The sequence below is a fragment of the Colius striatus genome, chromosome 5, assembly GCF_028858725.1.
Source record: "Colius striatus isolate bColStr4 chromosome 5, bColStr4.1.hap1, whole genome shotgun sequence".
Lineage (NCBI taxonomy): Eukaryota > Metazoa > Chordata > Aves > Coliiformes > Coliidae > Colius > Colius striatus.
This window is the reverse complement of record NC_084763.1, coordinates 20,072,419-20,143,708: the sequence shown is the minus strand read 5'-3', so window position 1 is coordinate 20,143,708 and position 71,290 is coordinate 20,072,419. Positions and strand designations below refer to the sequence as shown.

The following is a 71,290-nucleotide window of genomic DNA, read 5'->3' as shown; positions in this document are numbered from 1 at the left end:
CTCTAATTTTAACTTTCATCTTAACTCTCAAGCTCGTTGTAATAAAAATAGGTTTCTTCCCTGCTAAAGGTGAAAACAAATGCATCTCAGCTCTGAAAACATTACAACATTTATGTGAGTTACTCCCGTATTCCTTCAAAGGCATGACTGCATCCACTGCAAGAATATCTGAGCTAGTGGCAAACTATCTAGTTTTGATACCAGTAATAGTAAAGTTCTGGTAGCTGCAAAAATGCACGTTGAAGGTGTAGAAACTATGAATATAGCAACATGTGTCAGGAGAACAGAGGAGCGGAAAAGGAAGTTGTAGCCTGGTTTCTTATTGCAATGTCTGCACATTCAGGTTGGTTTATAGTGTTCCTCAGACTGACAGAGGGTTGCTAGTTAAGCAAAAATATTCTTTTTTTTTCCTTAAAAAAAAAATCCAGGATCAATTTTTCCAAATGTGGAATATTTATTGGTTGGATTGTTTGGGATTGTTTTTTCCTCCTGAGGAAATGAAGCTTCTCAAATGATTTCCCCTTTTCCTACTGATCTTTGACCCTCTTGGTTACTTTGAGTCAAATTTCATAGGAAAAAAATGAGAAGTCTTTCAAATTTTGTGAATACACTCGTGAGGACTGAGTGCCTCTGTTGAGGGAAAAAGGCAGTGTTGGCACATTCATTCCTAGTGCTAGGGAGATTGATGGGAAAGTAGTGTAGTGCTGGGCATGTGCTTCCAGCAGAGACTGGAAGACGCTGGAGAATAGAGCTGTAGATACAAGTCCATTTGAAATTCTTCACCCAGTGGCTTTTTTATCTATTTAAATTCTGCTTGTGTACCCCTTTATGAGAAAGCAAGTGTCTTGCTTGTAATCTTGTAAGGACACAAGCTGCTGTACATACACAAGATCACTTAACAGGTAACAAAAATCATCAGGTGGGAAGATGGAATGTGTGGGGTTGCTAAGAACTGCAAGAGCTTTTTCTAATGTTGCCTGCAGGAGAGCTGGGTGAAGAAACTTAAGGAATATTTCAGTGTTTCCAATTGTAATAACCCATTTTCTGCAATACAAAAGGCAAAACAGTCCCAAATGGAACTTCTGTAATAATGGTAAATAACAACCAATTCCTCTTTCAGAAATAATTTGGATGATCCCCATGTTTTCAGCTTGCTGGTAGCAAAATGTAGTGTCAGTGAAACAAATAAAATAATATCTTAAGCGTGATTTATCTGACCTAATATCAGAAAGTTTATGGTTGCTCTGAAGTGAAGACACATTAAACTTCCTCTTGAGTTAGACAGAAAATTTAAAATTTTCCCTGTTACTCTTATAGAGGTCACCTGTGTTTTGTGGAATGTTTCTTAACTGTGTCTTGCATTATAAATTGACTTTACTGCTTTAACTTAAATATCATAATGAAAGTGCTTATTTGATAAGCTTAATTCTTAGTGCCTGATGCCAACGTCAGCTGCAAGGGAATTTATCATGCCTCCTTCACATTATCAAGTTAAAGCACTTGGAGCTTTTTATCTCCAAATATCCCCTGCCAAAAATTCTCCAGATTAGCACGCTGCTTTTTTTCTCTTTTTGTTGGACAGAGAAGAAAAAAACCCCTGATGTGGAATGTACATACCTATATTAGCAATGTGCAGTAACCCAGCAACACCCTTGGCTGCCCTGGTTAATGGACCGTGTGTGGTGTTTTCAGAATGTTCTCTTCGTCCTTTCTCAGTGCCGTCTGTCTCTTTGCTGGGGATTCTTTCCACCAAGCAGGTAACCACTGAACAGCCGCTCCAGCGGACTTTGGAAACCTCGTTCCTTCCCAGTTGTAAAAGTCTGTCCATTCTCCAAAAGGATTTGGCATATGCTCTGTGAATCCATTCGTAAGTATTAGTCTTGTCATTGCCTGGTTCATCAGAGAAAATCATCTCTTTTTCCCTGTAATCTGCCTTGATAACTGTGGCAAAAGAGTCTAGAATTTGCTGCCCCTTTTTACTCTTTTTGTAGGAAGAATCTGTTTGAGCAAGCTGGTCAAGAAATAAAAGTGGAAGCTCTGCTGCAACTGTTTCTGCAGCTGTCGCACCGTGAGAGCCATCAACTAACCCCAGAAAACATGTGTCTGACCTATTTCCATAGTTGTCGAGCACAATAAATCTGTCTTCCATGTCTCCCTGCCATGCAGAATTTTTATCTTGGCAAATTGATAATGCTTTTATTAAGGAGTTATTTACTTTCAAGAACGTACTAGGATTGTTAATATTAGCAAGTTCACAATATGATGTAGGAATGTGATTATCCATAAGGAATTGAAATGAATAATCAATCTTCTGCCTGTGCGTTTCAGAGTATTTGGGACTCTTGGTCAATTTTGAAATTAGTTTCTGTCTCTGAGCTAAAAGTGTTTCTTTGTCAGTCTTTCTTTGTGGGCTGTCAAAGCCCAGCAAAGCTAGGGCTTTATGAGTTTTTTTATGATGGAGAAGGTGGTGTGGCTGTATTGTTTTTTGACATGCAGAGCAGAAAATTGAAATGCACTTGGAATCATTCTCAGGTGCAATTGTGATTTTCTCCAGATGATCCTCCTCATTTCTGGAATGGTCAAAATCAAGTGGATTTGTTTTGTCTTGTGGTTTTTCCTCCCATGTCATTCTGTAATGGAATTTGTTAATAATTTTTATGTTTTCATATTTTAATATCGGGTAACAAGGCATTTACCTAACCCTTGTTCTCTCTTCCTTACGCAATGCTGCAATTCACAGTTTGTAATGCATACGTCATCAAGAAACTGGAAACCCATGTGGGATTATGTAAAAATTGTGACTAATAGTAATATAGAAAATTCAAGTGATTAAAACCTTGGAAATACTGAATTTGTGACACAGGTTAGATTATTCTTTTACCTCGTGAGGTCTCAGTCCATTGTTTGCTCCTTGTGATTCAATGCATAGCTCTGTGCATTTATACTATTAGAACTGTAAATATGAAGTAGTTCCTCATAGGTTTTTTTCTGTCTTTCCAAACAGTAGTGGAGTGTAGTTCCTACCTGGGAGGGGAAGTATATTTAAGATTAAGATGTAAAAAAATTCTGCCAGTCTTGCATGGGACATACACCAATGCTTCTGGCCCCATTTTCTATCTCCCTCTCATTGTCATCAGTTTTAGTTGTGAGGCCTCTAGGAGTCAATTGGAATAAATAAGGTTTTATACCATCGTATTTGGGCACATGGAAGATAAATTTTCTTTATAGAGACACTATTCCATTGTTTTTCTTCCTTTAAGAGCTAGACTTTGCAACATTTGTACACCTTTACTGCAGGATGGATTCTGAATGTGTCAGTTCCTAAATCAAGACAATGTAATGAAGAACAAAAATAGGTGTCGAATGGGCCAAGCAATGTTTGAGCTTGTGGGAAATACCCTTGGGCTGTGAGACCTGTGAGCAGCAGCACCTGCCCTCCATGTTCTTCAGCCACTGGGATGGAAGGAGAGACATACTTTGCAACAGAGCTCATAGAAGAGCAGTGATGCTGAAAATGTGGTATGGAGGCCAAGTACTGCATGGACATCAGAAGATCTGGTCAGCACAAGTGTCTCCTGCACTTTCTCCAGCCAAAGCTGGTATCTTCCTCCTGTCCCCATGCACCTCCTTTCTCCTACTTTAGCTCCTTGCTCAGGTCTCCCTCACCAGCTCAGTCTCTCTCCTCACAGCTTTCTGATCACTCTACAACTACCTGAAAGAGGGTTGTAGTGAGGTGGGGGTCGATCTCTCCAGTATTGAATGATAGGACACAAGGAAATGACCTCAGTTTGCACCAGGGGAGGTTTAGATTGGACATTAGGAAGAAGTTTTTCACAGAGAGGATTGTTTAAATGATGGAACAGGCTGCCCAGGGAGGTGAGGGAGTCACCATTTCTGGAGACATTTAAAAGATGCATAGGTGAGGTGCTGAGGGTTATAGTTTAGTTTAGTGATGGGCCTAGCAGTGGGAGGTTAGTGGTTGGACTCAATCTTAAAGGTCTTTTCCAACTGTAATGATTCTGTAATTCTCAATCTGCTTCCTCCATGCTGTCATACTATTCCTAGGTCTAGCACCTGGTGCTACAACCCCAAGAGTCAGAGCTGTTACAGTCTTAGTGAGGCACTTGGTGGCAGAGTCTGGCCAGTGCAGAGGAGACTGCCTGAACTCAGTGCCTACACATTCACAGTGAAGTGATGCTGCTTTTAAAATGTTATAATATCCTCTGATTTGAGGAAATTTACAAGAATGACAAAAGGTATACCACTAATCTGTATACCTCTCAGACAAATTTCCAAACCCTACTTTAAAACCTTACAATCTTACAGCTTCTCTATAAAACAGTGATTAGAATTTTGGTTTAATACAAGCAAAACAACATATTTTCAAATCATGTTTTCAGAAACAGCTGAGCCATATCACATGGAACTTTTTCAAATTATTCTGCTTCAAGCTTGGAAAAAAAATGTCTGAACAATTAATACCTGGCAGAGTTTTACTGAAAACATGAGGTGACCCCATTGCTAGCAGCACAGATAGCGCTGCCTGTAATTTGAAATGCATAAGAAAACCTATATATAACATACAGAGGAGATACGGAATGTTGTTTAGGCAGCAGATTAAATTGTTTGAATGGGTGCTGTCTCCTATGAAGTGATATGCAGCTAAGCCTTACAGCTGCTGGAGTAACATTCTCTCCCTCTAGAACACATAACATACATACACAGACACCATAACACAACGTCCTGACGCCATGTGAAAAGCTCAGCTTTCCAGCCTGTATGTCTGCTGTCTGCTAAGTATTAAAACAGTGTTTGTTCATGCTTATTAATGGTTTTTTTTTCTTTATTTAACATTTAGGATTTGTGTTTATGGATGAAAAATATCAGACAAAAATGCATTTATTATAGGTTTTTGTTGTATTCTTCTGAGATTTCTGACTTTCAGTGGCCATTGTTAACTGCTGTTAATCCCCCAGGAGGGCAAACAGCAGTGGTTTAGCAGCAGTAATATCCCACAGCATTGTTACAAGAGTAGCCTTTGGTAATTTCATCATGCTTCAACCTCATCCATTTTCTGGAGCTCTCTCTTTAAACTTGATACAGCCATGCCTTAAAGTAACTATTTTGCAATTGTCTCATGGAGGATTTCTGCTGAGCAGTATGTTTTCCTCTCTCTCATTCATCTCTGTTAGTCACCTCTGGGTTATAAGCATTTCAATTATTTGTTTTTCAAAGCATGCTTTTTTTTTCCTGTGGTGACAGATGATTGACAAAATTCCTTTAGCTGATTGAGAATTACAAGAGGAGTAAAAGACCAAAGCCCCAACCTCCTCCACCTCCCATTAATCTTAATACATCTTACAGATTCAAGTGCCTCTCATTAGCTGAGGTCGATTTTCTTTTTAAAATTTAATTGATATCTTAACTGGAGGATGATACCACTTAAAAATGACTTATGACACTAGTATACCCTGTCCTTGCAGAGGTGAGCTTGTTGGTGGCTACAGCTGTCAACCTGCTGTAGCACCAGTTTATGGGAATGTCCATCTCTCCACAAGAGGTGAACACCAGTGTCCTCTAGAAATGCTGCACCACTTTAGTGGGACAAGGTAAGGAAACACGGGATTAAAATAGCAGGGAAAGATAAAGCTTGCACAGATCCCTTTTCCTTCATTCTGCATAACTTGGGTTTGAGACTGGGAGATTACACAAGCCTTTTCATTGCTGTCATTGCGGTGATGCATTCAGACATGAGAAAAATTAGGACTAATGTATACAGAAAGTCTGGTAAGCTGCTTTTTGTCAGCCTTTTAAATATGAATCCACTTTACAGATAGTATATATAAGAGTCCCTTGGCTTCAGGAAATTGAGAACTTTTGACAAAATGTTAGTTTGACCTCAGTAAACTTGATTCATAACAAACATACTTTATAAATATTTGTATCTCTAAGTGGGTGTAAGAGCTAATAAAATTTCAGAGCACAAAACCAGTTGAAATTTATTACAATGTGTAAATAACCAGGATAATATACACAATTCTGTACCTAGAACAAAGATGTGCTACAGCTTCTCAGTTGCAATCATTTTGCTCATCATTATGAAAAGGGCAGCCCTGATTTTAACTGTTTATAGTATGCATACACTACTTATAGCTAAAATGCTTCTAAAAATGCAATAAAGAAACATTTCCTGTGTTGATATCTTCTAAAGTCAAAAGATTGGTATCTGTTTCCCTCTCCTTGCATTTCCCTCATTGGGAACAGGTAACAGCCTTGCAAGATTTTGCTGTCAAGTGGAAGGATAAAGGTGAGATACTGACAACACAACGCACGAAGCTAAAGCACTCTCAGCTGCAGGGAGTGAAAGACAGAATTCAGCTTTCTAGCTCACTGCAGTTTCCCTGTGCCTATTTAGGGAGCCAAAACCCAGCAGTATTTAATGTTCTGAGCTGAAAATAGAAGCAGATAAAAAAAAAAAAAAGTAGATGTAGGAGAACGGGGAGCAAACCACCGTTTCAAATTGTGCATGTTTTCAAGGGCAAAAACTATACTTACTGTTCGTGTTACAGCAAAGAGCCTCTTGGTCAGTGCTTAGTCCTGCTACTGGGAAAGAGGCTGCTGCACCTCTACTGTACGCTGCCCTGTCTGAGGGACAGAGCTGAGGCACAGCATGAGACTCATGCCTGGGACTCCTATGGCAAAGGGTGACATCATCCCTGTAAACCTTGTGTTTCTAGAAACCCTCTCTAGCTATGATACTTGGAGTTGCTTTCTGTTCATTTAACAATGTGAGGTTATTGTCTGTTTCTGCAGTTTGGCACTGCAATCTTATTTTTTAATTAGTGAAGATGTCAGTAATTGAGGTTTGAGAATGTAGGATCTGATTTGTTATCAAACTGTGCCATCCACAGTCACCTCCCTCTGACACATGTTGTTCCTGTCTCCACCCAGAGCGTGCTTCATCTTTGCTTACCTTTGTCACAATCAGCGCTTAGCTTACACAATCTCTAGTCTTGAACTCCTTCCCCTGTGAGGTTTGGGGGTTTTTATTATTATTCTTTGCTACATACTTGTGGTCTTACAAAACAGTGACATGGATGCTGAAAGCAGCACTGGGAAGATGCCTGCCTGCCTGCCTGCGGGTGACAGGAGGAGGCAGAGACGGGCCGCCTTTTGCCTTATGTGTTGTAAAATGGAGGTCACATATCCCTGAGCTGCTCATCACAATATCATCAGCTAATACGTATAAGCAGGCCACACTGCTGCATGAATGAGCTTGCATATACTTGCCGAATGAGCAATGGCTTCCTTGCCTGTGTTTTTATTTCCTTGCTTTATTTCTTGCCATGCCTTTCCTCTGCTTGTGCCTCATCCAGCACTTCTTTCTCTGTCCCACCTATGCCTGGGATACCAGGATGTGGCTTTGTTGCCTCCACACATTCCACTGTGCCACTCTCCCCATGACTGATTTCTGACCCCTCCACCTGTCACACTGTTTGGCAGCAGCATCTCCCTTGGAAAATTGTTCATGAATGCACCATACTTCCATGCAGAAACTGTGGCAGGGACTCTCAGCAGTGCCAGGATTGGCCTCTGCCAAAGAGCCATGGGGGGTGGCCAATGGGAGTGGTAGCATTTACCATGGAGCAGCTTGACTGTGGTGTGCAGTGAGTGTCCTGTAGCACACACCAAGCCAGGGGACGGGCAAGCTGGGGACACCTTGCCAGGTCTGGTTTAGGTGGTCACCTCTGGTCAAAACAGCAAAGAACTTACATCTTCTGTGCAAAACCGTATGTAGCCTTTATTAAATGTGTATAAGACCTCTGAAAAACTTTTCACCTGAAAACAGAAACAGCTCTGATAACCCAGAAGCTGTACCTTACACCTCTCAGTTTCCAAAACCATCTGCCAAAGGAACCAGACATCTTCTCCTCAGTGAGTGAAGTCAGGTGTGTGTAGTACTCTACCTACTGTCTCCCCAGAAGTGAGGATGCAGCCTTAAGGAAGTCTTGTTATGAAAGGTGTGGGAAGAGATAAAAGGGAACCTGGTGAGTCACAGGAGCATGGCAGGGGCTGAGCCTGCCTGCAGGACTTGGGAACACTCACACCCCTAGACCTGATAATAGGCAAGAAAGAAGGACGTGATTGATAATTAAAATAATTATCTTAATTTATTCCATAATTAGCCTCTCTGTTTATCTTCTTAAATGTTGTCCAAAACTGGAATCCTGGGCTTCCAGGCCAACTGGTTTTATGTCATCTGGCAAAGGGGAAGAGTCCTCATCATTAGGTCACCTTAGGTGAGAATTATCTGTTTGCTTGAGCAGAAGTCCAGCTACTTAGCTGGGAGGAAGCATCAGACTGAGAAATAGGAGTAGCAAAATAAATATCAAACCCACTTCTTTCTATGCTCCTGATATTTTGCATTTGTTCTTGGTCAGTCTTGCTGAGGCAGAGGTGGCAGTTTGTAACTCTCTGATTGCCTGTCTGGGGCAGAGATGCTGAGAAGCATCGACTCGGGACAGCAAAGCCCACTGTGCTCAGCATTGAGGATGAGGCACGAGGAGGAAACAGTGGCAGAAGTGGAAGATTGGCAAAGATAACGTAACTGTGCCTCCTGCGCTTTCTTCCTGGAGACACCCTGCCTCCCTCACCCCACAAACCCACATCTGAGGTTACTGCTCTGCTCCTGGGGTTCCTCTGCTTTTTCCAGCCATACATACTGCAATGGTCTTAGTGAAGGGTTTTAAGCTGTTTAATAGTTATGCTTTGGCGGAGGTTCTTGCAGTTTTGTCCGTAGTTCTTAGGATTTCCAGGTGCTCTCCCACACAGATAGGGAGAAAACTCCAGCAGGGAGTTTGCATGCTTGGATGTGCTTAGGTCAGGGTAACTTCACCTTGCAGAAATAAAAGGGATTTTCTAGGCAGGGTTTTATTACTTGAATCTATTGTATCAAGGGCGCATGTCAGCAGGTATTCAGGTGCAGGCAGCAGAAAGGACGCTGCTTCCCTCCATGGCCAGCTGAGGCTATGCCAGTTGCCCAGGGTTCTGTAAAGCTGCCAGCACCAATGGGCCTGCCCTACACATGGATGGGTGGTTAGGAAAACTGTTAAGAGCAGGGTCCCAGAGAACCACAGCATCTCTGCCACATATTATGTAGCAGGAAGAAGAGAAAATGATGTTGGAGAAAGATACAAATGAAACAAACTTGTGGGGAAGCAGAAGAAAGAAAAGGGGAGAATAGTGCATTCCATCTGTGCATGGCAACCTAGAGCTCTCACTACCATGAAATAACACAATGTAACCCTATGTAGTGACTAGATGGCTAGATAACTTTAACAAGAACCTTCTGGACTTAGCGCACATCCTTCACATGATACTGGCAAAGGAAGTAGATGTCCTGTGCTGCATGAGCCCAGCCTTTAGTTTTCTCACTTGGTTTCTCTTAAACCAAAGCTCTGCAGTCAAGAAGAGCAACTTCTGCATAAGAATTGAATAAAAACTGCTAAGTGCTCCATCACTAGTAAGAGGTTTGTGTTAGTAAAACAGACATGAGTGTTGCAATTGCATTTTCTCAACATTTTCCCCACATCTTTTCCTTTAAAAACTGGGTAATTGGGTGTGAGGTTCCTGACAAAAGGCCTAGTGGGAAGGTCTGCCACCCACATTATTAAAGTCACTTGTAAGCACCAAGGGAAGCTGACAAGATGCTAAAGAAGGCATAATGAACAAAACTTTTGTACTGTTAATACTTCCAGTGATTCATAAAATATTGCTAGCAGTCCAGAATGCATGGCAGACAAGAGGCCACTTCACTCACAAGGAATGTGTTAAATAAAAGGACACAATAGATTTTATAGGAGGAGAAACTCCCTGGAGGGTGAAGAGCTCCACTTTTCACATTTGCATTGAGTGGCAAGAATAAAAACAGGTGGGAGAGCAGGAAGAAAGTCCCATGTTGAACAAAAGGAGAGGGAGAGAGGGCTCAGCTGGGCACACTTGCTCAGACTAGACTAGGAGATGGGGATGAAGGCTAGAGGTGGGCTCACAATGCTCAGCAGCTGGCTGGAAGGTCCCTCCTGGGACCATTCAGCATTAGGCTATTAGTTGAGTCATTCTTGAATTTACAAGATAGGCCCTAAAAGGCTCAAATGACAACTAGGTAACAACCAGGCGTCAGGCACACCCCAGACTACATTTTCATTTCTTCTTTTGTGACTCAAGAACACAACCGCCTGCTTTGCAGGAATAACGCACTTGCTCTTGCAGTTAAGCCTCTGTGTTCAGAGTGAACAACTGTGAGAGACAAGATGTTTCCTGGGAGCATCAGCTCTGAGCAGGCTCCTCCTTGAGGCTTACAGAGACCTGAGAATTGCAGGAGCTGGCGCTGGTGTCTCATCTAGCTCCTGGCTTGCTAAATTTGATGAAGATGAGTAGTCTTCCCAAAGTCATGGGGCTACTCACCTGAGCTTGCAAGTTGAGCAGCGTGGGCAGGAGGCTGGCAGCAGGGCTCCCATGGCCCCTACCAGTGCTTTGAGTCAGTTTGACTTGTGCAAACTCATTGACATGCCCCGAAGGACAGAAACTGAAAAATGTGGCAAGGGTTCTTCAGACAATGCTTTGAGTTTGAATCTAGTTTAGTGTCTTCACAGCGCATGTTTGACAGTGGAAAAATAAGCACCACAGTGATTCTGTTGTGCTCAAAGGGAGTTATATGTCTGCTACAACTAGAAAATGAATATAGACTTGTTTGTAAGTTCAGGCAACAGAAAAAGCCAGCTTGGATGTACACAAGTGAGAATGATACGTATACACTCATATGTGAAAGCATTTTTTTTTTGTTCCCTCCTATTGTAATGTCACCTGTCATAACCAAATTACATTCACTGAAGCCACCACATGTTAACACAACCCAAACTAGAGTCCCATGATTCCAGTCAGAAAATAATCTTCTCATTTCTTAGTCTAGCCAAAATTGTGAATGCAATATTTTACCTGTCACTGGAGCAGTTTAGGACAGAAAAGCTTTTATCTTTTTTTTTTTTTTAACCAATGTTTGCTCAAAGTTAGAATGAAAGCAATTGGACCTAGAAGTTTTTTTAAAAAAGGGGGGACTTACCTATTTGCAGTTAGTGATTTCTTTCTAACCTGCTCCTCTGCAGCAGCAGCCAGTAGTTCTGCATGTGCAGCTAAATTAGTGTTTATAAATGTTACTATAGTAACTGTATCCCATAGCCACAGACTGGTAGACTTACTGTTCTGGGTATTTAGCAAGCAGTAAGGTAAAAAGGAGGAAAAAAAAAGAGACAGTATTGTAGGACATCCATGGCCTTGGTGATTCAAGAAAGAACTACAATAAAAGTATTTTTTGCAATAGAAGAATTAACTGGTACCATACCATATGCAATGCAGCAGTGTTCTTCTCCCTAGACCCTCATAAACACACGACGGAATGGAAACAAACATTTGGGCATTTAACCCAAGTCAGTATCTGCTTCATAAGGACTTTCATCTTTGATTTTACTTGAACAGAAGTAAAAGCCTTCCAGGCTTTTAAGGACTTGGAAGAGCATAGTGGAAGAATAAGGTTGGCCGTGATCCTGTGAACACTCACTCGTGCAGTTGCACACTTTGCGAAGACCAAATACACATCACTGAAGTTAGTCACCTGTGTGAAAATGCTAAACGTATCTACAGAACTGAAACTTGTAGTTCATTTCTATGCCGGCGTGCAAACTAAATGCTGGGTTAAATATCATTAGCTTACTGTTTAAAGGAGAAGCTGGTGCTTTAGGAAAAAAACAAACAAACAAACCCCATAATGAGGGATGTAAAGGCTACAGTAGTTCACAGAATAACTAGGAGTCTATGTCCATAACAGCCAATATCTTTGCTTGTAACATATGCCAGCCAAGAAGAGCAGTGGGAAAGCCGAAAGTGAAACTGAGCAGTAACAGTTTCAAGTCCGAAAGTAGAAACCCCACTGACATAACAAAAAATGCAAGCAAAGAGGTTCCGAGGTGCTGTTACCATTGAAACGCGACGCAAACACCTAGAAAAAGTAACAAAAAATTATTCACTCTGAAATTTATAACAATTTGGATTTATTTTGTGTCCCCGTCCCGCTTTGATTTGCCGCGAGAGCAGCAGCTTTTCCACCTTAACAGTCCGTCTTAAAGCACCGGGGCCGGCAGCAGCCATCTTACGGGTCTCTGTCACAGCTGCTGGGAAGCCCAAAGCCAAATCCGCGGCCGAGGCTGGAGAGCGGCTCCTGGACTCCGTTTTTCATAGAAATACCACACCTTTTCACTCCCCTCCTTCACCCATTATTTAATTAACGTGCCAACTCGCCGTATAACCTTGTGCTTTAAAATATGCTCAGGAGCTAAGAAGGTGAGAGAAAAGAGAGACCACAGGGAAAATGTTTTCTCACTCCCGCATCCCCCAAATACTACTTCTAACTTTGCACGAGTCCGGAGTCATCTTCGCTTGCCCCGTGCGAGGTGGCAAGGCCCCGTATCTGCAGGAGCTCGTTACATGCTCGGGTGCCTTTCCAAACTAATATTGCTGCTTCAGGTTAACACATCAAAGAGCCGTAGATCCCACGCAGACGCCCAGCATCAGTCTCAACCTTTTAAACCGTGGTGCCGTACTACAGAATTGCCATTTGTGGTTTCTTGCTGCTCAACCACTCTTTTTACATATGTGCAACGGAGCGTAATTACCTCAAAACTGAAGCACTTGTTTCTGTAGAATGTAGTTCCTATGGCGGGACCGTTTACTTAATTTTAGCTTTCAATTAAAAAGTAACCCCTTAAAGCAATAAATTGACCTGCTGTCAACACCTGTTCCTGGATAACAAACAAAACAAACAAACACCCTAAACCGTGATGTGAGGAAGTGAGCAGAGCTTTTGGATTTTCCTATATTTAAACCCGATATATTTATACATGGAATGAAATATCATCTAGGGGAAAATCCGCTTCCTTTGGAAGCGGCTGAAAAGTGCGTAGTGGGAAGATGCAACGGTTAAGTCAAACAAAATAGTGGCACGACGAAAGGGAGTGAAGGCTGTGGCAGTACCGCCGGGCTGCGGGAGCACGGCCGTTCCGGGCGCTGGACGCACCGGCCACCCCGCCTCTTTCCAGGGCAACCGTCTCCGCGGGCGGCCGGAGGCGCGGGCCGCCCTCTCCGAGCGCGCGCAGGGCATCGCGCGGCCCCGCGCAGGGAGGCGGGCGCGCGGCGGCGGGAGGCGGGTGCCGCTCCCCCCCCCCCCCCGCCCGGCGGGGCAGGAGCCGCCCGCGGAGCGGCGGGTCCCTCCTCCCGCCTCCCCCCCCCGGGAGCAGCCGGCGGCGGCGGCGAAGGGGAGGGTCCAGAGACGGGCGCACCGCGCCGCTCCGCACCGGCCGGACGGGCGGCTGCCGCCGCGCCGCGGGCATGGCGGAGCCGGGCGGCGCCGGGGTCGGGGCGGCGGGCGGCGGCGGCGGCGGGCCACAGCAGGGCTCGCCGGCCGCCGGCGGGGTGGCCGCCGCAGGCCCGGCCCGTAGCGCCGCCGAGAGCCCCGGGGGGCCCGGCTCGGCGCGCACCGCGGGGAAGAAGGCGCAGCTACGCGCCGCGCCGCGGGCCAAGAAGCTGGAGAAGCTGGGCGTCTACTCCGCTTGTAAGGTAGCCGGCCGCGGGCGCCCACCCGCCCACGGAGGGTGGGGATTGACGGGAGGGAGGGAGCGAGGGGAGGGCGGTGGTGGGGAAGGGCCGTGCCGGGCGGGGGAGGTGGCCCGGCTGCAGCCCGGCGCTACGCGCGGAAGTGGCGGCTCTGGCGGTGCCGGTAGATCTTGCTCCCTCCGCAGCTTTCCGGCAGCCGGTCACAAAAACAGACCCCGGGCGCGCCGGAGATGGAACTGCCGTGTCCATGCCGCCCTCCTCGAGCCGGGCGGCAGCGGCGGTGCCCGTCCCTAGTGTTCGTCTGTCTGGGCAGAGGCGCGGCGGGGAGCGCGGACACCCGCCTGCCCGGGGGGCCGCGGCCTTCCTGCCCCGGGCGAGGGCTGCCCGGCGAGCGCGGCGCGGCGGCGGCCTGACAGCGCGGAGCTGTCGACACCGCAAAGCCGCTGCCCCGAGCTGGCACGGTCGCCAGCCGCTTTGGCAGAGAAGCGAAGGGGCGCGGCCTCTCGTCTTAAAGTCTTTCCCCGTCGGTCACCTACCGCCTAACCCGGTGCCCGGACTGCCCTGCCAGCACCCCACTGGCTGTCTCTTCTCCAGTACCTGCTCGGAGCTTTCCTCGTATTTGGGAAACCTGCCCAGGGTTTCCCTGCACAAGCAGTTTCCCTGCACCTGCAATATTCTTTTTGGTAGGGGAAGCGGGACTTGCCTGTTCGTTGGCCAGCGCTGTCGCTGCGGGACAGCTGCCATTGTCTGTGCGTGTGCACACGCAGCGTGCGGGGGGAGGGAGGGGGCAATTCCTGGGCGCGCAGTCTGACATGTTCAGATTGGCAGTGCTGATGTCAAATCCACTAGTAACGCTTTCAGTCTTGACAATAGATGTTTCTGAGAAATGTGTGTCTTGTTTCTCTGTTCCCTTACTTTGGAGCCTCAAAAGGGCAACAGTTAAGTGAAAGGCCAAACTAAATGTTCAGAAGGTAAAAGTACAGAGGCATCATAGTATGGCTGTCCAGTCCTGTCGGATATAGTTGTATACTGAAGGCATAGTGCAATGCTGTCATTTGAGGGCAAATAAAGGAAGCCACACACGTTTCAGTTTCTTAGCTGTTTCCAAATGTGCAGGCAAGTATGCACTTTGGTGCATACTTGGGATTTTGCAAGATTATTCCTTGTGTCAATAAGTTAAAAGGAAGAACAATGTACTTTATTGCACACTCGTATTTTTATGTTACCAAGACTTGCTATTAAATGAAGCTGGTTGTGGGATGGGTAAGATTTTCAGAGGCAGTTGGGAATGTGTGTGCATAAATTACTTTTTTTTCCCTGATAGGTGCTTTTTCCTTCTTTTGATGTACTGCCACATCATCTTTGTGAGGGCAAAAGCCTTCTCCTGAGGTGCTTTGCATCACAGAGGTAGCTGTGTTGTGAAGCAAGTACAAGCAGCCTCGTCTCCACAAACCTTCTGCCTTTTTCAGAGACTCACCAGCCTCACATGTGCTCTGATGCAGGTGCTTTGCTGCAAGGGAGACAAGTGACATTTGGGAGAGGAGGAGGCTGAGGCCTACTGCTAGCCCTTCTTTCCCTCTTGCAGGGCTCTGGTGGTGGGGTATAATGTAGTGACAACTCGTATTGCCAGTGCTCTGATGGTATGTCCTTGCTGGACCTCTTCCCAGAGAAGTCCTGGGTGCCTGCTCTGTTGGCACTCCAGCAATAGATGGAGCAGGACCTATGGCTGGGAGCACCCCAGGGCCTCTTCCTCCCGCCAGGATCTCAGCACAGCTGCTCTATGTTTTGATTACAATGCAAAACCTACATTTGCTATTTCACTTCACTAATTCAGTGACAGGCAGCTTGCTTTCAGGTCTCAAAACAGAAGCAAGTAGACAGATGGGAAGCTCCTTGTTAAACTAATCAGGAGGCTTCTCCTGTAGGATAAAGGGGGAACAAAGGAGCAGGGTGGAAGAATGTGTTGTTTTTCTTCCCAAACACCTATCAGGTGCTCCAAAACGACCCTGCTTGTCTTGTAACATTAGTATTTTGCAGGAAACTGTAGTGGTGCAAAGTGTAACTGAACTTTTTCTTACTTTGGGTTTCAACTTGTCTTCAATTTCTTTTGTATTTCTGTGTGTGAGTGTGGAAGAGTGAGAGAAAGGCAAACAGACCACCTCTGATGAGGACACCTGTGTTCATTCCAGTAGTGGCCGTATGTGAATCTTGTGTAAATCTACCCTTAGCTGTACAAATTGGAGTGCAGAAAATAGGTAATGACATCCTCAGTGCTGATTACCTTCTGCCATGTAGAATTTGTTGCAAAATTCAGCATGCATAATTTGTTAGGAACTTACCCTCAGCACAGGCAGGAAGTGTGTGTTCATGAGCAATGATGGGCAGCAACATGAGTCTCCCAGGTGACAGCAGCAATGCTAAGCAGAAAAGGGTGTAAGGTACTGCTGTAGGGTAGGTACTGCTGTAGGGTAGGCTGCTCAGTCCCCAAGAGGTACCTCCTGGCCCTTCTTCAGCAATCCCTTTTCTTCACAGAAAATGCTGACAAAGACTGCTGGCAGAGACAGCTCCAGCATGCATGTGTTCTGAGAAGAATGAGTGAAGTTTAGGGAGCTGCTGCCCAGGCTAGAGAAACATGGTGTTTGTTTCTTTTTCCTACTAAAGAATTGGGATGGGAGAGTTTTACCTGTTGAGCTGCTCTGCTTTACTTTTTTCCCCTTTAAAAAAAAGACTGGGATGGAAGGGAGAGAACAAGTTCTCTCTTTTTCCTGTAAAAGAAACCTTCTTAAATGCCCAAATTTTTGTGTGGGTAGAAAGTGCTTTCTAAACAATAAGATATATATTAGGAGCTGGCACAGTTCTTCTGATTTCTGGAAATGCACAGTAGTGCTGTATGTGTAAGAGGGTTTGCATTTGGCACTTGCCATATCTGTGCATCTGTGAATGGCTGCATACATCGTTTTGGTTTTGTCCAGTGTGAAATTGAGCATTAGGCACTCTAGCTTGCAGCACTTTTATATAAAGGCAGCACTGTGTGGCTTACACACATAAATATATTTAATGAAGATGTAGGAGGAAGTTTCCTCAGCTTTTTTTTTTTTGCCCGGTTGGTTTACAGTATGTGAAAATACAACTCTCTGCAATCCCACTGGGAGTTTTTCTTATAAACAAGTTGAAATATGTACTATTTTAGTACACTAAGTTTTCTGTACAATTGGTTGTTTCTCATTATATGTATTTTGCAGTAATGCCTGGATGCATTTAATAAGAATTAGAGCCCAGTAGCCTAAGGCATTTGCTCAAGGAGCAGGGAATAATACCTCCTGGAAGAGAGACCTTGTGCTTAAACAAGATGGACAGAGAGTGAGAAGGGTTCTGATGAGATGACTCGGTCAAGGACCTATGGCAGGTGAGCGAGTGGCAGAGGCTGAAGTAAAATCTGGGTCCCAGGCTCCAGACCAACTGATGGCCCTTGGTAAAGGCACTTCTTCCTGCTTCTGGTCCTAGAGTTTTACACATAAAAAAATTGTTCATAGGGTAAATATACACCACCGTTTCTATAATGAAATATGGAATATTTTTTCCTAGTTTTCATGAGACAGACTTGTCTGTGTTATGATTGGACTCTGTATTAGTGAAGGTACAACTCCTTGAAACTCATCTGGAAATGTGATAAAGTTGTTTTCTGTAGAAGTATATAGGAGACATATGTCTGAGGCTTTCTTACCACAGTGGGGTGAATCTGTTTACAATGTCTAACGGGCCCATCTTCCTTTACATTAAACAAGAACTCTACCATTAACTTTACAAGGTGGGAATTGGTCCCCTATTATTAATAAAAAGCTTTATATGATAGCCTACATCTGTTCTTTAAGTCCAACTGGAAAATACAGGAAATAAAACACTTGGATTGATCAATAAATGAAGAACATGTCCTTAAAGCTAAATATTGAACTGATTCTTTTGTACTGTTAAAGATAAATGGGTCAGCTCATTTCCTGATGTGTATGAATGGCTCTCCAAGAAATGTCTAACTGTCTGATTGCTGGCTACTGAATGTTTGAGTAGGAAAAATATGTATTTTAAATTTGTGAATATATTTGTTGGTTTGTGTAATGTTCTTTTTTTAGAAGTATTGATTTGAGATTATGACTTTCAGGGAAAAAAAGCTTGTAGTGTATTTTACACGGCTTTTATGTTGTGAGAAAAAATATTCTTTCTAGAGTAGTTACACCTGCTGGAAATAAAAAGGAAAATCTGTAATGTCATGTGTATATAATTTGTTGAGTTTGCTTTACATTTCAGTTACCAAACAGGGCAACCTCTGTGGTTTTTCAGTTGGAAGAGCCCAGAAAAACAGCTGTTTTGAAACTCAGTTTTGTAACTACTGGGGTCTTTTACTTTGCAATTATTTAGCTTGAAGTTTGCATGTTTCTGTGCTAATTTCACTATCCAAAAAGGGAAGGAATGTTTCCATCCATAAGTTACTGTAGCATTCTTTCTTTATTCATCAGTATTTAGGCACCTGAAACCCACTTAAAGGGGCTGATATGGGCAATGTCGTAAGTTTCAGGTGCTTCCTTTTTAAATAAAAAATGCTAACAATATGTGTTGAAGTGTGTTGTATTGTTTTTTACTGTCCATTTTTTACCTGTTGTCATTATTTTCAGTATTTTAATGGAAATAGTAGCTTTAGTTTGTCCCAAATTGGAGTTTTCACTGCCCAGAGCTACTAGATAGATTTCTCAGGTTGTAACACTCCACCTAAAGTTGAAGTGGTAAGAAATTCCTGAAATTGTATTGTACCTTGCAAAATGTACATATTTTCTGCACTGTGGTTTGTTTGGGGTTTTGAGTTTTTTTTTTTTGGAGGGAGGGCAGGGAGTGGGCAACAGTATATAAATGCTCTGTTTTATTGTATTATACTCATCCAATTTTATTACAATCCACCAATGAAGATGAAGTGTTCATGATCCCCTGGCCTGCAAAGATGACAGCTGTTACTTTAAAGGCTTCAGTAAGGTAGAAGTCCTCCAACTTTCCCCACTGTCCTTATCAAATCTTTGCAGATGTCCCAGAAAACAAGGCTCCAAGGACTGGATGTGCCAGTTCAAATGCTTCTTTTCCTTCCTCTCCTCTAAACTATTTTGATCTTAAATAAGTTTTTGTGGAGGTGAAGTCATACTTTATTTTCTAATGGAAAGCAGATGAGTGACATTAAGTAAAAGGAAGAAAGACAGGAAAAAGCTGAAGATAGACAAAGAAAGCACCAAATGAACAAAACGCTGTAGAAGACTTGAAACAACTCAGCAATTTAAGCCACTGAGGAATGCACATTGCGTATTCGCTGCAAAATACTTGCACTGTCAACATCTACAATGAAAGCTTAGTTTTAAAGAGGACCTTTTTGAGTTGTGTTTCTCCTTGGTTAATATTTATGCTGATGCTGGTGTTTTATAGAGACATTAACAAAAAAAACCCCTTACCCTACTAGTTGTTTAAGAAAGGTCTCTGGAATAATTTGAACAATAAAAATTAACAACTACTTCAGAAAGATCTGGTAAGGAAATAGTACTGAGGGCAGAGAAAAATCTGCCATTGAACATGCTGTTTTTTATTCTTCTGTGGGTGGGTTGATATTTATTTTTGGCAGTTTAACTGAACTGTTACCGAGATTCATGCATCTGCTTGTTTGCATCTTTGCTGTTAATTATTGTGTGACACTAAAGTTTGTGTAGTTACTCACTGTTTTTAGTTTTTAGGCTTGGTAGTAAACATTATGTGGTGAGCTTCTGTGAAACACTGCTTCCACCCTGAGCAAAATTTCTCCAAAGGCTTTTGTTTAGTTTGAGGGTTTTTTTTTTTTGGATGTGTTTCATTGTGGAATAATTTAAGGCAATTAATAATAAGCATGATATTATGTCAGTAATTTACAGTCTTGAACGTTTGTCTGGACAGCTGCATGGGAAGGATAAAATCTTTCTTCCCTCATATAATATTCAATTCATCTTTGTTTGAAAACTTCTTTATGGTTGCTTCTTGAATTTTCTTTGGCGATAGTCTCATTTTCTGACAGTTTTTTTCTGTTAGAGCTTCTCTATCCTTGTCTTAACTGCAAAAACTTTCATGGCAACATTGCCTCTTCACAAAGCAAATGTAGATAGCTTACTTGGCATTGGTTTTGCCTGGCATGAGTTGCTGATTGAAAGCAGGGTTTCACATTATCTCACGGATGTCCAAAAGTTCTCATATCAGGGCAATCCTTGGTTCACGGGTTCAATCACTGATCTCTCTTTGTAGTCATTAAACTTAGAGAGGTCCTATAGGTCTGTATGACAAATAAATGTAAAACTGGCTCAATGCCTGTAACACTGTAAGAGATGGTTTCTGTTGTAAAACAACACTGGGCCTCCTTCACTTCTCTGTCAATCATATCACTCCTAGAAAATGTGATAGAAAAATAACAAAATTCACCATAAAACTTTTCAGATTTAATTTTATGAAACTTAAAAAAAAAAAAAGTTTTCGTTGTCTCCCTCATTTCATACTCTGACCTCTTTGCTGCCACGTTAGAAATCCCCGTGTCAGCAGGCAGTTGGCACTCTTGCAAGGAGCTTGGAGAGCCAGGGAGTTCAGGCTATGCAGTTTGTCCCCTTTCCAAGGGGAGTAGGTGGAAGTGGTTTTGCTGGGCACTTGCAGGTGGATTTCTGAGTCATCTTAATGGTTCTGGCTGCTGAAAATGCTCCTCACATCCCTTCCTACTTACCAAACTGCCCTAGGCAGAGGCCCAGGCCATGGCACCAGGGACCAAGAGCCCAACCAGATAAATACTGAAGTGTTAGAGATGGTAAAAACATCATGAGGTGCTCAGCAAATTGCAGGCGGCAGTTTTCTTGGTGCTCAGGCTGATGCATATTGAAATTACTTTCAAAGAACAAATTACCATCAGTCTGCAAAGCTGTCAGTCTTAGGGACTGGCAAACTGTGATGCTTTGTGCTTCTCCTGAGTTGTTTTTCCTTAGGTAAGATGGGATTTGGAAATATAAATGGAAAATTAGATAGATTTCTGAAATAGATTGTATTAAATACATTCAGAATCAGTTTTGAAAAATGACACATTAATGCTGGATATATTAACATCACAATCTCTCCTACTAAGGTTTGTGCAGTCATAAATATTATGCAGCAGTTGGCATACTTTCCTTGCTGAGGTCTTGGCAGTGCGAATTCATGACTATCTTGTTACAACCCAGTGCAGATATCTCTGAGCAATAGGAAAGCATGCTTTCATTCCCATTAGATCTTCAAATAGGCATATGAATGATCTTAGAAGTACCTTACCATCAAAATAACTACCATATCTTGCAATATGCAGAAGAAGATCCTGTCCTATAAAGTTTCTCGTTGGATAACTAGAATTGGTACTTGGAACTTCTGAATGTTTTGAGACACAATTACCAAAGTGACACCCTCACCCTTCATGGTCACCCCTTTTAGCTGCAGTCTATCAGAGGTGTATTATGCTGAGTGAACCAACTTTCTAGGTTAAGTGTCAGGTTGCAGTGGTAATGCCACTCTGTTTGGCATTCGTTGCTTTTGTGGCCAAGCCTTGCCTTAGACAGCATTCTCCAATAAGGCGGTTGTTGTTTGTTTATTTCAATATAATTAACCCTGCTTGGGTTGTCATGAGTTTAGTTTTAGTTGCATGGTTCCTTGTTGCTGGTATAGCTGACAAGGCACTGATAGATGTCTTACTTGTTAGATAACCCACAGAATCACAAAAGGGACCTCTAGAGATCATCTAGTCCAACCTCTTGCTAAAGGAGCTTCACTCAATCAGGTCACCTCTAGTGAAGGAGACTCCATGGTGTCCCTGGGCAGCCTCACCCTTACCGTAAAGAAGTTTTTCCTTATGTTTAAGTGGAAATTTTGTGTCCCAGCTTATGCCCATTATCTCTAGGCCTGTTGCTGGACACTACAAAAAAACCTGTCACCCCATCCTCACAGCATCCATCTTTTTAGGTACTTAAAAGTGTTGATGAGGTTCCCCCCTCCATAGTCCCTTTTTGAGGCTAAACACCTCAAAGTCCCGCAGTCTTTCCTCATAATACAGATGCTCTGCTCACTTCACTATCTTGGTTGTCCTCCACTGGGCTCTCTCTAGAGGTTCTTTGTCCCTCTTGAGCTGGAGAGCCCAAAACTGGACACAGGACTCAAGATGACTCCAGGACTCTACTCATCAGGGCAAAGTAGGGGGGGAGGAGAACCTCCCTCGACCTGCTGGCCACACTCTTCTTAATAAACCCCAAAATGCCATTGGTTGTCTTGACCACGGGGGCACATTGCTGGCTCATATTTAGTTTTTTATCAACCAGGACTCCCAGGTCTTTCTCTGCAGAGCTGCTGTCTGGCAGGTCAACCCTCAGCCTGTACTGGTGCAGGCAAACCCATTTCTGTTTAAATCATTAAAATTGTCTCAGTGGCAGGATCCATACATGTTGATATACCAGTAAATGTGACAACCCTGCGCCTCAAAACAAAGCTCCATCTGGTAATTAATTAATGCTACTTTTTATTGTTTTCAAAATAACACAGTTTCAGCAAGTTCCTGTGTTTCAGAATGTTGATTGATACTCCTTTGCTTTGATTTCAGGCTGAGGAATCCTGTAAATGCAATGGCTGGAAGAACCCCAACCCGCCACCCACGCCACCACGGGCAGAGCTGCAGCAGGCGGTGGTGAGCCTGGCTGAGCCCTGCCGCAGCTGCAACCACATGCTGGGTAAGCTTTGGCCTTTCTCTTGCAGCTCCATGCCTACAGCCAGAAATCTCTGCTCTTGTGAGACGGTGGCTGCGCCAAGACCTAGAAATGGGGGTTACAATTGGGCATAAATGTCAGATAACTTGGATGAAAATATATCAGAAGTATCCTAAAATGAGTTTTGAAGAAATCAAACTAAGGTGCAACTTCTAACAAGCCGGACATCTTATTGTTAAAATGTGAGATTACTGTTAAGCAATGTTAATATTTTGTGTAATGTATGCATTAGCCTCACATTATCATAGAATCACAGACTGATAGGGGTTGGAAGGGACCTTTAGAGATCATCCAGTCCAACCCCCCTGCAGAAGCAGGTCCATCTAGATCAGATCACACATGAACGTGTCCAGGCATGTCTTGAGAAACCTCCAGAGAAGGAGACTCCACACCCTCCTTGGGCAGCCTGTGCCGGGGCTCCCTCACCCTCACAGCAAACATTTTTCCTTATGTTTAAGTGGAGCTTTTTGTGTTCTAGCTTATGTCCATTACCCCTAGTCCTGTCAGCTGCCTTAGTTACATGAATGACTCTCTCCTGTAGGCTGTATTGTGCTTTCTTACTATAGAATAGACTATAAAATATTATTGAACGTGGATAAAGCAGGTACTTACTCTTGCTTACAAAAAGAACTGTGCCTTTTCTGTGTCTCAGAAAATAATATTGGGATTGTACATCTCAGTGCTGTCTAAGTTATTGTGCAGACAGCCTGCGTATCTTGGAAGCAACTGCTCAAAATCAACAATTACTGCTGTGGGGCTTTGTTTTTTTCTTCCAGACTGGTAATAAATAATGATCTGTTACCCACATAGCCTTAAAAAGAGTGGTGAATCACTGTTTTTTTTAAAAAGAATTTTGCTTATCCAAAGTAAAAGCTGTGTACATTAGCAAATATTGGATAAAAATTGAGATAAACTAAAATTCAGAACTAACTGAAAAGAAGCAGTTGCTATTTAATTTTCGTTGATGTCCAAAACTTAGGACAATAAGATAAGGAAATCTAAAATCTTCACAGTGGATCATTGTGGTTTGAAAATAATATTGTATTTTGTGTCGAATACTTAAAAAAAAAAAGGGATTTATTTCTATTTCCACTTTTTTTTAATGCCCTCCTTACATTTGATCTATGTTTGTGTTTCTCAGCAGATTGTTTTTCTGATATCTCTGAGTTCACTTGCAAAGATTAACAAATTCATAGCACCACAGAGACTTTGTTTGCTTTAGCCAAATTAGTTAGTTTCAGCCTTTCATCATGCAGCTTGTGTGTGCTCCTTTTGGTTATGCAGTTATGATAGCTTCTGTTTTCCATCCCTTTCATTCCTGGCCTTTGAAGAAAGAGTTTTGGGTTTTTTGTGGTTTTGGTTTGGTTTGTTTTTTTTTTTTTAATTTTACCAGATGTTGTGTCTGTCAGTTCCCAGTTCTTCAGCAGAATTTGTGAATGCCATGTAATTTGTAGAAAAATTCATCTCCTCTAAAGGCTGAGGCTGTTCTTGGTCTATTAAAAGATCTTACACTGCTCATTAGTTAGCGAACCAGGGAAAACTGGTACCAGTGACACGTACCTTATGGAACAAACTATATTTTTATTTACTGCTGCTTTTAGCTTCTTCCAGCTGCAGCTAATGATAATGTTTCATTTGAAGTAGCTGAAATTAACTTATTTCTGTCTACTTACCTACAGTTTGTGTTCTTTTTTTTTTGTCATCTGCCTGCTTATCTAGAACATGTGTTCTTCTGTTTGTGGCTCAGCTCCACAGATTGGCTCAATACCATTTTTTAATTAATATTTCTTTTATTTAGGCAGTATATTGAGTCACTGCCATAGCACTGTGGTGACCAAGTTGGATGTCAGGGGAATTCATTTTCCACCAGCCTCAAGAGCAGGCATTAGATAGTCAGAGATTCTTTCCTCATTTGTATTTGATTGTTTTCTCATGTGTTACAGGGTGCATTTTCCTGTTGGTAAACATTTTCAGTCTTGAATAGCTTTTAAAACTGGTTTCTGAATGTTTTAGTACACTATATACACATGCAGTCTCTTTTTTTCTCAGCACTGCCTTCAGTTCTTGCTCTGCACCTTCACTTAGCCTAATTGGATATTTCTTGATTTGCTTGTCTTGTATATATCACTGGTGATTTTATGTGCACACTTAGTTTGAGGTAGACTGTGGACATATTCCTCAATCTGTTTTCTCAGTGTCCTAATTCATACATTCTGGTACTTGGTTTTTTGAATTTGCACAAGTAAAATAACTTAACTTGCTATTTTTCAGGTCTTCCTATCATTGCATTGGCCTTACTCTTTATGCTTGCTTTTTTCTGCATGCTTTATGCTTGTGATATTTTAAAATTTATTATTGTTTTTTTTTGCAAGTGTAAGTGCAGCTGAGGAAATGTGCACTAGCCAGACAATGCAGATAAATGAGACTGTGTAACTTGTGTAGTGTACTAAAACTGTGACTTTAATAAAAGGTTTACTAATGGCTGCAAGAATTTGGGAAAGGACTGAACGTCTGAAGAAAGATAGTATGTTGGTCTGATGTACAAACATCGGTGGTTCTATGGTAAATGGTGATTCTACCGCAAATTTCACTGCTAATAGTAAATACAGGCTGGTAAGACACTTATGTTACTTTTAGGCTCACCGTATGAGCCATAATTCTGCAGTTTAATAAAATCTTTAAATATGGTCACTAAGTAGTCAAGGTAACTTTCAGTATTGATATGGAAACTGCGAGGAAATGGCTTCTTATGCTGATATTTTATTCATTTGTTAGTTGAGTGCAAGGTTTCTTTAGTATGTTATCAATTTCTAATGCATTGCTCATCTAAGAGGGTATTTATTACTTTTACAAGATTAGAACAGACAGCTGGGACTATTAAAACTTCATATCTATCTCACAAACAGAAATTAAATGCCAGAATGCTGAATATTTGTCCTTAAATAAAGCTCATGATAGTCATTCCTCTTTCAGTTCTGAGCATATGCTCAGGACTTTAGACACTGTATTATAAATGTTAATTTAAATAAAAACAATCACTCGAATCTTTTTAATGTTCTGAGCTATGGTGTCCTTTTTACTTGAAGATGCACAAATTTTTTGAATTTAAATGTTTTGACAGGTGCCCTACCAAGCTTCTAAAAACAAAGTCTTTGCTGGGTGGCCAATAAATATGATCATTTTCGAGTCAAATGTTACTTCTCTCCACTTTCTCTCTTAATAAGGAATCAAATTTATGTCAAAAACATATCAATCCTCATCACATTGGCAGATCTGTGATAAAATAATAACTGTCTAAGAAATAAATATTGACAAAAGTTATTAAAATACAGAAAAAAATAATATGACCAACCTTTTGATTTTTTGTTAATTTAAAGGATATTTTCTTGTCCTTTCAGAGGAAAGGATATGCATACTATGTACACATTGGTTTGGAGTCAGTGAAGATTGTTGCTTTTTGAAATGCAAATATCTTCTTTCTGGGAATTATTGCTTTAAATTACCTTGTCTTTTCCTGGGGTCAGTTGTTCACACCAGCTTGAAGTGAATGTCTGGCTTCACGGGTACAAACCTCAAGCTCTTGAAAATGACAAATGTGGAACTGTATATACCTTTGGAGCTGATAAAAGGGAGTTTGTCACTTGGAATTTACGATATATTGCTTTTTTCATAAACTTCTGAAGAAATGAACAAAAACTTTGCTGATATAATGTGCACAAAGCATAGTTTGACTCCATGTTATTGGGAGACTTAGCCAGTAAAGTCCAATTTAATACAAAAACTTATTTACAAAGTGGTTTTGTTGGTTGATTGCTTTTTTTACTATTCACAGAGTGAGGTGCTACTTGTATCAACACCTGGATTGCATAATTTATGGGAATTGTGGATTTCTTTGGTAAAGAAACCTTGTCTCAAAAACATTGCTCTTGGACAGAAATTTATGTAGTTATTTATATACTGCAACATGTTAATACTTGTGTGGTCTGGTTTAAGTATTAACCTATGGACCTGCTTTAGCAGAGGGGTTGGATCAGATGATCTTTAGAGGTCCCTTCCAACCCCTACCATTCTATGATTCTGTGATTAACAGATTCTTTGTTTCCAACCAGCCATTGTTCCTTTGCTGTGAGAATTACCACCACTGGACTACCTTTACAAATTGTTCCCGCGTGTCATATATTTCACTTACCTATGATAAGATGTTCTGTTTAAATAAATAGGCTATTACAGGACCAGTGGCTTTACCATTATGGCTTAGTTTGAGATATTCTGCAGAATATTGTGCTATTGGTTCTGTCAGTAGGCTTTTTACATGTTTGGATTTTTATTTTGTTTAGCTGCTCATGTTTCTCACCTGGAGAATGTGTCTGAGGAGGAAATGAATAGGCTTCTGGGAATTGTATTGGATGTGGAGTATCTGTTCACTTGTGTCCACAAAGAAGAAGATGCAGATACCAAGCAAGTTTATTTCTACCTGTTCAAAGTAAGCTGAACTTGTGTAGTATCCTCTTAGGTTCTTCACTCTCTCACACATAAGCCATTTCCACTGCCCTTCATACATATGTTTACTTTATCTGATGAGACTTTTTTCTTTGGTGTACTGCTCTAGTGGCTAACTATGGGCTAGTAGTGGTACTTGCAACGTACTGTATCTTACTCCAAAGGTCATCCTGATGGCTGAGGAGCTGACTCTATCTATAAACTGTAGAACCTGCATTTCAAAGAAGGCGAATTGGCAAGGAAGTTTAGTAGCTATAACTTCAGATGACTAAAGAATAAGATACATAGCCAAATTTTCAACACTGCCTGCAGTGTGTTGTGCACCTGTGACTTGAACTGAACTTATGTATGCAAATAAGCTGATTTAAAAATGTTTGTATTTTTAACAGCTTTTGAGGAAGTGCATTTTACAGATGGGAAAACCTGTAGTAGAAGGATCTTTGGAAAGTCCTCCATTTGAGAAACCTAGTATTGAACAGGTAAACAGTTAAAACGTGGGCTTGTTTGGTGTGGTTTTTTATTTGGTGGGATTTTTTGATTTTGCTGTTTTTTGGTTTTGCTTGTAAGCGTAGGTACTGATTTTGAAAACATGGCATTTTAGGCAGTTTGCAGATGTTTCTGTGTGTTACACAAGACAAAGTAGGGGACTGTAGGAGTCCCCTGCTGCTGCTTCTCCTTTAGTTGGTACAGTAGTTGCATTATTTGACTTCTCTCATTATTTATTTTATGTTTTAATGAAACTGACTTTTTTGTGGTTTTAAAGAATGAACTTAAAATACTAATTTTATGTGTGGCAGTTCTAATCTTTCTTTGTTTCAAGTGAGGAAAAATTCTATTGAAGTTTTGAAATCCAATATTAAAATGACACTTCTGTAAATCAGTGAAAATGTCAGATCATAACCTTCTTTTTAAAGGGTACACAACAAAGCTGAAACTAAAGAATAATTGAGGCTTTTGTAACTCTCACTGAAAAAGAACATATGACAAATTCAGATTTTGGTTAAGCAAGCTCCTGAGAATGCACTTTTGGCACACAAGTGGGCCTATTAGCTCCAGTGAGACTGTGCAGAGGCTCACGTATCTTGCTGAAACAGGAACTCGATGTTTTCCCATCAGTGGATGAATAGATGCTCTATCATTAAACAGAATATTTTAAATGTGAAGACTGTTACGTGTAGTAATTCTGTCCTTGCAACTCTCACTTCTTATAATTTAGGAAAATCAAAACACTTTATTGCTTGATTTCTGTTTTTAGAAATTCAGTAACTCAAATCACACAAAATTATTTGCTAAGCTACAGTATTATAATTGATTTATTATGTATGCATTGCAACATTTTTAGTCACACATTTTAGCGGTCTCAGTAGTGTTTGATTTATTTTTATTTTCAAGTGGACCGCATGCAAAGTGCAAGGAGGGGACATGCTTGTGAAATACTGGCACTTCTTCAAAAAACAATATCATGTGTAGACACAAATTTAACTAGAAGTCCACAGACCTTACTCTACTGTTGGAAAGTAGCTGCAGAGATATTTTTTTCCCATGTAATGCACGTTCAGAGTTAATAAATGTAAAGTGAGGAATGTTCAAAGACACTCCTACAAAAAAAATCACTAAAATAATTAAATGGAATTTTCCTCTGTTTTAAGGGTGTGAATAATTTTGTGCAGTACAAATTTAGTCACTTGCCCACAAAGGAAAGGCAAACAATAGTGGAACTGGCTAAAATGTTTCTGAATCGCATTAACTACTGGCACTTGGAGACACCTTCTCAGCGAAGACTAAGATCACCCAATGATGATATTGCGGGATATAAAGTTAATTATACCAGGTAATGCTGCTTTTGCTTATTACAAATGTTACTTGCAAATATGGCATGTAGGCACTTCAGGAATATAGCAGTACTTGTATGCCATAGGTGCACCTTGCGATTTTTTGCAGTCACGGAGTTTATATGAAAGCCTGAGGATTTCAATGAGACGGTATCAGAGTTTCACATGCATCATTGTGTTTTGAGAGGTATGCTTTATCAACCAAGAACAGGGAGTAGAGGTCATAAGCATTAGTATCTAACAATGCCTTTTTGCATATCCTGTCTTTCCAAAGTTGCTCTCAGTCTTCTTGAGACATCAGCCTTATTTAATGTCCTTAATTCATGTACTAAAAATTCAGGCAATTTGTTGTTCATCTTGAAAAAAAAACAAGTAAAGAAGATAACATTAAGCATTGTAAAGCATCATAGTTTGAAAGCAAATCATAGATGATTTTAAAAATTAAAATAATTTTCTAAGTGCTGGAATGCTAAATGGGGAGTAGATATTACTAGGTTTTTTTAAGTGATAGTTGTTACTATGACCTTTTAATACATTATCAGAACTCAAAGTAGTAACTTAGTCACTGGGGGAAGAAGAGCTAGGGTAAAAAGCTGGGTATCTTAATTTTGCTTTTCTCACAACACTAATGCAACACCTTTTTCAGTTAGCACTCTAACAGCAGTTAAGGTTCCTGCTGGTGCAGCTGACAGTTAAAGTGCTGGTGGCAGTTAGCTAATGTCTCTGTCAGCATACCTGTTCCCAGGAGCAACAGACTGGGACAATTTTCCTAGCTAAGGATGAGTGCTGCTTTCTGCTTGCTTTCCTGGTGGCCTTTCCTCAGACAAACCTCAGCACCATGAAGGAGAACAGCAGACCCTGGTGTGAGTTGAGACTGGTGATACCAAAGATTGCACAATGTCAATGTTTAACCAGGGTGCTCTCAGATGACCTATCACTTCAGATAACTGCCTGGCACGAAAGACTTACTGGCTCCTAAGACTGTGATTTTGTGGGTCTTTGACCTTCATTTATTTGTGATCGAGGATAGCCAGGGTTAGTTGGAGTCAACTTTTATTAAGAATCAGTAGCTAGCATTGGCTTTAGTTGGTGACTTTTGTTGCTAATCAGTTTGTCACTCGTGGTTTCTCAAACCTTGCTGCCTGCAGTCCCTAAGTTTCCCTCTGACCCAAAGTGGTGTCACTTTCCATCTGATGAAACTTGTCATGATGAGCTTCTCCCCTCCACGGCGTTCGAGGTACTGCTCAGGGTGCTAAGGAAGCCACTGTGTGCCATGGATGCACCTTGTGAATTATTGCAGTCACCAACTTCATCTGAAAACCCGAGGATTTAAGTGAAACTATCTCAGCTTCACATGCATCTTTGTGTTTTGAGATGTGCTTTATCAGTCAAGAACAGGGAGGAGAGATCTGCAAACAACTGTATCTCACAACTCTTGTGTTTGCAAAGATTAAAGCACAAGAGTTTGGGAAAGCATTTTGAGATAGGTTGTAGTTTGGGTCTGAGTGATAAAATCCATATAGGATCCAGCACAGTCTGTCTGCATCCAGTTCTTAACGCTTTTTTTTCATTGTTGAAGCTTTCATAATGGTGATTGTTTGATTCTGCTAAAGCTACAGATACTCTTCATGTTTCTCCTACATTCAGATACCAAAATCTTGTTTATTTGTGACCTACATAGACTGTGTACTCCTGATTTACCTCTTCACTACCATGACCCCTTTATCCAGGAAAGTAACATGACATGCTATATTTTCATGTGTACTTCTTAACGCAAAACTCATGGAGGGAGTTACTGGTAAACGAAAGAGAATCAAGTCAAGGTGTAATGGGAAGAAGCCAACTTGTGGGAGATCAGGGTGGAAGTCCTGTTGGACTGGGATGGAGCTAGTTAGAACTGTCACCCTTTTTTCATCTGAGTGGGGAAATGTAGAAATGTAAAGGGGAAAATAGGCCAAACTAAGGGTCTTCAGAGCCATACACAGGAGATGTGGAAGGCTGAATGAATGAGCTATGGAGAGAATTTCTCACTTCAACGTGAATTTTATGTGATCTAAGATTATTATCTGAAACAAGAATGCTTTTTGGAAACTAGACTGCAGAGAAAAAGAATATATAGAGACTTAAAAGCACTGTCTGTCATTTCTTTAAAAAACTGAGCAACTTAATACTGCTTAACTCTATCCAGACTTGATGCAGGACTGATTTATATAGCTGTATACCTCTCAGCTGTGTTATGAATGATGTGGGTAGTGGTTTGATTGCATTCATTCATGTTAGACAGTGATAAGTAACTGGCTTTTTTTTTCCCCTTTAAAGGTGGCTTTGTTACTGTAATGTCCCTCAGTTCTGTGACAGTCTACCTCGGTATGAAACCACCCAGGTTTTTGGCAGGACGTTGCTTCGTTCCGTTTTTACTGTAATGAGACGGCAGCTGCTGGAGCAGGCCAGGCAAGAAAAAGACAAGCTTCCTCAAGAGAAACGAACACTAATCCTCACTCATTTCCCAAAGTAAGGGATTGCAATGTGCCTGCATTCAAAGTTAACCAGTACTAGGCAGCTTTGGCATGGAAATGTACAAATTTGCTGCATCTGAAAATAATTTCTCCTTTTTTTCAGTGACAACTAGATACTGCAGGTTTCTTTTCTGCCATAGCTTGAACTTGTGTATTTTATATACGCAGCCACTTGTTTTGCTGTGTCTTAGGGCTTTATTTTATAAAAAAGATTATTCATCTTGCTGGGAAATTGGGCTTACTGCCTATTAGCAGGTATTTTTGGTTGTTTACTTCCTTTTTCTGTAGTCCTTGGAAGCAGCATCGATCCAGATCTGCAAAATCACACACTTGCTTCTGCTTTTGTGATAGAGCAGTAGAAAAGAGAGTGTAGTAGTGGAGTTTTATTTTAACGTGTCATTAAACCGGAGTGGAGTTCAACATTGTAATAGGGAACAAAGTAGTCACCCTTCCCCTAGAAGAGTTGTGTTTGTTTGACAAAGAAGAGAGTAGTCAGTATAAAGCTGTTTCAGTGAATCCTAAACTCATAAATTTCATATTGGCTACCTGTTCCAATACCGGAATATTGATGATGATTTCTCACAATTAAACAACAAGAAATACATAATGGAGTATGTGCGAGAAGGACTTGTCTCAAAACATGCTCGAAATTGACCATCCTTAATTTCAAACATTTTACTGGTGTTTAGGGGAGCTGGTGGTGTCACAATCGTTCATTGTAGGCTTCCTGTTAAAATAGTATATCACTTCACATATGTCCTTACTTTGTTAGGATGGCTTGGCTCTCTAGGCCATATTTAAAAGTCTGTGCCTCCGTCAGCAAAGGAACTGAACCTACAGGAGAGATGGTGGGACTGATGTGGTGCAGTCTGGGACTAGATTTGAGTTAGTGCTCAGGAAATGGAAAAGCAACATGGGTTTTCCAAAGCTGAGTAAAGCCAGGATTATTTGCTTCTACTATTATTAGAAGTTCCTTTTACCACTGAATGTGGTACACTGAATATAAACTGTCTCCGGAGTAGACTGTTATGGATAAAGGAATGTTTGTGTATATTTGGGAATAGGATCATCTGACCTCATATCTTAAATGGGTATAAAAAAGGAATTTAACACCGCATTGATATAAGGAGCAGATTCGCAGAGTAAGGAGGTGTGCATGTACCCCTGTGTTTCTGCTGCCTTTTACAGCCTAGATAAGTAATTTGGAAAGCATTATTATTCACTGTAATTCCTTTTAATATTCTGCTGGGGAAAAAAAAAGAAAGGCAAGCACTGTTTGCTGATGATCTGGGGGAAATACAAATAACACTTGAAGTCTTTTATGGGCTGTAGTTTTCTGAAGCATTTGTCTTTCTACTGGCATTAGGCAGAGTGAACCCTGTGGAGGATCTGCAGGTTGGATCACAGAGCCAATGCCTGGTGTCAGCACAGGGCTCCTGCTGCCCCAGCACCTGCTCCTTGGGGTTGTGTTCTTAGGTACACAGGTTGTGTCTGTATGTACCTAGGAAACAGTCACCAAAGGGGCTGAACGCAGAGTCTCTGCGCTGCCTGTAAATGTAGCCTTGGCTACAGTTTAATTTGTGCTTCTGCTCCATAACAGATATTTGATCATTTGTGACAGATTTTTAGCCATTATCAGCTGTGGAAACAACATACATAGTTGTGCTTAGGTATAAATATCTAATATATAAAGTAGAAGAGTAGGACTGAAATCCTTATCCCGATCAAGAACATCTTACTTAACAGCTGTACAGCTGGTTTCAGCTGTACAGTTTCAACATGTATGGATAACTCTAGAATGTGAAAATGTGCTGTGTTAACTTCTGGTCTGCAAACCCTTTTTGTGTAACGCAGTATAAGCAGTTATCTTGCTTTTGAAAGGGAATTGATGTATTAGCCCTGTGAAGGCAAGCATACTGGATAGACTGATCTGTGGAAATTCTCTCACATACAATAATACTAAGAGAGTTTCACTCTGTTTCTAGAAGTGTAGCAAAGTAAGATTAAAAATACTGTGATGCAAGCACAAACATACAATTAAATGTTAGAGCAGGATGCTTAAGAAATGAAAATACCTTCCTAAGACCATTGTTAATAATTAAAACTGGGATTTTATAAACCTGTGAGAGGCAGAATGCAAGTGCATCTGCAAAATATTGTTTTGTAAAAATAGACATATTTGTATAACATGAGTACTTTGGCATCTGTCAACTCATAGCTTTCTTATTAGTGCATGGTTTTGTTCTGTAAAAGTGGTTTCTAACTGGTTCTTTCTGCATTTGCAAATTAGATAAATATTGCCTATAATCATCCACAGGTGAAAGTTCTCTGCTGAATTAAGATAATGTCTACTCTTGTACTCTTGTAGGCTTGTGATTTTGTGTTTGTTTTTTTTAGGAATCAACAGACAGCATTTTCTTGCTGAATCAGTGAACATTTTTAAATTTAAAAAGTTGCAAATGCTTATTCTGAAAAAGAACCTGTTTGGATGATCCTATTAATTTTTCACCTGGCTTTGTGCCTAGGTTTCTGTCGATGCTGGAAGAAGAAGTGGACAGCCAGAATTCTCCCATTTGGGATCAGGATTTCATGGTGTCTAGTTCCCGAACTGGCCAGCTGGGAATCCAGACAGGTAATGGGCATTTAGTGATGGGTTAGTGAGCACCTGAGTATGAATATAAACCTGTACAAGTGATGAATTCTAAGGAATGAGACTTAGATATGCAGCTTTACAAATACATACCAAAATCAGTCTGCCTCAAGTAAGTACAGACATCCGACACTCTGGTACTTCCTCATATAAAGATCCCATTTTGATGATGAAGTCCGGCTAATTGGAGGTTTCAGTGGAACAGGCTGGGTGCAAATCACCTGAGTATTCAAGTGGCACAAGTGCACTCAGTGTGGGCAAGTGAGAATGATCAGTGAGCAAATGACCATGGTGAGTTACCTGCTGGGAAGTAGTCCCCTTGCATGAGGACTCATGCCAGTCTTTTGACTCCCTAGCAGTAGGGAAATACGGACCTTCCACATCAGATGTCCCATTGTGTTTGCACACATGCCTTGGATTTTCTTATTTTCCTTTTTTTGTTGGGTTTTTTTTTTTTTAAGCTTTTCCTTGCTTTATTTCTTTCTCATATACCTCACTGGCTATTCTGCACCTTAACTTTTTCTCAGTTAGGATACTGAGGTGTAAGTCATCCCTAAAATTGCAGAGACATTGATGATGGTTTTATTTCACTTTCTACTTCTCTTCTTTCCTGCTCAAAAGTGTTCAAAATCCATTTATGCAGCTCAGGGGTTGACTTCAATTTTCAGGTATTTCAAGTAATCAATATTACAAAAGTAATGTTTTGCAAGAATTCAGCATTTTGAAACAATTGTTGATTGTCAGTTGACAAAATGATCACATCAGCATGTTATCTAATAGTGAATTTCCTAGAGCAGTAGGGAATTTCCACAGCAACAGACACAGTTGGGGGGTTTTTTTGAGAAATTCCTGATCTGCACCATGAAATGCTGAATTATGTATCAGGCATAAGTTCATTGCAAGTCTAAAATCATGTTGCTCTCAGAGTTCATTCTATCATGTACGTTTCTGCAGTGCTTCATTTTAATGTGCACCTCTTAAGCACTGGTTCTTGGCATGAATGTGACACAAAAGAACTGTTGCTGGTGATGACACTAGGATAAAGGCATGCAAAAAGAAAGACTGCAGATGTTCAGGCTGTGAGCTGTCACCTTATTCCCTCATCAGTCCCGATATAAATGAAAACTAGATGACTTGGAATGTATGTTTTGGGTTTGGTTTTGGTTTTTGGTGGTTTTTTTTTACTATTGGAGAGATGTTACTCAGGGGCATTTTAAAGTAATAGTTTCATCCTCTTAACTGGTGCAACAACTTCTCCCGTTATTTAGTTTGATTTGACCAGGCAGTCATTGAGCACTGTTAAAGAGGACAGCTGAAGCTGAATTATGAGATTTTGCTTTTCAGTAGGCCCCTACAAAAGGCCTTTTCATGAAGCTAAATGCCAGCAGTCTTGGCAGGTATGTGAAGGAAGTTTGTTTTCTTAGCTTGTGCTCAGCACTGCAGAATAATAGAGCCTGGTATTTGCAATCTGTCTTCCAGCACTAATACACTCCATCTTTAGGCAGAAATTTAGAAAACCTGGTTGAGATAAAGCTTTAATTTCTCTGCTTGTGAACAGATGTCATTGCTCTGTTGCACAATGTTAGCTGTTACTTCTCAGGTGGTGGGTGTGAAGGTGGGTCAGTCCTTCAGTCAGCACTGAAATGGGTTTCTGATTTTTTCGTGTTTGTCTTTTATGTCATTGCAGTTATCAGTCCTCCTCCTGTTGCAAGATCTGTTTCATATAGTGCAAGTCCGTCATCTCTAGAGCAACCCAACAGTGGGAATATGAGTCCTGCTTGCAAAGTTTCTTCTGCCCTTGACCCAAACCTAGGTAATGAAGAGGGAAACTTGGTTTGTGGCTTTTGTTGATGTAAACAGTAGTTGCGGTGTATGGTGACTGTTGCCTTCACTCTGCAATAGCAACCTTGAGGTGTTGTTACTAAAAGACATGGACACACATGCTTTTTCTTCACTATGATAACATTTAACAAGCAGAAATGGCAACTGTATTGCGGGGGGAACATTTGTTAAAATAAAATGGGGAAGGTCTGATGGTCTCAGAGGTTGTTGAAGAACACTTTACTTGGAGTACATGTACTATGAGCCATGAAAAAAGGTTTCAATTAAATAAAGACAGAGTAGAAGGGGCCATTGCATTTATTTTTTATAATCTTTCAAGATACTGAAATTACATACATTAGAATCATAAAGAAATGCACAGTCACACCAACTAGGTTAAATTTAAAACCTGAATGAGGTCAGGTTAAAAAAAAAAGGGTTTGGAAAATAAGTTGAATGCATAAATTCTCCTAATAAATTCTTCTCCAAACTCCTCAGGATTAATGAGCCTATCAGTTTGTAGGTCAGAGAGATGATCATGAGCTCATGTAAAGTAAAAAAAAAAAAAAGCTAAAAGAATTCTTAAGACTTGGTGTTAGCTACAGAGGAACTTTAAGCAGCTCCTAAACTGCAGCTTTCTTTGAGGCACAAGTTGGTAAATGGCCTTAGAAGTGTGAATGAGAAGAAGATTATTTTAATTACAGATCAGCAAGATGAATAGTAAGTAGTCACTAGAGGAATTCTGGGGTTTTTTTGAGAGTGTGAAAAGGAATATGGAATTGACAAACTAATTATTAAGTTGTGCAGCTGAGCTGTCTCATTGGAATCGCCCTTGACACCACAGAATTGAAACACACAGATGCAAAACTAGTTTTTAAAGAAATTCTAAGAGAGTTCAGGAAACTGTCAATTGTAATTCTGATTTCAGACAATTAGAAGAAACAATAATAAACTGATTCAGAATTGAATGAATAAATCTGTGAGTAATGTGATGTGTAAAAATTCTGTGTGCCTTTTCTACAACTCATGAATTGTACATATCCATGACAGAAGTGGTGGCACGTTTGGAAAGGGCTTTGTGTACCTGGATTTTCAGAAAGCTTTTGACAGATAGATTATAAATTCTGTTTTAAAACAATAAATCAGTCCCTTGGGAAATAAGAAGAAATGTCCTTTCACATATGAATAACCATTTAAAAAGTAAGAAATAAGGAATAGGAATAGACTGTTCCCACAGTGAAGGCAGGTTTATAATAAAATTCTATTGTTAAGAAAATCGTACTGCTTGAAAGTCTGAAAAGGAGATTGAACAGTTTGATCCTCATATATTTAGAGCCCAGTAGCTGTGGGAAAACAGTCTGTACCTTCTATGTAAAATAGTGGGCATAGTGGGCCCTAAACTATCTGGTTGTTTCAGAAAGAAGATCTTAAAGCTACTGTGGATTTTCTTTAGGGGTAAAAACCAAACCAAACCAAACAAAACCAAACCAATTTATCTCACTGCTAAATGCTGATCACAAAGGCAAAATTCTGCATCCTGGCTCTGACTATGACCAGTAGCAGATCTTTAGGGAAAGAATTCAGGAACAAGGTAATCATGGAGTGATATTCTGTTTGTGTGCTTTTCTACTATTTGGCAATTTGCAGCTTAAATAAATCCTGAGTTAGCAGCTGGCTCTATCAGTACTGTTGTACCTACTAGTCCTTGGTGGATTTTTCTTTCATGGATTTGTTTAAGTAGTTAGCAATTTAAGCAGTTAGTAGGGCAGTTAATAATTAAATTGGTATATTTTGATTTGGAAACTTCAAATAGATTTTCTAAGTAAAATATGTGTCTCGTGTCAGACTGTATTTGTTGCTTTGTTTATAAAATGAGTGAAATAAATCTATAATGGATGCTTAATTATAATGGATCCCAGAATGAAGTTTCATGTTATCCAAAATTATGCACTGTAATTTGTATGTTGGGCACTGACCTTCCAAGACAGCAGCACAGAGTTTCACTGCAGAGGGTGCTGAAAGAAAAAGAAAAGCAAGTATTTTCACTGTGAATTTACAGGGAAAAAGGAGAAGGAGAGATATATTCATCCTGCTTCATAGTAACAGCACAAATTTTGTCAGGCAAAATTGCAGCAAAGACAAAGACAAAATTGCAGCAGTGATAAGTACTGTTTGGATTGCATTTCTTTCTCTTCCTTTCTAAAGGGATTAAAAAAAACTAGGCATACAAATTAAAGAATAAACCAGAAGTGTCATGATGCCAGTCTATGACAATTTGGTTATTCTAATTTGTCCTGGTTTTGTTTTATAGGGGAAAAGAGAAAAAATAATGAACCCTATTCTCTGGAGGATTCAAAAAGACCAAGGGTTGTAGGAGATATTCCAATTGAGTTAATCAATGAAGTAATGTCAACAATTACAGATCCTACAGCAATGCTCGGGCCAGAGGTGAGAAATACATAGACCTAGTCTGTTTGCAAATGGTCTGTTTTCAAGACTGTTTCACATGCTAGAGTACAATAAGCTAAGAGTCCACAAACCTTACCATGCTGTCAGTAAGAAAAATAGAGACTCTCAGAGAGTATGATTAGCTGAGCAAAAAATATTGATCATCAGTAAAAGGAATGGTTCTACTTTTTTTTTTTAATGGATTGTGTACTGTTTGTAAACCAGTACACAATTTGGAAACCAGTGGTAGTTAAAAAAATAGATTCCAGGTTATTTTGCAAAGTACTTTTGTTACAGAATGGCTTCAGAGTGTGCTTTTTATTTTTAATCATAGATGTAGCTTGTAAGACAAGGAGAATGGGGTTCAAAAATTGCAGCAGAATGAAAGACCCAGAGTTCTGCACTCTATCGGGTGCAAAAAGACTGATCTAAACAGTTATTTGCTCTGTCTTTCACAGTTGCTCTTTTTTTTTTTTCTGCTAGAACAGAAAAACAAACAGAATTGCAGAATTATGCCATGTACAGAATTGCACACTTTTTTTTTTTTGGCTGGCTTTTCCTCCTTCTGTTCCCTTTGCCAGGCTGAGTTTTGCCAGCAATTCATATTTGCCAAGGTTTAGCTAGGGACTGATGAAGATTTGGAACCACCTACATTTCTTACTCAGACTATATATTGTGACTGATGGCTCTGCGTATTGCAAATGCTGTGCCAGTCTGGCTGTTGAGGCTGGCAGTGACTAGAAACTCAGCAGCCAAACTTTGCTCTAAAAAGTAAACAGTATGTACATGCAGAGATGTTTTGGCATTGTAAAATGATCTTGAAAAAAGAGTTAAATAAATCATCTGTATTAATTTCATCTCCATTCAGACATTTAGATGGAATTGCTAGATACATAACAGCAAGATCAGTAGCAATTAAAATGTTCTTTTTAGGCTCTTGTGGTAGTGTAGATGGTGAAAAGTACCAATGAAATGAAAAAATATTACTTTGCCTGCACTGCCGTTAAAATATGGGATTTTCAGTGTGCGTAGGCAAATCCACTACTTCTGTCTAAGCTGGATAGACTAAAGAAAATAAGAAGACTTAGTGGCATAGGCTTCAGCTGGATGAGTGCTGTCCTCCAAGAGATTTTGGAACTCGTTGAGTCATAACCATCACTGTTGTTACCTAGCCTTTACCCAAAGAAGTTTGAATATGCCTTTGTACACTGTTGTGTAGACTTATATCCAGCTTGTTTGATGGTGTCACTTCTGCTAAAAAAACAATGATAATAATCTTTATCAGTTCTAGTTTTGTAAAAAGATGTTGTGGAATAAAGAGATTTAACTTGTTTGTTGCTTAAGGCTGTTCCATCAGCATGTGAAATCTCCAAAATGTGGATTTGTTTCTGTTTGGTGTGGCACAGACCAACTTCCTGTCAGCGCACTCAGCCCGGGATGAGGCAGCGAGGCTGGAGGAGCGCAGGGGAGTGATCGAATTCCACGTGGTTGGCAATTCTCTGAACCAGAAGCCCAACAAGAAGATCATGATGTGGCTGGTTGGTTTGCAGAACGTGTTCTCCCATCAACTTCCTCGAATGCCGAAGGAGTACATCACACGCTTGGTCTTTGATCCGTGAGTGCTGCTTGCTGGATGAGGGTTTGGCCAGTGAGACTGAGAGAGCCTGGTGCTGGTTGCAGGCAGCCAGCATAGGAAGGGGCCAGCCAAGGTGGTGTGGAGGCAGCTTCACCTTTTCCCATCTTTTCGTGTCCCTATAACTCCTGGCCAATCTAGTAGGATTGTATCTAAGTAGCATCTCAGTAGCTGTATCAACGGTAAGTAATGTCTTCTTGTGGGATATGGACCTGCGGGAAGGGCTCCCACATATCTCGTACTTCTGAATGTTAGAACTGAAAGTCAGCAAGTAATTCTGGTGCTTATTAGTGGCTTCCAAGCCCATACTACTTGTAGGCTGCTCCATCATCTGTCTGTGAAGATAATGAACCAAATAGCAGGAGAGATTAAGTTTTTCAATGAGAAGAACTTGTAGAACTGATGAAGAAAATTGTTAAATTCGTCATGGGAATCAGTCCTCACCCATGCACATTGGTTTTACTTTTATCAGTGCAAGTTTCCTTGCTTGGTCAGTGCAAGACTTGCTTTGGGTACAACTTTACACCACAGGCACTTGAAAAGGGACATGTTGGCTGTAGCAGCATCCACAGGTTGTACATGATCCTCCACCTAACCCTAGTATCCTGACTGAATTGTACTTCAGTTGTGCAAGCACAAAGGGAGGTTCTTCTCGCAGATGTCCACTTTTCCACTGTTGTGTTTCCTGGAGAGCTTGTTTCTCCTCTGCCAGTATGCTCTCCAAAAATTTGTGCCCCTGACTTGTCCATGCTCAAGAATAGCCTAGGAGTCTGCTGTTCAGACTGCAGCACTTCACAGTGGAGGGTGTTATGGGCTTATTGCTGTGTGTCAGCAGAGACCTCAAGGAACTCTGACTGAGCTGACCACAGCCAAATGCCCAGCCTTGTTTGTGGAAGAGCCTTCCTCCACCACCGATATCTGCGGTGTCTGTCTTTGTGCCCTGTATTGTAGCTGCAGCAGTTACAAAAACATTTCTGGAACCATTTCCTCTGCTTTCAGACTCACTAGCATTCCCCTTGGCAACACTCTCTTGGTGCCAGCAAATGCTGCTGCTGCTGGGTCTATGCAGTCCCTGGAGCACAAACAGCCCAGTGTGGGAGACTGTCAAACAGGACTTCAGCGTCCAGGCACAGGAGACTGACCTTGAAGCCTTCTTCTGGGTTTTTCAGAGGCAAACAATACTGTTGTTATGAGGGTCAGCACCAGCCCAGACTCTTTTACGTCTTCTGTGTTGGAGTAGTCACCACTTGACTGGGAGAAAGAGGCAGCACTCTGGGATCCTATATGAGTTAAGGAGCCTTTGTAGCACTGTGATCTCAGGCAGAGGCTACTGGATAAAGAAGTCAGATTCCCTCATAAGTGAACATCAAAGCCAAATAAGTAGTACTGTTGAGCCGTGACCTTCTCCCATATTTCTCTAGGTCCTCCCTTATTGGGAAAGACTCTTCTAGTAGACTGAGAGGAACTGTTGGTAGTTTAAGTGCTCTTCATTATAGAGCAGTCTCTGCTTGAGAAGAGGTATGGATATTACTACAGCAAGAAAATGCTCTCCTTTATGTGCCTGTGGCAAACAGTTGACCCAAAGGAAGCAAAGGATGGCTGAAGAGCTCAGAGAACCCCAATATCTGCTGTGAATCTCCAGGGACACACACCGGTGACCTGTGCTGAGTAGCGGGTATACACAAACCTGTGTCAATTACGGGATTCGGGGGTCCAACAGTTCTCATTGCAAGTTTCTTTCACTTATTGCCTTACTATCTCTTTTAATGTCCTGATTTTTTGAAATGGCCTTCCTTACTGAATCTTGTTGCTTAAACAAATCAAACATGAGGAAACAAAATTAAAGTTCAACCTACTGCATTGTTACTACATGCCACAAATAAAAAGCACCAAAATAAGTACAAGAAAAAGAAGAATGTGTAAAATCTCCTTCAACTGTGACACAAAATATAACTATTCTTCAGACTACCTTTTTTTGGAAGGGGCTTACTTTTGACTCCAACCTTGTCCCCCAGATACCTTGTGTACATTTACTGTATTGTTTATACAATTTATGTGATACTGTGTTGAATGATCTGGAGAATAGGTGCAGTGGAAATCTTTCCAGGCCTTGAGGATCACACTAAAATTCTTAATCCTTAGCACAAGAATTCAGATTGCACCTCATTATGTCTTTCCTGTCAGTCAATGTAAGTGCAGCAGAAATGGATATTTATTCTGGTCTTGATTCCACAAGGAGTGGGTGATTAGAAATGAGAAATATAGTTTCTTGTTTCATCAGCTGCATTTGAAACTGATAGCTTAGCTATAGAGAGTGCATGCAAGGAAATGGGACTCGCTTAGAAAGGACTTGCTGTCCTGTAACTCCATTAATTTCTAATTTAGTCAGAGTAAAAATCATCCTGAGAACTGCACAATAGCATAACTGTCAGCAATAGATTCAATGAAAGCAATACAACTCATATTTATTGGACATTACCCTAGTATGTAGGAGTACTTAGCAAGGCCAGGACTTTACTGCATGAATGATGAATTTTATGGTAAATTCAAAGCATGATGTTAAAATAGCAGCTCTTCTGTAAATACAAGCAACTAACTTAACAGATGCATATACAATTGCATTAGCATCATGGAAAGAAACGAATCAAGTTTCTGAAAAAGAGGAGGTAATGGCACTTTATGTACTATGTGCATGAATTAAAGTGACTGTTATTTTGTCTACTCAGGAAACACAAGACGCTTGCATTAATAAAAGATGGCCGTGTTATAGGTGGTATCTGCTTCCGGATGTTCCCCTCCCAGGGATTTACGGAGATTGTTTTCTGTGCTGTGACTTCCAATGAGCAAGTCAAGGTAAAAACAATTCCATGAAGTATATCTGAGTCCCATTCACTACTACATATACTTCTAATTTTGTTAGTCACACGGAATATATTGCAGAGTGGTCAAACAGAAAGTGAAAGATAGAGTGATTCAGAATATGGTACACAAAAAGAAATGTGCAGGTTTAAAATTGTCAGCATAATAGAAGGATTCCGTCTAATAATAATAGTAAAAAAATCTTCCTCAACACAAAAATAGCGGTCAGTTGTCTCCCATTCTTGGACTATTCACTACTCCATCTTCAGCAATAGTAGTGATCCACTTTATGATTGACTGAGATGTTGCTTGTGTGTGACACTAATTTGTGTTCAGTCACCTTGTAAGTTACATGATTTGAATGAAAATGCATATGAATGAATATGCAAATGAACGAATATGCAAAATTCATATGCATATGAATATGCATCCCAAACACATGTACTCTTTTATAGACTCTTTATTCAGTGAATTCCAAAAAATATTTTCAGAGCGTAGAGAATTAGCTGCTATGTTGAGAGAGCACAGAGCACCCTGAATACAGGAGATTCTTCTCGCTTTTGCAGGGACTACAGGAAGATCTATGATCACTTGATTCAGGATTTTGCCTTTAGATGGTGCTGTAGCTTTGTTTTTCACTTAAAACTGAGTAAAGATGTGGATTAATTTAGAGTTTATTGTAACAGTTGAACTTGCCCTCCTTTGAAGGGAAGAGCTTTGGGAATTGAAGGGTAACACGGTGGGATTAAAGACCTGTGCCAATTTTTGGTACTTGAGTTATATTTGATTTTATTGAACTCTGGTGTTACGAGAACAGTGGCCTATTATAAAAGTATCCAAGTGTTTTAGCAAAGGCAAACAATAACAGAACATGCTTTAGATATGTTTATTCTAAGCTTGGATAACTCATAAAAGGTGTTTTCATTCTAGTAAAACAGCCAATTTAATTATGCAAGTTAAGCTGCCAAAAGTGTGTTGTGATTCTTTAGGGATAACCTTTTAGAATATAATAGAGCAAACAGATTTAACCCCTCAGAAAGCCTGTATAGGTTGCATATGCACATATAATACACAATTTCTGTTGTTACCCTCTGGGCACCTCACTGTATGTGAAGATCTGTTGACTATTTCTGAAAATTTGCCTTCCCACATTCCTGTCTGTGTAAGGTGACACACACCAGCAGGTAACTGAGCAAATCCAAATGTTCAGACATGAGTGAACTGCGTAATCTTGGTAAAAAAAATCCTATTTTAATTCAGTTTGAGACTGGCGAAAGAAATATGGGTCCTGTTTTCCTTTATATGTAATATTAGAAGTTGGATTGTTTTTGAGATAGTTTGATCACATCACAAAATTATTTTAAATTTTACTGTACTTGGCTTAGTTTCCTTGTAGGACTTTGTCAAATGTTTGTGAGAATGAATAAATCCTGTGAAGGTTATCAAAAAACAGATCAGCAAAAACTAATTTGCAATTAGTAAGTCTCTTCATTATCCTGAGCACATCAGCTTTCTAAGAAGTGCTGTGCCACTTAACATGTCATCAGTTATCAAATCACTTGTTTGTATTTGATGCCATGCTTGATGTGTGCCACTTTAACAAGTGGATATAGGGCTTTAAGAGCTTTGTACTTATTTTTACACATGTGAGGTGTTAGTTTTGAATATGAGGTCCGAATACCAGGTGCCTCAAACACTAGCTGGAAAGGAGGGACTGATGCACAAATTTTGTACCTAGATAGGTAGGATTTTGTAAATATTTTGTATTGAGCCTCAGCAGTAACCTAACTTGCTGGCTCTTTTCACGTTTGGGGCAAGTAAACTGTGAATTAAATCAGAACTATATATTTTCTAGTCATTTTTTCTGGCTTATGTACGTAAGTAAAAATTTGTCGAGTTTTCAAGAACAGAATATCCAAAACCGTTCTCTGTATATTTCTGTAAGTGTCCAGTTATTCTCTGTGACGTTAAAATGGGGCATATGCAGAAACAACACATTATTATGGACTTTTCTGTCTATTTTTTATTTCTTCATCTCACAGCAGAAGAAGGCTATAGCTTACTTGGAAATGTGAATAAATGGTATGTTTTGTTTACTTTGGCATTGAATGAAAATAGAAATTATTCCCATGTGCAGTCAGAAGGCATAGGTATTTGATTGTGGGCTCAGTTTTCTGCTGTTTATTATGGTAATAACTATTTTGCTATTCCCTTTTGTGTGCCCTATGAGAAATTCAGATTATAAACTGTTACAGGAGCACAGAATCTGTATTCTTACTGCTTTGCAGTTTTGAAATGATAGGGCTAAGAAAGGATGCCCTATTTGTACTATATATGTAGTTTTGTTTTTGGTGAAATGTGACTATTAATAGTTGACATCTAACTTAAAAGGAAAAAAAATATTGTGTGCACCTTGAATTACAATTTCTAGGACTGTGTACCTCTTTAGAGCTACACTTTACCCCTAGAGAGAGTCAAGGTTTTGCTCTCTTTTAGATTAAATCTGATTCAGACACTAGACGCTGTGATATTTTGTCTTGCCTGTTGAGTAACAAAGATACCTTTAAAAGGCTGAAAACAGTTTGATCTTGAGTATGCCTCACCAAGTTACTTATGAGAAAATCTTTAAAGTAGGATCTGGAGGAAAGACTGTATTTTTAAAAAGTCTATAATAACCCTCAGTCCACAATTTCTAAGATGTGCAGTTCCCAAAAGCTCTGTAATGGCTTTTTTCTTGTACATTTCCCACAGGGTTATGGGACTCACCTAATGAACCATCTGAAGGAGTACCACATCAAACACAACATTCTCAACTTTCTCACGTATGCAGATGAGTATGCTATTGGCTACTTCAAAAAACAAGTAAGTGGGTGTAAGAAATTACTTGGTGCAAGAAGTTAACATCTAGTAGTGATGAACTAAACAACTGGACATGACAAGATAGTTGGATAAAATGCATACTGCACATTTATGTGTATATTTTTTATCTACAGAATGTGCTCTGTGTTCATCTTGTGTTATGATATTGACTTATAGTGCATTTTACTCTGATGGAATCATCTGAATGTAGGTCTAATGTTGTTACAGCATATTTACAGACTTTTCCAAGTCTGAAATCCAGTTGAATGTGGGTTGTCTGCTTCATTCAGTTCCATCACTGATTATGTAAGAAGTTTAAAGAAGGACCAGACATACCCATGGCAGACTAGAATTTACCTGACTTGTGCTCACAGCTCCTTCTATTAAGAGGTATGAGGTTCAAGTTCAGAAACAATTGCGATGTTTAATCTGTCAAATACAATTGTTGGATTAACCAGTTGTCAACTATCTGGTCAGATGATAGAGTGTAGATGCAGTCAGGCTATTGTCAGAAATGTACAGCAACAGGATTAGAGGCGATGGACACAAGTTGCACCATGGGAAATTGAAATTAGATAGAAGACTTTTTTTCTTTCTTTTTCATTATTCCTGTCCTAAGTGTGGTGAAATACTGGAAAATCTTGCCCAGAGAGGTTGTGGAATCTCTGTCCTTAGCAGTCTTCAAGACAAGGCCTTGAGCAGACGTGCTCTGACCTCCTTAAGTCTCTTCCAACCTCAGGTGTTCTACAGTTCTATATATAAAACTGATACAATTTGCTTTTCACACATTCAAAATGAATGAAAGTTGCGCTTGTGACAGAGCTGACAAGGTCTGTGTGGACAGACCCTTTTCACATCTGTAATGTCTCTTCACTAATTTGCTTAATCTCCATGTAATTCTGAAGCCTTTGATGGTAAATTGTTATTAGTGAGTCCTGTTTTATGCTAAGGGTTCACAGATACCACTGTAACAGAGGAATAAAATGCAGCCAAAGTGAGAGTCCTACACTGCTTTTTATTGTCTTGCTTAATTATTTTGTGATTGTGAACTATATAAAGGTTGTAGTGTAACTTTGCAACTTTTAACAGGATTTGTTATTTATTGACTTGAAATACAAAAGTAAAAAAACCCAATTTTTTTTCTAACTATAAAATTACTGTTATCTCATTAACTTTGACAGCAGCTTTCCTTGACTAACGACTACAAGACTGGCATCCTTTAATAATAAATTAGGAGTTTTAAAAGAAAAAAAAGGAAATTTGTTGACAGTAAAAATCTTTTCCTCCATTCAGTTATCTCTCTATCTCCCTTCTTTTCCTATACATATAAGCAATTAACTGTTCTTGCACCAAGTCCCTTGTGTGATGTTTACATCACTATGAACCATGCTCTGTAACTCTTTTTGGTTTATTGTCTGTATTTAAATGTTGTGATGAGTTTGGTTCTAAGTCATCCTAGCATTTCAATTAAAACAAGTGTTATATGAGAGGACAGAGTGCACCCTTAGTAAGTTTACAGATGACACCAAGCTGGGTGGAAATGTCGATCTGCTTGAAGGTAGGGAAGCATTACAGAGGGATCTTGATAAGCTGGATGGCTGGGCCAAGGCCAGTGCCATGGGTTTCAATAAGACCATATGCCGGGTCCTGCACTTGTGCCAGAACAACCCCCAGCAGTGCTACAGGCTTGGGAAGAGTGGCTGGGAAGCAGAGAGGGACCTGGGAGTGTTGGTTGACAGCGGCTGAACATGAGCCAGCAGTGTGTCCAGGTGGCCAAGAAGGCCAATGGCATCCTGGCCTGTATCAGGAACAGTGTTGTCAGTAGAAGTAGGGAGGTGATCGTTGCCCTGTACTCGGCTTTGGTGAGGCCGCACCTCAAATACTGTGTCCAGTTTTGGGCCCCTCTCTACAAGAAGGACACTGAGATGCTGGAGAGGATCCAGAGGCAGGCTACCAAGCCAGTAAAGGATTTGGAGCATGTTTCATATGAGGAACAGCTGAGGGATCTGGGGCTGTTTAGCCTGGAGAGAAGGTGGCTCAGGGAAAGCTTATCACTCTCTATAACTGCCTGAAAGGAGGTTGTAGCAGGGTGGGGGTCATTCTGTTCTCCCTTTTAACAAGCAATAGGAAGCAGCCTCAAGGTGCACCACGGGAGGTTCAGGCTGGATATGAGGAGGAATTTCTTTACTGAAAGGGTTGTCAGGTATTGAAACGAGCTGCCCAGGGAAGAGCTGCAGTCACTGTCCCTGGAAGTGTTTAAGAAACGGGAGGATGTTGCATTTAGGGAAATGTTCTAGTTGTTGAAAGGCCTCGGGCAAAGGCTGAACTCGATGATCATAAAGGTCTCTTCCAGCCAAAAGTATTCTATGATTCTAAAATAAAAATGACATCATGACAACTTGAGTTTTTTTTTTTTCTTCAGGGTTTCTCCAAAGATATCAAAGTACCAAAAGCAAAATATGTTGGCTACATCAAGGATTATGAGGGCGCCACATTAATGGGATGTGAATTAAATCCAAGGATCCCCTATACGGAATTTTCTGTCATCATTAAAAAACAAAAAGAGGTAAAAACTGAAATGAAACACTGAATGTTCTAATCTATTCAGATGTTACGAAACTATTCAGTCAGTTCCAGGATAGCTCTCTGTTTTGGTGCTTAAAATGTGGGAATGTATACTTTTATTAGTTAGAATACTTATTTCATTTGAGTCTCCATGCTTGAATTTTGCAATTGAAACATTAAACTCTACTAACTTTCTGATAACAGAAATGTTAAAAAGTACTGTGTTTTGAAGAGTCCTTCATAATTTTATAGATTTTATCATAGAGGATAACTAAGATGTTGTGAGATTTATTTGTCCTGAAGCCTTGTTGTGTTTTTCTTCTTTTTTCTTCCCTCTGATAACAGTAGCATTCATAGAGTGACTTTTGAATGCTGTTTGTACTGCATATCTTGTATTTTACTTGAAATAAAGAGGATTGTTTTTCCTGCCACTCTTTTAATATACAAATCAAGTGTAGGCAGTCTTAAATTCCAGGCTGTCTCTCTTTGGTGTTTATGTGGATATTCTTTGTTTAGTCCATAATATTGCATAAAATAAGGCAGTTTACTAGCCAAATAATTAAGGTGTTTCCAGTTGTGTTTAAATACCTTTCATGCTTTTTAAAGAAATACAAATTACAAGTTCTTTCAAGGTTGGTCAGATCTCATGACTTTTTATTTTGTTAAAATGCTTCTTGATTGAACTATCATTCTCCTTCCAATGTAATTATTTGGCCCATGATTGCAGAAAGAAAGACAATATCTGAGTGCTTTATACTTAGCTTACTTCACTCATTGGGAAAGTTTTCATATGTCCATAAAACAGAGATTTTTTTTTTCCCTTCCATTTCCTCTTAGTTGGGTTACTCTTCAAATTCTTGTGCACTGCTGGACCTTCCCCTCCGGGATGGGATGTTATCAGGATGCCTGTTACATATTAGGCATGCTTAACTACAGTTCTAAGGCCAAACCATCCATGTGTCACTTCTGAAAACTTAAGTTAGTTTTTAAGATTTTAGCTCTGGTATCTGTTTATTAGCATATGTTATTTTGCATTCTTCACTCTCTCATTTGGTGGGATATCCATGTTGTTCCAAAGCACTTGGAAACAGTCCATTTAGAGAGAAAGTGCCTTGGCCTTTCTTGTGTCTGTCATTATTAGAAAGAAAGATGTTATTATGCACTAATCCATGCTTTTGTATCTTCTCTGAGAATAAATATACACACCTTTGATAACACATCTCAGAATTGCCTGCTTGACACAGATCAGGCTTTTTATTCTTCCTGTTCCAAATTTAGAAATAGCCCTCACAGTCTGAAGCTTTACAAATAATGTTTGTTTGTTTGCTCAAATCAAAAGCAATAAGAACATGAGTAGAATTTTGAATATTGACAATATGGATTATATACTGATTTGGTTTGCTGGCTATATTGGCCAGTACTGGATGTCAAACTTTTCTAGTCCCGTCCTTTTAGAAGTGAAGCTTTTCTTGGGATCTAAGCTGTTATTTAAAGAACTAGAGCTAAGAACTAGATAGAGAACATGCCAATGGTCACAGACGACTATTTGTGAGGGTGCACTGCCTCATTTGTAGCTCATGTACAGTGATTCTGAAAAGTATGAAAAATATCTTTTTGCAAAAGTCTGTGACCTGCTGACTTGTGAGTAATGGGTGTTACTGATTGAACAGCTTTTTTTAATCAGGAGTAACCACAAGTTCCTAAATTATACGAAGGGTTTAAGGTAGATTTAACAGTTAATTTGAAAGTATTTTGGTGTTACTCTGGAATCTGGCCATGGTGCTATTGTATACTGTATTTCTCTTAACAATTGTAATCTCTACTGAAAGTCAGACTTTTTTCTTTTCCTGTTCATTGAGATAAGATAGTATGTGTGTAGGAGTAAAGGTCCTTAAGAATAAAAATATGTCCATCTTTATTATTTCCAAGGAAAATAGTTTCTCAAAATGTGGTGGTCTTGAATGTCTGTACATTTGTTTACTCCCAGTTATGAAGTAAGTAATTTTGAAAATGACATATTCAGAACACATAAAGCTTAGGTAAGCATCTAAGTGTGTTTCAAGAGCCTCAAAGCAAATTACTTAGAGCTGAAGTAATGAGATTGCAAAACAGGACAGAGTGTACCTCAGAATCACAGAAGCATTTCCTGGCATTTACAAGCAGAGTAGAATTTCAGTTCTAAAGACTGCCATCATTCTGCCTCTCTTCAGAGAAAATCTTCACTAGAAGTATCTCTGATATCTAAGCAACTCTTACAGTTATATGGAGACTTCAAAGTGAACAGATACTTCTAAAATTTTGGAATATGAACATATAAGTGCACTGAAATTTGTGCATTTAATATGGGCCTGGAAATTTCTGACCAGCTGTGCTGAAAAAGTTCACCAGCTCCAGCTGTTAGAATTAGAGCCAGTTTCCAAACTTGTTTCCAGGATATTTCCTTTCCTACCTCAGCTGCCACCTTTTCAGGAGCTCTGTGGCTTGTGATCAATATAGCAACCAATGACTCCTTTTGTTCCAGATTTGAGCCTATATAGGCAACTGAGAGATTCAGGAGCCTCATCTGCAGAATCATTGTTTGGCCAGGTAGCTCACCACTGGTACCAGCTTTAATGGCTTTGTAAGGACCATATGATTAGAACATGAGAGTGTTTCTGTTCATCACAGTTTTGCATTAATTCTCTGGATTACTTTTGTGCAAATGTATTTTTTGTTTTCTTTGCTGCTTTATTACAGATCATTAAAAAGCTCATAGAAAGGAAACAAGCTCAGATACGAAAAGTTTATCCTGGCCTTTCTTGCTTCAAAGATGGAGTACGGCAGATTCCTATAGAAAGCATTCCTGGAATTAGTATGTATCAACCTCTTTTAATGTAGAAAAGAAGCAGAATAGCCCAAGAGATGTCCAAGACTAGAAATACTAATGTAGTCTCATATTTGTTTTTTATTAAAATGTAATTGTTCTGATCTGCTGATTTGATTTCTGTGAAGATTGTTGTGTTTCCAGTACAATTGCTGTCTTCGAGACTTCCTCAAGGCACCCCATGCTGATCCTCTTTAATGTACATGTGTGCAATTCTATTTATATGTGATCCTTTTTTGATTTGTATTGCAGTATAGTCAGCAATTTCCCCCTGGCACCACTGTTATGCACTGCACTCTTGTACAAGGACGAGTTCTTCTGTGCTAAATATGAGCTTACAGGACAAAACAGAATTGGAACATTCAAGTATCATCATCTGTGGGATTTTTCTGAACTGTGCATTTCTGCAATTAATTCTTTGTCCCTAGGGAATCAAAATGGATAACTTTAGCATCATTTATGGAAGTTGTAAAATATTATGATTTATTGAATTTGTAAAATATGTATTGAAGTATCAAAAAAAATGTATCTTTCATTTAGGAATGTTTGAGAATCTTTTCAGTGTTCTGGATGAATAGGCATGTAGGAAATTGAATGGGGCAGTAGGCTAGATGGTTGTGTTATTTATTAGGAGTAGCTTTTATTCAAACCCACTTTGCTGCAGTGCTGAAATGGCTTATCTTTTTAGAGTTGTAATAACTCAGTTAATGTTTTGACCTACGGTACTTCCCATGTAATCTCTCATGTTTTTGGTTTACAGGAGAGACTGGCTGGAAACCAAGTGGAAAAGAAAGAGGGTAAGTGCTGCACGAAGTAAAATGATGAAGCTGTTTGGAGGTTTCTCTGAGAAAAGTCTTTAAACAATGTAATTTGATATTTCCTTCCATCCATTGGAGAACAGACAATCTTCAAGGGATGAATTGTTTAGTGGTTGGGGTTGGGTTTTTTTTGGGAGAGATGAGGAGTGAGTTTTGCTTTGGGTTTTTGGTTTCTTTTTTTTTTTTTTTTTTTTCAGTTTTACTTCTTCCATAAAATGTTTGAAACTCCAGAGCTGCTTTTAGCTAAAATGTATCTCATAGGGATGAAGAGAAAGGATTCAAGCCAATATTTTTGTATTCGTATTTTCTTTCAAGTAAGGAGCCGAAGGATCCAGATCAACTTTACAGCACGTTAAAAACCATCCTGCAGCAGGTGAAGGTGAGTGCTAGTTCTAGTTTACCTTCTATAAAGACTTTGAAATGATTTCTAATATAGAGTTTCCATATTAGATACCTTTTTTCTTTACCAAAGAGCCATCAAAGCGCTTGGCCCTTCATGGAACCTGTGAAGAGAACAGAAGCTCCTGGATATTATGAAGTTATAAGGTTTCCCATGGGTAATGCCATTAACATTTTTTAAGTACAGAGTTTAAAAATCTTTATAGCTGAAGACATAGCAGATAAATTGTAACCTGATTGTTTAGTGTTAAAAGATATATATTACTTGCAGCTCAATAACTTGCAGCTCTGAAGTGCCAGGAGTATGATGCTGTCATTTGAAATTTATGACTGCTTTGTGACCTTTGTGAAGCATCTGTAGTGTATATATGCAAAATCTTACCCTAGAGAGCCTTAGCAAGCTCTTAAACGGTGCAGTCAGCTAGAAACTTTCAGGACAGAGCTGGCTTATGTGAATTGTAAAAATATGTTCTTGTGTCTGGCAACTGGTCATTGCAGATCCTACTGGTATGTTAAAAAAAACCTTGTGGCAGACTTTCAGGAACACCTGAGCATTTGAATTGCTTTGAAAAACAGATTTCAGATTTCTAAATCATGTAGAGAAAACCTTTTCAAAACTACCAGGGTTTTCTAATGAAATCTGAACAGTTTGCTCCAATTTAAGTTTAGAAAAATGCTTCATGCAACTAATGGTGAGAGAACATTTAGCTTTTTGTTTTAGATCTGTCAAAGTTATCTGACATTGATTATTTATTCATTTTCATTTTTAAATTGTGCAGTATTGTTTATGCAGAATTACTTGCAAAGGCTAGTGCACAACTGCTAGTAACATTTTCCTTTTTATTTGACTGCTGGCTCATAATTTCCATGAATATTTGGTGGTGTTCTAAACCCACACACTTATTCTGATTTGTATTGCAGCAGATTTAAAACAGAATCCTGCTCCTCTTCCATTGTTTATGCTATACTCACCTCTGTCTTTCCGATGTTTTATGTTTCTATGTCTTTTAATGTTATTAGAGAATGAAATACAAGTGTATAGCAATTTGACTTAATGATTTTTTATATTCAATTTAGAATTTGCAAGTAGCAGATACATGTGTACTTTCTAAAACAGCAGCTGGCTTCCCATATCTCTGCCACAAATGTATTTTCAAGTAATGAAGGAAAAGTACGTTGACACCCTCCTGTGGCAGTTTTCTCTGTCTGTCTGTCTGAGCAGAGGCTGGATCTACATGGCTGTTCATAATCTGAACAGCGGTTAGAAGGAACTTACTGCTTGAATTGGCAAACTCGAAGTAGCAATTGTCTGCCCTTTCCCTGTTCAGCTGTATTACACTGGAGGTGGGGACAGCAGCTCTCATATTAGGATTAAGCTGAGGTTTTTTGGTTTAGGTTTGCTTTGTTTTTTTTTTTCAGGTAATGGAAACTAGCACAACTAAACCACATTTTGATTCATGATCAACTTCTGTTTTCTTTCTGCTTTTACTGCCAGCATGCTGATAGTGTACAAAAATCGCTCAGCCATAATTTCAATAAAAAAGAAAGAGCATTTCTTTTTCTTATGCTATCACACAGAAGAGATAACATTTGTCTTTACATTTGCATCCAGACTAAATTGTAGACTATATGAGAGATATGTCTGTAGGTGGGTTTTATTCCCTCCTAAGGCCAGTTCTCATGTATAAACAGTTTTTTTCCTCTGTTTTAAAGTGCTCTTTCAGGTAATTATTTTCAAGAGATACTGTTTGGGTTTTTTTTTTCCCTTTTCATCTGCAATACCAAAGCTATATGGGTGAGTGACAGATAAAGCCAAGCTTTCGTTGTAGTTAGAGAACATTTTAACTGACCAGCCAGGCAATACTTGCTTTAGGGTGAGCTGAGTAGCTTTCAGTTGAATACCATAATTAGACTGTGGATATCAGTTTAGATACAAGCATCTAAATTTCTGACTTTCTGAGTGAGCTTTTGCTTTTGCAAAACTTTATGCAACATTAGTGAATGACAAGTTGTATGTCATTGGAAGAGGTGTTTGAGAGCATCCATCCAACTTTTAAGCATTCTCCTCTTGTCAATTTTACAGGATTTTTCTCTATTTTACCAAAGTCGAGCTCCCTTAAAAAAACCCAAACCAACCAAGAAAACTCCAAAAAACCCAAGACCAAACCAAAGAAAAATGCACAGTTTAAAATTTTTTAGGTTCAGTTCCTCTTCATTGGAGGTCATTGGTCTCTTTCCTTGCAATACTTGTCGGCAGTAAGTCTTCTACATTTCTGCTCATCCTTTTACAATTTCACAAAGGTGCTGCTGAAGCTTGGCTCAAGCATTGCTATAAAATAGTTGTTAGAACATCTGAGGGGAGAAAAGACAAGGCATCTGGCACATCTCCCAATTCTTCTATTCCTATACTCACGCCTAGAACACTTGTAATGTAGACAAAATTTTTAAGTGCCTGATAAGAATTACTGAGACAGTGTAGAGAGCGCTGAGATGATTTACATATTTTATGGATGACTGATTTTAGTATAAAGGAAGACATTTCTTGGAGAATGATCTGTAAGTAAATGTTTTGTATGATGTGCTGAAAGCAGGAGAGATCTGTTCTCACATTGACTCTTAAGAAGTGATACATATCTATAAATTCTGAAGATGTAATTGAAACAAATTAAATCTTTTTTCAAAGCTGTAAGTACTGCTTGTAGTATAGGCAAATGTCTCTGCTGTGTTCACACAGAAGTGAGGACTTGAGGTTCACATACATGTTTTGTGATGTTTGAATTCTTCGCTTATACACTCCTAAGGCCTCCTACAGCGGACAACAGCTCTGCCTCATGAAGCAGTTAGAAGTGAGTTAAATGCAGAGAAATATGAGAACAATGATGCTTTAGTCTTTTAAAGAAGAAAAAAATATACACCAAATCATTCTTACAGAGAAATATTACTTAATTCCAGGGGCTCAGTTGTTGTGCAAGCTGAAAAAGGGACCGTGCCTTAGATGAAGGCAATTAGGAATTCCAAATCCTAGCTTTGCCAGTTCACGTTAAATGTCAAATCAGTCTGAAGGGATGTTGCATACAAAAAATATTTGAATCAAACGCTGTTAATGTATTTTTCTTCTGTACAGATCTCAAAACAATGAGTGAACGACTCAAGAATAGGTACTACGTGTCTAAGAAATTATTCATGGCAGACTTGCAGCGAGTCTTTACAAATTGCAGAGAGTACAACCCCCCTGAGAGTGAATACTACAAATGTGCCAATATACTGGAGAAATTCTTCTACACAAAAATTAAAGAAGCTGGATTAATTGACAAGTGACACTGTCTTTTTTACAACCAAATAGTGTGCCTACTTTATGGGCCGGGGAAGCCGTTATATATGAGTTGTGGGACTTTAAGGTTTCAAGAAACTTCTGTTTAATACTTAGCACTTTTAAAAACCCTTTTAGTTTTGCAAACATGTATTATACTGAAGTTACAAAAATTATTTTATTAAAATGATTTCTAATGTATTTAATTACAGAAAATTTCTTTTGTGTGCCCGTTACAGTGTTCATAAGAAGTTTGTCAGTGACAGCCTCAGAAACCCCACAAAACATGTGGGAATTGCACATGTTTGGGAATATGAAGAAAATTCCCAGACAACAAATGTTATAGCTTACCTAATGCAGTACCTATTTGATAAAGTTTTATTGTTTTTTTCCAGTAAAAAAGAAAATAGTGAGGGAAAACAAGTTGGGGAGGGGTTCTGAAACACTTATTTCTTTGTAGAATCTTTTTATAAGATATTATTTTTTAAAGGAAACACTCAGCTGGTTGAGAAGCTGTGAGTGAAGAGCAGCCAGTTCTGAAAAAGGACTGCCTGTAACCTTTGATAGATGCAAGTTTTTTCTATTCATTTTGGGTTTTGATAAATATTTTACCTGCAAATTGTAATCCAATAACCACTATTTAAAAAAACCCAACAAAGCATAAAACCTGGCTAGATATGTAATGTCAAAATGAGTTGGCTTATGCAGGACATAAGTACCCAAAATAACTTCAGAGAATCTGATTTGCACATACTGGACAAACTCAATTGGCTTAGTAGAGTTAAGGTTTTGATGCACTTCATGATCCACCCTATTTACTACTCTTCACTGAATAAGTCTTTAGATTATTCAGCAGACATAAGACTATTGTACACAAAAGAAGTCAACATATGACAGCTTCTAGCTTCTATGCTTAGCTCTGTGGTAAACTGGATTTTCTACCAAGCTTTGTTGTAAATGCTTGTTAACTGTGATTATTTAGACCCAGGAACGTACTAACATTTTACAACTCATGTTAGTATCTCTTCAAATTAAGCACTTACATATATAATATATATATTTTGCTGCTTACACTACGTTTAAGAGGTACACCTAACTTCCTAATAGAGATCAGTACAGGCCAAAAAGTTGTCACTTGACATTTTCTAATTAGAGTTTGTAATTGTAAATTATATTTGCTTTTGTGAAAAACAGATTTAACTTTCATTCTTGATGTTTTATACTTACAGATGTTACACTGGTAAAATTCAGTTGTTGTAAGACTGAAAAAACCCCAATCCTGTGCTGTGTCAAAGAATGTATTTCTGCAAAATGCCTGTGCAATGTTAAACCACAAGTTGATTCAGCAAGTAGATGTCAGGAACTGCCTGGAAGTAGTAAATGTGGTACACAAGGTATTCAAAATGTTAACACTAGACTTGCCATAGTGTTTTGTATGAGATTTTGGATCTATAACAAAGGTACAGCGAGTATGGTTTTTTTGGTAATAGCCAGTACTGGATGCTATAATCTTGTTTTGTAGATTGGGCCTACAGATGCACCTGTTAAGCTTGGTATCCTGTGAAACTTTGTTATTTTCAGAGTAGATTTTCTTATTGTCTTTCAATCAGATTGTCTCTTCTATATTGAAACATTTGTTTTCTAATTTAAGAATTAATATTTTCATAGATACAGTGCAATAAAGTTATGGTAGGATATGTGGTTTTGCAAATGCTTTAACAGCTGATGAACTTTACATTTGTAAAATTAATATATTGTACTGGTAAAGAATAGTTTTAAATTATATATGTACAAAACCTCGACTTATTTTGGTCTCCTTTTGTTGTCAATTAGTTCTCGCATTAGAAGTATACACAGTGAAGCAATTTCACAGCTAAGCACAGTGAATCTACAGGAGTGCAGTCAGTACGTCTGCAAAAAAAGCCTTGGAGTTCACTGGGAGCAGGGTGTGCTGAGCCGAGACTGCAGTAGGGAAAGCTTGTGACCATTCAGACTGGTAGTCCCAGCTCTGTTCTACCAGAGCCACAGCCTATGTTACTCCCATCTCCTCATTCATTCTTTCACTGAACTGGTAAACATTTTGATTTTTTCACCTTAAAGCATTCTTATGCTCTTTTTGTCTACTAGAGTCCTTTATTCTTAAGACAGTACATATAGGAGCAGACTATGGTCCATGTTGAGCTTGTACTTGCCTACTCCCGCCCTGGTTCATTTATTTTGCATACTTGCACTCATCCAATACCTGACAGACAATGAGAGAGCATGAAGAAATATTTATTTTTCCCTGTCCACTAAGATTTAGTCCTGTGCCACGTAAATCATACTATTGAGAGGTTAGCAAACAGGTTGAGCTGTTTTCCTGGACAGTTCTAGCAACTGACAGTAGATGAGCTAGACCCACCACCACACCTGCCTTGGGTTGCTCTGCTATTATAGAATGGTTTCACCTGGAGACCTTTATGATCACCAAGTCCAGCCTTTGTCACAGCTCTATCAGCCACTAGGCCATTTCCCTAAGTGCAACATCCAACCATCTCTTAAACACTTCCAGGGACTCCACCACCTCCCTGGGCAGCCCATTCCAGTGCCTGACAACTGTGTCAGTGAAGAAATTCCTACTCCTATCCAGCTTGAGCCTACCCTGGTGCAACTTGAGGCCATTCCTTGTGTTCTGTTGCTTGTTACTAGGGGGAACGAACTGACCTCCACCTCACTACTCTTTATCGAATAGTTGATCAGAAAAAGAACAATTACAGATTTGTTTGCCAGAAGAAGTGAGCAGCTGAAGTTAAGCATGAAGGATTTAAGTTCCTATGGTACTAAAGAGTTTCAGAATGAAGATTGTAACATGCAGAGACAGAGCTTGAGGATACAAATGGAAGGTTGAGGTTCAGTTCCTACATCCAAAAGTTGAGTTGTAAACAAACATGTAGTAGGAGCTGCAGCTTTTATTATTACTGTAGAGAGCATAAGGGAAGAAGTTAGCAGTAAAAGTCATCATCCCTGTACATTGTTATTAGAGAGAGATGTTGCACCCTATTGAAGTGGGACAGGTGAGATAGGCATTAGTTATTTTGAACTTAACTTTCCTCTTAGTATTCATGTATCCATTAAAATACTTCTTAAATATTCCTCATGCAAAGAAACAATAGTGTGACTGCTCTGCAACCTTGAAGTCATCCTGGACAGTTTATAATAGTGTTCTTCTAGCACAGGGCCTAGTGTGGTACCAACTGGTACCAGTTCATGTACCATCTTAATCTGGTAAAGGTGATTTGGCAAAGCAGGGACAAAAATCATTACAAAGTTTCATAACAGCAGTTTACTTTCCATGCCACCAAAGCAGAGCCCTCCTCGCCAACCTTCACAGATAAATTTGCTTTTGTTCCCGTCTGGTTAAGTTGATAATAACTTGCGTTCATAGCAGTACCAACCAACAACTCTAATTTGCTACTTTTGAGAGCTCCAGCTAAATAACCAAATTGCAACAGGCAAATTACAATCTTACTTCTAAACAATGCTTACACTGCAGGAGATGGAGAAGGAGGACAGTGGCATACTGCAAGTATGACTATTGCTGACATTATGTCATTTCCATATTTGCTTCAAGGGTAGCGAGAACACTAAGCAAGTCCAAGCTGTTTCTAAACAGAAAGATATTTATTATGAGCTTCGATATGGAACTACACCCATTACATAAACAAGATCTGTACCAACAGATTAAAACCCACAAAACATTTGATCTTAAAGTGTCTAAAGTTTACCTCTGCCAACCACTGAGAGGTCAAGCAGTGTATATGTCATAAAACTATATTTACCATCCTTTCCATCAGACGTTTCTGATGTACCCACAGATCCAAGATGTAGGGATGCGTCTTCTCTAAAGGGTTTGACTAGAATCACCTTAGTTGTAAAAGTAGTTGATGTCATCAGTATCGTTAAAAGCAAGTCACTGCATTAAAACAAAACCCCTTATGTCCTTAGCATTAGTAACATATTTGCATAAGATATTGCGCAACAATGATTTCCAGGATGAAAGATTTCCTTTCTTCATGGAGTGAGTGTGGTTTTGCCATCTTGATTGGAAATCTCAACGACAACCAACAAATTTCTCATTGTATTTTGACAGAACTCTTTTCTTACGATGTACAGAGTATTTTTGCTGCTTTAAAACTGGAGAACACAGAAAATGTGTATCTGTAAATGGATCTCCCCTCCTGAGCTTCCTGTTAAAAACAGCAAAAACAAGGCAAAATTTAATTTTGTTCCTCACGTCATTGAAAATAAACATTAACTTTCAGCTAGTAAGTTCGATTTCACATGAACTATTTCACATTGCTAACTTTTGACCTCTCTAAATGTTTTAAGAACTTATATCCAATATTTAAATAATCCCCTGAAATCCTCAGTTTGATGGAATATCATGAACTTGGTATCAAGGGGAAAGTAAGACACCTACTTTACAAGACTTGGCTCTTTATATGTCACAGTAAGAGTACAGCTTCGCTTGCGTTTTGGAGATTTTGCTCCTTCTTCTTGGACAATAGTTGCATTCCCAGCACTGGGAAATGCTGAAGTGGTATTGGTAACATCAGAAAGATGACGAACAGGTGGCGTGGAAGGCTGGCCTGGGAAGAAATTAGGCACACTGAAGACTATTCAGGCAAGCTAGCTTAAAAGAGAATGTCAGTGAACATACTAGTCTTGAAGTAACTCTCAGCTATGACTAGTACCATAAACTTTCCACTTAAGAGTACATAAGAGGATCAACAAATATTCAGGACTTCAATTTGGAAAAGTAAACTAACACTAAGCAGCACAAAGCAAAGTGTGATTTGTTATTCCATTTATCTTTCAACTTATACTCTTGTTCTCATATTTTTCCTCAGCTTTAATACATAAATAAAAATGTAAAATACAGTATTAGTTCATTGTTACAGAATGGTCACAGAATGGTAGGGGTTGGAAGAGACCTCTAGAGATCATCTAGTCCAACCCCCCTGCTCAAGCAGGTCCACATAGGTGAAGTCACACAGGAACATGTGCAGGCAGGTTTTGAAAAACTCCAGAGGAGACTCTACACCCTCCCTGGACAGCCTGTGCCAGGGCTCCCTCACCTCAACAGCAAAGAAGTTTCTCCTTGTGTTTAAGTGAAACTTTTTGTGTTCTAGCTTTTGTCCATTACCCCTAGTCCCTAATTGGTGAGCAATTTCTGAAATAAAATGCATCTTTAGTTCCAATTTCTGCTGAAAAAAAAAAGCAGACAGAAGAATGAATCTAATGATTTTGATAATATCATTGTTTGTACTTATTAAAACAACTAAAAGAAAAAAAGCCTAAATCCCTTCAACAGTGTTATCTCGCAATTAAAAAACCTAATTACAGAACACTTTTTACACTTACTGATAGACTTGTCGCTTGATTTATTGCTTTCAGATTCTTTTTCATTATAGAGTTTCTGCACACACTGTGCCAAGCATCTTTTAGACCTTGGCCTCACATAGACTGGTGATGCATCTTCCTTGTCCACTGAGCTTTTCCTTTTTTTCGATTTATTCTTGTAAGGCTCATAGAGGCTGTCATCCAAATCTTCTTCAGTATCACTTGACCCAGTGGTATTAGTTTCAGGTGAGTCTCTTTTGTGATCCACACCACTGTCTTTGTCATTCGCCTTATTTTGTCGAAAAGGTGTAACATGGACACACTCTTCAAGATAAAAGTCATAAGCATCACTGGAGCCACCCAAAAAATCCAGCTTTTCTTTGGAAGTCTTTCTACCCTGTGTCTTTTTCAGTGTTCTTTGTCTGGAAGTACTCTTAGGCCTTTTCAGTTTTCCTTTCTGATGCTTTGCTTTTCTTATTTGAGAGTCTTCTCTGCTTTTACACTTTGGTTTAAGATCAGATTTATTAAGATCAGATTTATTAATTAAGTCAAACTGTGCAGTTTCAGAATCTGTCTGCCTCAACACCAGCTCTGAACCTACTTTGTTTTCATTCACATGAGAAATATCTGTGTTTTCTACAGTACACTTCTCTAGACTTTCCTCAAGTCTAATGTCATCCTGTTTAGAAGGCTCTTCTGGTGAATCAGGTGCTTCTGAATGGTCCAAGACACTGATGCAAAGTTCATTGTCATTTCTCATCTTTGAATACCGGCACCTGGTGGACACGCTTTTTGGTAACACGTTACCAAACCCTATGTTATCCAGATGAAAATCAGATGTTTGTCCTTGTAATAGAAGGGAAAAAAGTCATATTAAAGCCAAATAGCAACAACCTGTTAAGGTTTTGTGCAAATTCTGAATATGTCAAAAGTTAAGACTATTCTTCACATTTTCTCCACAGATTGTATAAACCTAAATTTGGCAAATTAAGATAAGTCCCATTTAATACAGCTTCCAGACAGAAAGCAAAAGTATGCTACATTAGGCCTTTCCTCTAAACTGGTCTGTTTGGAAAGGTTATCTACAGGTTATTTATTTCTGAATATTTTCCTCCATTAACAATTGTTTATTTCATAAACGATAATGTGTGACTAAAGATGACTTCACTCTGATGAACTGTTTGGTAGATAATGAAACGAGATTGCAGGTATATAGAAGACAAAGCATTTTCAAATTTCTGCCCTATTTTGCTAGGCATCTTCATTCAAAAAGTTTATCAGTTGCCAACATTAACTTTTATAAGTGGAAAATTACTTGACAGTTAATACAAAAGCAGTAATTACATTTTTAATTTATACTCAACACTTCCCCCCCCTTCAGAATAAAGCAAAGTCTGATGCTTCAATTTAGTTACCTTTATCTGAAACTGTCTTGATTAAGGAAGTGGCATTGTCAGATTCCTCACAGATCTCTGACACAGAATGAGACAGCTCATTTCTATTACTATCAGCCTCCATTCCACTTGGAAATACATGATCATCTCCATCAGCACACTGTAGAGGCCCTCTAGAGAAAACAGAAAAGGTATTATTTAATGAATAGCAATACATTTTATGACCATGAACTACTTCATTGCACTGGGTTTCTTATCCTTTTTTCAGTAGAAAATTAAGCTTAATGTAACAGAATTTTCAGATAGAAATAAGCATTAACACTTACACTGAATGTGTTCGTTCTACGACACTGGAACTGTCTTCAAGAACTGAAAGCGACACTCTCTGCTTCTGTCAACAAAATAAGTCTTACTGTGACTAAACAGATGAAATAAGCTTGCATCATATTCCAGTTTTAGACAACAGCCAAGTTACCTACAAAAGGGCCAAAAGGGCCCTTGACTTTTTCTTTCTGGCTGGCTAACACAAAGTGCTGTGGGATCTCATATACTCAGCTCCTGTAAGTCAGCATTTTCATTCACTAGCCCAATCAGGACCAGGGAAGGAACTGTGAGAATGGTTCGGGAAACAAGACACAAGCCAGTAGAAATCAGCATTCCTCTACCACCTTGTAGCAGAGCCTCAACCCCACTAAGAACCTACTACATACCCCCACAGCATGGATCCGATGTCACACCTCCAAACTAAGGACCTCAAAAACTACTGTGAGGGTGAGGGAGCCCTGGCACAGGCTGCCCAGGGAGGGTGGGGAGCCTCCTTCTCTGGAGGTTTTAAAAACCCACCTGGACACATTCCTGTGCAACCTGATCTAGGTGGACCTACTTTAGCAGGCGGGTTGATCTCTAAAGGTCCCTTCCAACCCCTACCATTCTGTGATTCTATGCTGGAACAAGTAAGGGGAAGGAATAATAGAAATTCTGCCCCTGAAGAGGAAAAGGTACTTACTACACCTGTGGAACATAGATTCTTTGCTGGTCCAAGGAGATCAATTGAGTTCAGTAAATTCAGAGAGACTTTTGAAATTATCTCATTCAAGACTGACAGTCTATTCTAAGGGACAAAAGAAGGAAAATAACACTGTCACTGTCATACTCTAGGATCAATTAACAAATGTAATACCTTCTTATGTTCTATAACTTCTGAGATTACTAAATCCTGAAGATGCCTATGTCAGGTACCTTCAACTGTGATAAAAAGCACAATTAAAATTTATCTTATGTGATTTTAAAGAAATAACAGTGAGAAAAAAATAGTTAATAATCAAATTAGGTGACTATTAAAAGTCTCTTTCCAGATATTGAGTTCTTTTTTAATGAGGCACTTAAGCTTCTAAAGATATCCATGAACTGGTACAGATTCCGATGTGTGATTTAACTTCACTAAATGATAAGATTATTAAAAATACCTCAACACGTTCTTGCTCTCCCTTGAGCCCAAGATTTCTTTGCAAGTCAAACATCTGAACCTTCAGATCTTGATGCTTTTTCATTAAATGAAGAATGGTAGCCTGGGCATCCTTTAGTTTGACCTTTTCTTCTTGCAAAGCCTGAGCTAAAGCTCTGTTGTTCGCTTGGATGCTCCTTAATTGTGCAGAGCTGTTGGCTGCAACAGAAGGGTGGGTATTTCAACTTGGTTTTAAAAAAAAATTATACAAACTCTTAAGATATATGAGCATCTTACTTGCTCTTTTGCACTTCACAGTGGAGATCTGGCTAGTTTTACCCAACTTTCTCCATTTTTGGTTTCTTTTCTCTTTCATTCGTTCTTTTATATCATCCAGACTGTCTCTGAAGCGCCTTTTCAAGTGTTCAGCCATCTTCTACTTTTAAAAACAAAGAATTCACTAAGCTGGTGTTGCACAATGGTGTCCAACTCCAAAGGAAAAGAGAAAAACAAGAGTAAAGCTTGAGTGTTTCAAACTGCATATGCACACGGAGAAGAGACTCGGAAATACGAAAAACACACAGCTATGGCCATTTTCAAAGCGCTTTTTGCAGCACGGACACGGTTATCTGAACTGCAAACCGCACGGTGTCGGCGGCGAAGCACCGGGGCGGTTCGACGGGCACCAGGGGACGCGGGGTGTAGGTGTCCCTGGGTGTCCCAAGCAGCCCCCGCCTCCTCAGACACTGAGAGAAGCCCCTCACGGTACCTACCCACCCACCGACCAGCCCTACCTCCTCAGAAAGGCAGATCCACCGCCAGGCACCTACCACACAGGGCCGCAGATGCCGGAGCGCCTGAGGCCGTGATACGGTCCCGCACAGCGCCCACAGGCCCCAGCGGACATTAGGGCGCCTCTCCCCCGCCCCGCGCCCCGGCTTGCCTGTCGGCGGTGGCACCCGGCGGCCGCGCGCTCGGCCTGGGGGTCGGCCGGGCGTCCCCGCGCGCGGACGGACCGTTGGCTCCCGTCCCCGACGTTCAAAACCCGCCGCCGCGCCCTCCCATTGGTGAGGCTGGTGCGTGGCGTCACAGCAGAGCCGACGCACGCATCCGGGCTTCGCGCCTGGGCCCGCCCGTTGGGGTGGTGCCCGAGGCTCCACGCCCTGTGCGCTCACCTCGGTAGCACTTGTCTCAGGCGAGCGAGCTTCCCCTCTCATCCCCAAGAGGCTCCTGCAGCCCTTAGCTGTGCCACAGGCCACCCTGGGGCTAGAGACGGTAGCCCCGCGGCTCTGGCTGAAGCCGGGCTCAGGGCCGACAGACCCGGTGAGCCCAGCGGCGGCTGCTCCCTGTTCCTGTGTTCAGCTGCAGCAACTTAGCTGCCGCAGTGGAAAGACATTGAGACACTGAGCAGCTGTTTATGAAACAACGGAACTAAGAGGTTTTACTTGAAGCAGTTGCTTGTTGCGGCAACTAGACTTAAAAGATGTTTTAATTTATAGACTCCAAATCCCTGTCCTCACTATTTTATACAAGAGTTTGAGTGATGAGAGAATTGCAAGCGAAGGGTTTTGAAGTGTTTAAAAGCACCAGTGCTTATCTGTTCCACGAACACATGTAAGCCAGTGAGAGGCCTTCAAAGTCAGCCTGAGAAGCAGCTAAGGGAGGGAGCCTTTCAACAGCAGACAGTTAGATTTTGGCGATGACTTGCAGGACCAAGCAGAAAACAACTTCAAAACAGTTTCAGCAAGGCCGCAGTCCCCAAAATAACTACGTCATTTCTCTTAATAAATGTAAGCAGTGTTGTTTAACTTTTCTATGTGCCCGTGAGGTGGAGCACCCAGTGCTGCAATAAAGAAATGCCTGCTTCTGAATGCTGCACTGGTGGTGAGGACTTTATTCCCCATTTTAGTGGCAGTAGCAAGAGAAGCCTTTTCCCACTCTTCCTGGACTGCGCTTCTGGAGTCTTCATGATTCCTGCTCATGCACCTTGAAGTACTACAAAAGCTGAAGAGTTAAACGTATTGTCTAGTACTTATTTTATGAAAGGGAGTGTGCCAAAATACCATTTATAAAGATGATGGCAACTGCTACGCTGTGAGATTTATGTGTGGCCAGGCCGTGAAGTGTGGTTGAGGTCAGGCTTGAGACCTGGCTGTGAGGGAAGTCTCCTCAGGGGTGCCAGACCTGAGGCTGCTGTTCACCACCCTGGCACCTCATGAGCATTTTCTATGCTTACATCATTTTTTGAACAACTGTAACTGGTTAGCATATGCTAATTGCCGTGCATACTGAATATGGAGTGCTGAACTTTGGTTAAACACTGCTTTATAATGGGAGATGAAATGCAACTCAACTTTATGAGTAGCTGTTGATGAAATAAGAGCATCAGTTAACTGATATTTATTTACACTGTTGTAACGATGCAAATGATGCCAGCTATTCTGAGCCTGAGAAACAAAAAAAAAATACATAATCTTCTGAGGAGTGTGAAAGAATAAATGCACACATTTCCCCACAGACCTGGGAGGAGGGGGAAGAGAAAAAGAAAGAAGTACTGGATATTAAAAGTCAGATACCCAGTAGAAATACCTGTCTTCTGATGTTGTACTATTCAACTTGCATCCACTTCCTACAGGCCTCTTACTGTTTTACAGGCAATAATTGGGCATACTCCTCCACTCAACAGCAGCTAACAGCCTCATCTGGAGCCTTGCAAACAGCTCTCTCTCTTAACATTAGATGAAATTATTTAATTGAATTCAGCTTCTGGGGGCTTGGGGGGTTGTTGATTTGTTTAGTTTTGTTTTTTATTGTTAAGCACCAGTTATTCTAACCAAAAGTAATACCTTTCCCTACAAACTTTGTCTCACTTAAAACTAGCAGGTGTCTTGCCTTTGGCAAGGTAGCGATAGGAAATTTTCAACAATCCTGGTGAGGTCTTTTGGCCATTAGTCATTCAGTTGCTTGACATGAATACACTGATTGGGATTAAATGAACCGTGCTTTGATTGAAAAAGAATGCTTTTCTCATTGCTATCTAAGTGCTACACTTAATTACTTTTTTTCTCTCCTTTGTCCTGAGTATACTTATATCAAGATTAAAAATCTCTTCACCTTTTTTTCTTTCTATTGTATTTGATGTTACCCATCCATTTTGTTACACCTCTTACAAAAATGCTTCAAGATCATTCTGCAGGTAATAGTTTGGATTTTAATATTGAATTTCTATATCCTGATAATCATATTTTCACAGTTACCAAGATGTGTTCATTTCTTCATTATTGTCATCTCAAGACAGTTGTAATTCCATTAGGTTATTTGTGGGTTACACCCTCTGTATTATTTTATTTATTTATAGTGTGGGATTCCTAGTAGTGAATTTTTCTAGCATGACTGACACTTTGCTGTAAGCAATTTCACATTGTCCTCTATGGAGATTGATGGTGTGATTGATCCCAGAGGTACTCTAGATTATTAGTTTGTTTCTAGTCGGTCTACTCATGTGGTAAAACAGCTGTTACTATGACTGAAGTTGGAGTGTTAAAAGATTTACTGACTTACATTACAAGGAAAGGATTGCTTCGTATAATTAAAGCAAATGACAGGAATCAAAACGGTGATTCTCGGAGCATTCTAGATACTTCCCGTCAGAGTTCAAGTGCTGATGTCCAACACATTCTGTCTATGTAAAGGGCTCAAAGTTAGAAAATTGTTTTTCCTAACTAAGCAAGCAATCAGATATGAAATACCCTATGGCATGTTAATTAGTAGCATTTATTGCTACTAATACCAAAGTCTTCAAATAGAGGAAATTTCAACTTTTTAAGTGGATACTTATGAAAGATCTTGATAATCTATATCTTGATAATCTATATCTTGATAATATGTATCTTGATAATCTAAATCTTCCTGGAAAATGGTTTTTAAATTCCTGTTGTTTCAATAACAGGGTATATTTGTGTGGTTCTGTAGGAGAGATGATTAGACTCACTGCCTGTTTTTTCACACATATTTGATGATCAGCAGTAGGGGACCAAAAAGTGGCAATGATATGGCAATGAATGGAAAGCTTTTGGTGATACAGGCAGCTGGAAAACCTCCAGACACCCAACTTAAATACCCCACCCAACTTTTCAGCTGCCCCATGTCCAGGCCTGCATCAAACAACTATAGTGATGATGCTTGTGCCATCTGGCTTTCACCATCAGAGTAGCTCAGTTGAGTTAGGGGAGTAGAGATTACATATTTAACAACATCTATCAAAAAGCTGTAGATGTGGAAGCTACAATTTGTGCAATGCAGTGTATACTATGAGGACAAAACAAAAAGTGTGTACAATACACTATTATGTGTAATCCAAATTAATACATACTACAAAGTGATCTCTGTTAGAGGACATAATTAGAAATGGCTCTTATGCATTATGAGTATTTCTTTCCTTTAGCTGGAGGGTGAGACTGGTTAATGGCAAACAGGACTGTCATGCTTTCCATTACCTTTGGAGTTAAGGAAATCATCTGCTCCTATGGCTTGCTGGGTTGGCTTTGTTCTCATTTCTTATCACTTGCACACTCTTGCTGCCTTGCTTTATTTTTCTCCTTGACCATTAAATGGCTTATTTGTGAACTGCCTTTGAACTGTTTAGTTCTAATCACTTTTGAGTGGGACTTAACTATCATCAGCTTGGAAGTGTCATATCAGGAGTAGATGTATATTTGAAACATGGAAGCTGATTGGACTGTAAGTTGCGGATGCACCTACTGCTTGCCTGTAAACAGAGTAGCAGCAAACATGTTTTGAAGATGCTAGCACAGACTTACCAGAGCAAAATGGTCTTGTACTAACTTGACCAAATTTCTCTGAAAGTCCTGTAGAAGTAATGAGCAGAAAATATTTTCACAACCAGACAATTGTTACTTGCCCATCAGCAAGGATGAAAAGAATTGTGAACATCATCTAGTTATCATTATTTTTTTTTGTGCATGTCCATATGTGCTATTTCTTTCACATTTCAGAAAGATTTACCAAATTAGACCCTCAAGCTGCTAAAGTTCAGATCACTTCTATTTTGGAATAGGTTAGTAGTAATGCATTCTATAAGATATCCATAACCACTTTCAAATTACAAATTTGTGTTGTTCTTGAAAGTATTTTGTTTTATTTAACTAAAACCACTTATGTAAGAGGAAAACAAGCATGAGTTAATTGTGTGTGAGGCAACATGTATTTTGTTAAGCTAAAATTAATAAACTCTAAATCAGCATATCTACATTAATTGTATCATTGCCTTTTGATATATGTATATATTCTAAAATGTTTTCAATTATTAATCACTTTATTAAAAGTAAGGAGGTGAAAGATAAGTATCTTGACCTGCTCATGAGAGATTCCAGACAGGAAAATAGATGCAATGTTTATTGGTGTTTATGTTTATGGGTTAAATACAGCTGTCCCCTCCACTACAGGCAGAATTATAAGTAATGTGATATATGTTGTCCAAGATGCCAGAAAATCTGTCCTATCAGTGCCAGGGAAAATCCCTGACCACAGAAGAGTGTTTTAATCCTGTGGCATTATTGCAACTATATAAATACCAATCTGAAATCTTGAAACTACGTGGATATAATGAAAAAAAGGAGAAATCACAAGTCACTGAAGTGTGTTTTGGTGTTTCACATTTTCTGTTTGTTTCCACTGAGTATGTATTGTAATTTCATTATACTATCTATCAGTCAACTAGAACTCTGACTTTCTCCAATTTGTTACAGAGCATGCAGCCAGAAGCAATCTCCTTACCCTCAAATTTACTAACCCCAAATCTCAAACCAACCTCTGTCTTACATTACTGAAGTGAGACTTATCTCTGGGGTTCCAGGTAGGTTTAAGTAGAATCATATGATCATAGAATGGTAGGAGTTGGAAGGGACCTTTAGAGATCATCTAGTCCAACCCTCCTAAGTAAAGAAACTCTTCTTATTTTTTTTTCTTTTTTTAATAAAGAAGGAAAAGAACTCTCTGATGGATACAAGAGCACATTTTAGTGTAGCTTTTTTTTTTTTTTTTTTTTTTTTAATGCTAATACACCTCTCATAATCTGAGAGATTGATATTAGCCATATAATGATATGGGCAGAAATCCTGGATCCATCCTCTGTGCAATGCTTACTGGCTTCTAAAGCCACTGGTAAAACATGATGAAGAGCAGAAGACAGAAGAAATTGATAGCAGCATTCTGCATGCACATTGACTAGAGCACGCTGGCATTGGGCAGGGAAGAGAAGACAGCCAGCTCTGCTTCTAGATCAAAGTATTCAGTTGAGGACAATTTTGATGAAGTGTGGAAAAGCAATTTTCGTTCCTGCTGGGGTTGTATTGATGCAGTCTGCTCTCAGAGGTTTAGGTCATGGGTGAATGGCTTTAAAAACGCTAATCATTGTTCATAGGTAGAAGACATAGCTGCAGATTGACACTTTGTTCCCTCACAAGGGGTTGTGCACAAGTACTTTTTAATAACTTTGGTTGACTGCAGAGAGTACTGGAGAGAAGATAGGGTATAATTTATCACCAAGGATATACAAAGAAGCAAATATTGCTAGCCAGTAGTAGTCCACTTGTTTCTGCTCTAGGTATGCAGTCCATATTAAAATAAGCGGAGTAATTTTATTACTTAAACACTTTTTTTGACAAATCCTGTGTGTAATATCAGATAGAAAATTGACGTAAAAAAAGCATTCAGTGGTGTGACAAAGCAATACACCCCAACCATCATTCAGTTTCTCTGTTGATAATGTATCTCAGGTCACATTAAGACTAAACTTGTTTCTTTCTAAGTGAGGGACTTGAAAGACAGCACTCAGGAAGATAAGCAAAAATAATAACTGTATGTGCAAAATGACATTATAATGTTTGACATTAAAATGACTTGCAAGGGTGAGGATTGTTTTGTTTCTGTAGCTTAGCCTGTCACTGATACTCTGATGATTTGATGATTTGAACAGTTGAAGCAAATCTGTCACCAGTGAAAGCTGTAAGTGGCACAGCAGTGGTAAAGATATGTGGAAAGGCAGCTGAACTGCTGCTGATGTGATCTTCAAACACGACAAGATTTTTGACTGATAGATAAATAGAACAGTGGCAGAAATCTCTGAGCTCTGTAATCTTTACACTTCTGCTTGTATGTATCTTGTTATCTTTTATCATTCTATTACATTACTTTGCAACTGTATTATAGGGTCCAGTGTTAACAGTTTTCCATTCCCACAATTTCTCTGTCTTTTTGTCCTTTCAAAATACTTTATCTCAGTTTTATTGGAGAAATCAGAGTAAAAAAGATAACAATATTATTATTTTATATTTATATGCAGATACAATAGGTATGATAAGAACTAGAGATTGTATTAAGAAAGAGGAAGCACAGAAGCAGTGTGTTGAAAAAGACTGCTTTAATGGATGTGCCATGGTTCTGTTAGTTTAGTTTCTGTGATTCAAGTATTTTAAAATTTAAGAACATTTGAAAGATGAGA

At 39.7% G+C, this 71,290-nt stretch overlaps 4 protein-coding genes across 5 annotated transcripts in view; 2 read left to right on the top strand and 2 right to left on the bottom strand.

Annotated features, from left to right (window-relative positions):
- Window positions 1–2,629, bottom strand: part of PP2D1 (protein phosphatase 2C like domain containing 1) — a 5,754-nt gene extending 3,125 nt beyond the window's left edge. Inside the window, exon 1 of the mRNA XM_010209122.2 lies at window positions 1,618–2,629. Coding sequence (XP_010207424.2) covers window positions 1,618–2,629 — 1,012 coding nt within the window. The remainder of the gene's footprint in view (window positions 1–1,617) is intronic.
- The window catches only part of RAB5A (RAB5A, member RAS oncogene family), a 23,773-nt gene extending 20,922 nt beyond the window's left edge, over window positions 1–2,851 (top strand). Inside the window, exons 6-7 of one of the 2 annotated variants that reach the window (XR_009818837.1) lie at window positions 1–1,867; window positions 1,992–2,851. The exon at window positions 1–1,867 is cut by the window's left edge and continues 4,745 nt beyond it. The gene's annotated coding sequence lies outside the window, so the exon portion shown is untranslated. The other variant, XM_061997446.1, reaches the window with a different exon arrangement.
- Window positions 2,852–13,422: 10,571 nt separating this feature from the next.
- KAT2B (lysine acetyltransferase 2B) lies at window positions 13,423–57,350 on the top strand. The gene is made up of 18 exons (XM_061996199.1): window positions 13,423–13,665; window positions 22,313–22,439; window positions 26,813–26,958; window positions 27,365–27,454; window positions 28,625–28,806; window positions 31,127–31,318; window positions 33,849–33,955; window positions 35,661–35,786; window positions 38,106–38,242; window positions 39,649–39,857; window positions 42,602–42,728; window positions 45,486–45,596; window positions 48,016–48,159; window positions 50,895–51,009; window positions 51,782–51,818; window positions 52,155–52,218; window positions 52,312–52,396; window positions 55,363–57,350. Exons 1-18 carry the CDS (start codon window positions 13,438–13,440, stop codon window positions 55,554–55,556), a joined length of 2,421 nt encoding a protein of 806 aa, XP_061852183.1. The 5' UTR covers window positions 13,423–13,437; the 3' UTR covers window positions 55,557–57,350.
- Window positions 57,351–59,283: 1,933 nt separating this feature from the next.
- SGO1 (shugoshin 1) lies at window positions 59,284–64,201 on the bottom strand. The gene is made up of 8 exons (XM_010209690.2): window positions 64,066–64,201; window positions 63,791–63,987; window positions 63,331–63,435; window positions 62,651–62,715; window positions 62,346–62,497; window positions 60,952–61,776; window positions 60,008–60,176; window positions 59,284–59,774 (listed from the first exon to the last, which is right to left on the bottom strand). Exons 1-8 carry the CDS (start codon window positions 64,199–64,201, stop codon window positions 59,639–59,641), a joined length of 1,785 nt encoding a protein of 594 aa, XP_010207992.1. The 3' UTR covers window positions 59,284–59,638.
- Between the last annotated feature and the right edge of the window lie 7,089 nt (window positions 64,202–71,290).

What these genes read in the sequence shown, in the direction of transcription:
- KAT2B (XM_061996199.1), top strand. Translation starts at nt 13,438, where the DNA reads ATGGCGGAGCCGGGCGGCGCCGGGGTCGGGGCGGCGGGCGGCGGCGGC. An exon ending in ATCCTCACTCATTTCCCAAA is followed by an intron (nt 31,319 to 33,848) that starts GTAAGGGATTGC and finishes CTTTGTGCCTAG; the next exon opens with GTTTCTGTCGATGCTGGAAG. An exon ending in TGCCCTTGACCCAAACCTAG is followed by an intron (nt 35,787 to 38,105) that starts GTAATGAAGAGG and finishes TTTGTTTTATAG; the next exon opens with GGGAAAAGAGAAAAAATAAT.
- SGO1 (XM_010209690.2), bottom strand. Translation starts at nt 64,201, where the DNA reads ATGGCTGAACACTTGAAAAGGCGCTTCAGAGACAGTCTGGATGATATA. An exon ending in GAGAGCAAGAACGTGTTGAG is followed by an intron (nt 63,436 to 63,790) that starts GTATTTTTAATA and finishes TTTGTCCCTTAG; the next exon opens with AATAGACTGTCAGTCTTGAA. An exon ending in GTAGAACGAACACATTCAGT is followed by an intron (nt 62,498 to 62,650) that starts GTAAGTGTTAAT and finishes TGTTTTCTCTAG; the next exon opens with AGGGCCTCTACAGTGTGCTG.